Source organism: Talpa occidentalis, unplaced genomic scaffold (genome assembly GCF_014898055.3).
Source record: "Talpa occidentalis isolate TD23 unplaced genomic scaffold, MPIMG_talOcc4v2.1 talOcc4.6, whole genome shotgun sequence".
Lineage (NCBI taxonomy): Eukaryota > Metazoa > Chordata > Mammalia > Eulipotyphla > Talpidae > Talpa > Talpa occidentalis.
The window spans coordinates 127,336,568-127,408,656 of NW_023604972.1; positions in this window are offsets into that span (position 1 = coordinate 127,336,568).

Genomic DNA, 72,089 nt, shown 5'->3' on the forward strand with positions numbered 1-72,089 from the left:
GCTTTCTGTGATCCATGCTAAACTGAAATTAAATTTGTATTCCCAGTAAAACGAAAACACTTAGGGCAGGGAATTTTTTACTTTTTTTTTTTAAATTTCTGTATCATAAGTAAATACCTAAACATTGCCTGTCTCATAGTTATCTGTTGAAGATTTTCTGAATAAAAGAAGTCTTTTAGAGAGATCATCTTATTTTAATCACAAAGTTAGGGGTCATTAAATTGCTATGCAAATTCTTTGCAATATTACAGGAAAATTTCATAAAAGAAATTCCAAATTAAAACAGTTTGCTATAGCAAAATACTGGAAGACCAATCATTATTGAAATTTAAATTTTACCACATTAGCAGTCTAAATTATCATTGATGGAGACAATGAGTTAACACTGAATGGTGTTAAGGTGATGATAAGGACAAACTTAGAAGGCCATATACTTAAGAATATGACAATGAACTGATTTGGTTTGCATCTCTGATAAGGATGTGGCATTGTTAGTTTGGACTTGTTAAGTATTTTGCTCTTTTGATCAAATTTGATTTGGAAGGGAAAGGAGCTAATAGCAATAATATTAATTGACTAACTGCTAATTACTGTAAAATTTAAAATTACATTGTCTTAACTTTGGAAGATATGCAATATCACAGTATGCTAAAGATCACATCTAAATGTGAGATTTCAAATGAATGCTCTTTCCCAACTGTTCAAAGTTTTTCAACAATCTTGGTGTGCTAATTATCTAATTAACTGGGATAGACAGTCCAATTACAATTCTGAAGTTCACTGTGGACCTATAATTATTTTTGTAGTCATTAACTTGGCTTAATCACCTTTAACACTAGTTTTTTAGGTCCTCAACTAATTAGTTTTACTAGCTAATTACTGAATATAGAGAAATTTGATTTTCATTAAGAATCTGATAATATCTATTGTCAACTGGGTAGGTATGGGAGGGCATTGCGTACATGACACTTGATAAAGTTCACTAAAGGTCAACTTTTGTTGAACTTAGAAATACTATAATATAATTGATATATAGGGACCCATGGAGATAAACAACAAGTACTCCATCATTAGACTCTAACAGAACCTTTGATTTTATCTTGCATGTATACTCCTTTCCATATAAACTAATTAATGCTGAAAAGGTCAGTTTCAGTTGAAACTTTAAAATATATTTTAAGAAAACTATACAAATAGGAAAAATAATTGTTTGGGAATCAGTACATATTTCTGTTTGTTTTAATTTACTTTTAGGTTTTCTTTGAATCCAGGTCCCTATTAATTTTCTTTTTTTTTTTTATTATTTAGTTTTCCATTTTAAGGCCAACAGGCAATATCTTTAACTTCAAACATTATTTATAACAGTTTCTCTTTTCAATATGATAATCACTTTGAAAAGTCAGATCCTGAAAGTCATTTACATTGGCACATTTTATTCATTATAAATTCTGGAACCAAGTTCAATAGATATTTGTTCCCTTTAGATTATTATTTGGATGTATTACACTGATTTTGTCCCCAAAGATGAAACAAAATATTTACATATTTATGAAATAAGTAGCCGAATATATCTGAAATTATGCATATGAATACCCAATGGCACATACACTATAAATTTATAACTTTAGAAATGTTGTCATCTGTCTTACAAATGGCAAGAGACCAGTCTAAAATATCTCTGCGATTAATTTTTATTAAATTTTGTTGTGTATTAAAATATAAAATAATTTATATGCATCAATCAAACTATTAGGGGATAAAATCATACTGTCTATCCCTTAATTTTGATTGTTTTAAGCACGAAAAAATCTATTTATGAATGAGAGTTGAAGGGGAACTGTTTTTGTATTTACTAATGTCGAATAGTAAGAAGTCAGAATAATTCACAATGGCAAGTTGTAGCGTAGAATACAAATATGAATTTGAAATATTTAAACAACCACTGCCCATAGACATTTTTCCCTCTATTTTTCTGCAGAAATGGAGATTAATGTCAGAAAAAATAAATAAAAAACAACTTACTTATGATCAAACGGTACTAAATCTTAGAAATATGTACAGTTCTCTTTAAGTCTCCTTACTTCTATTGTGTGATATTGCTTCTCACTCATAGCAGAAATTCAGAGGGTGAAAGAGAAAACATTGTCTCTTCCTTTCAGGAGAGCTGTCATCTTATTAGCAAAGTTAAATGCAGAAAAAATTATCTAAATAAGTAACTGTGAAGGTTCACAAGACATAGTCATTAAATCTAATGCTACACATACAAAACAGCTGGCAATTCATGTATTATAAAAAATTGGCATACGCTAAATGTGGAATAAGCCCTGACATTTTTTTTTTAATTTTCCTTTTTCTTTTTTAATGTAATTGCCTTACTTAAGGTTTGATTGCCCAGGGATCCATTTTTAAGAGTCATCCACTTCAAAGATGGCTATCCCTAATAAATATGCTGCCAACCTCAGAACTAGATGAAAGGCCAGTACTCCATCCACCATGGCTCCTTAGAACTTGGTTGATTTTCATAACTGCCTATTTGTGCAGCTTTATTTTTTTTCTCTTTGCTTTAAATTATTGATTTTATATACAAGTATATCTGTAGGAAACAAGGGCTAATGTAGATTGATTACTTGAATGCCTTTAACACACCCTATATCCGGATTCTTTACATGTGGCATTCAATAAAATGTAGACCAAGCAAAGGAGTTTATTTCCCCACCTCACAACTCTGAGTTCAGCCATGTAACTGGTTTATGCAGTGAGACAGTGTAGAAATGTAAGATTCACAGATACTTGAAGACACTTTAAAGAGGAGATTTGCTTGCTTTTTTAACCTGTGTCTCCACCAGAAGAATTTGCCTACATTAGCCAATTGGATTGATGTGAGAGTCATCTGTAAGTGTCAAATTACCCCAGTTAACTGTTGGCCTGATGCAAGCAATGTAATGGAGACCAAAGACCAGAAAAACAAATTAGTCAAGATTATCAATCTGCACTTTGGTGAGAGTTCAAAAAAATTGTGTTTAGAATTTGCAGTTTAGGATGGTTTGCCATACAACATTATAGTAATAGATAACAAACATAAATGTACGTGTGTTTACTTGTTGAGATATAACTGAGATATTAAATCTTATATTGCATGTTTTTAATCTTAATATTACAGTAATACAATTGATGTAATACAAGTAACAGGAGAGAGTAAAGCAGTATGTGATTAACCTGTTTATCATTGACAGTTAGATGGTATTCTTTATAGTTTGTAATTTTCATACTATATGAAGAGAACTTTCTGAGAAATAAGAAATTAAAATGCTGGCAATTCAACTGAAAGACCTAATTATCTAAATATTGACCTAATTAGCATCTTAAATCAGGTGTCTGTTATATATATATATATATATATATATGAAAATAACAGATTTATTGTAGTGGTATTTTCTAAATATATCCATTCTCACATACTTTTATTAAAGCAACTAAAACTAAAAACAACTGAAACCAGTTCCATCAGCTTAAACTGGTTGTGTCTGGTTCCAACCTGCTGAAGCCTGATCTAACCAGCTCAAACCAGTTCTGACCAGCTAAAAGTGGTTCTAACAAGTTCAGACCAACTGAAACCAGTTCTGACTTGCTCAAACTAAATGCAACCAGTTGTGGCTGGCTGAAACAATCTTAAACTGAAACTGGTTCTGACAGGCTCAAACTGGTTCTGACTGGCTGAAACCAGTCCCAACAAATTCAAACCAGTTCTGACAGGTCTAAATGTTCCAACTGGCTGAAACCAATTCTGATTGGTCGAAACTAGTTCCAGCCAGCTGAGACCAGTTCTGACTGGTTCAACAATTAAAACTGAAACTGAAACTGACTGAAACTCTTTTTGACAGGCTCAAACTGGATCTGACCAATTAAAATCAACAAAATCAACTGAAACTGTTTCTGTTGGATGAAACCAGTTCCAACCAGATCCAATTGGCTGAAACCAGTGTCAATCAACAGAAACCTGTTCTTATTGGTTCAACTGAAACTGAGACCAACTGAAATTGAAACCAACTGAATCTACAAGTGAGACCAACTGAAGCTGAAAGCAACTGAAACTGGTTGTTGTTGTGGCTCAAGCTGGTTCTGACAGGTTCAAACCAACTGAAAATGAAACCAATTGAAATGGAAACCAACTGAAAGTGGTTTTGACTGGCTCAAATCAGCTGAAATCAGTTCCAAATAGATCCAAGTGGTTGAAACAGGTTCAAACCAGCTCTGACTGGCTGGCACTGGTCTGACCACCTTGAAATACTTCCAACCAGCTGAAAGAGTTCCAATGAGATCCAAGTGGCTGAAACCAGTTCCTACCTGTTCAAACCAGTTCTGACTGGTTGAAATCATTCCCAACTGGTTCCAACTGGGTGAACCTGGTTTTGCCTGGTTCAGGCTGGTTCCAACCAGATCCAACTGGCTGAAACCATTTCTGACTGGTTCAAATCAACTTAAACTCAAACTGAGACCAAGTGAAAATGAAACCAACTGAAACTGGTTCTGAGGGGTTCAAACAAGATATGATTGGTTTAAACCAACAGAAACAGAAAACGACAAACTTGTTCAAACTGGATGAAACACATTCATACTCAATCCAACTGGCTGAAACTGGCTCTGACCATCTGAAACTAGATTTGACCAGATCAAACCAGTTCTGGCAAGTTGAAACCAGTTCCAACTGGCTTAAGCCAGTTCCACAACCACTTCTGACCAGCTTTAAGCAGTGCCAACTGTTTCCAAATGTTCCTGGGAGGTTGAAACCAGTTCAGTCTGGTTAATACCATCTAAAACTGGCTCCAAATTGATCCAACTGCTTGAAACCTGTTCTAACCAGCTGAAACAGGGTCTAACTAGTTAAAACTGGTGAAATAGATTTTGACAGGTTCAACCTAACTGAAACCAACTGAAACTGGTTCCAACAGGCTCAAACTGGTTCTAACAGGTTCAAAGTAACTAAACATGAAACTGAATGAAACCTGGTTCTGACTGGCTCAATGTGGCTGAAACATGTTCCAACTAGATCCAACTGGCTGAAACTGGTTCCAACTGGCTCAAACTGGTTCTGACAGGTTTAAAGTGGCCCTGACATATCCCAACTGGTACTGACCACCTGAAACCAATTCCAACCCACTGAAACCAGTTCTGACTGGTTCCAACAACTTGAAATTTGTTCTGACTAGTTCAAACTGGATGAAGACTTTTCTAATTGGTTCAAACAAACTGAAACTGAGACTAAAATTGAAATCAACTGAAACTGATTATGAAGGGCTCAAACTGGTTCTGATAAGTTCAAAATAACTGAAACTGAAACCAACTGAAATTGAAAACAATTGAAACTTGTTAAGACTGGCTCAAACTGGCTGAAACCAATTTGACTGGTTGAAACTGGTTCCAACTCGCTGGGACTGGTTCTGACTGATTCAAACTGGTTCACTGCATTTTTAACTAGAAAAATAATACTGATTCAAATAGGCTAAAATAGCTTTTGACTGGTTCAAAGAGGTTGAATCCAGTTCTGAATGTTTCAGATCAACTGATGCTGACACTAAATCTTAATGATCCCATTGAAAATAATGTTCAGAATTGCTCAGTACATGATAACTATCATTTCATATTAAATCACAGATTACATGATAGACTTCAACCTCAAATATATCTATATTGAAACTTTGTGCTAAATATTACCTTTTTTGAATTTGGGGGCTTTTGTTAATTTCTCATCTGAACTTGATTTCACATCTTCTAGGAGTGGTTTTGGAAGATAAGGCTTGCAAAAGATATGTTTGGAGAAATATAATTAATTTAAATTACTTTCTGTAAGCACTGGTTTTATAAACTAAAACATTTTTTTTTTTTAATTTCCTGAAAGGCAAGAGTAACTAGATAACCGTAGAAGAAGCAATGTTTCACTAAGTGGGTCAGTAAGATTTTTAATATGCCTTGATATGAGAGAAATTTTCATATATACAGAAAATGTATTGTAACTTATAGTTAATAAAGAATGAAGTAATTTGAAGCATCTTTAATAAAAGTAAATGAAACAATCAATTCAGGCCATCTAATGTAATAAACCCAGTTCAAATTAAGTTGTCTCTAGTAGTTTCATCCCCCATCTTTTCTCTACATTTGCAAATTTTTTTCATTTGGACCAAATTAAGGCATTCATCTAAACTTTTATTTCCTTTTAGTGTTAATTAATATTGCTCTGTGGTCTCTGGACTATTTTCTGGCTCAAAAGATTCTCATAATCTTTTATTGATCCTATATACTCTAAAGACTTTCCTAATAAGTTTTCTACTTCATAAATAGCAAAACGAATTTATAGCACATACTAGGATTTCTATATACTTTTTAAAATATAAGAAAATCTTTGGAAACAAGTGTGCAATGTGAAGCAGAAATGATCTATCCAAATAACAAAGCCATTGCAATGTAGCTTTTTTTTTTTTTTAAATCGTAATCAGAAGCAACTTCAGATTTGTCCAGAGAACACTGCAAAATATCCAAATATCTGTGGCCTATTCATTCTATTAAATCTTAATTGATGAGGATGGAACTAGATAATTCATGTTATTGAAATAAAGATTCCCATCTATTTATTCAATATTGTATGTTTTGAGATGTGCTATAGAAATAAGAAATCAACATTGCAATAATAATCAATATGCTATAAGGTTGATTTTTTAAAATAATATTTTATCTCAGTTAATTTAAAAGCAAAAAATAGTATTAAAAAGATAAGTGTTTTAGTGCTTAATATCAGCAGTTACAACTTACATTTATTGAGCCAACCCAGTGCTATGATTATCATTATCATTTATTGATTAGACTGAGACCAGAGGAAAAGTAAATAATTATACAAAGGGTAATGAAATTGGTCATTAGTTGAGCTACAATAATAAAAGGGTTGTCATGTCTATTCCAATAAAGTTTATCTACATGTCTATTATTTAGTCACTTTATTAGATATTCTCCTTTATCAGTGTGTAGCCCACCAGGCTATTTGCATTGCATTGCTTCATAAGTAGTTTTTATTAGGAGGCAAGAAATATTGCTTATATAGATATCAGAATAGTGAAGAATATATTCAATAAAACATGTAGCAGCAATTGGATAATAGGAAGGATGCACACACACACACATATACAATTTTATATGAGCCATGAGCCCATTGAAATGTTCTAGCAGATATATGTGACTTATAGTGGAAAACATGTTTTCTTCATTTCACTGGTGATGTGGAAGAATATATTAAATAATGCAACAAGAGACCACAGGTCCAGCAAAGCCATAATGGTTACATTGAACATATGGAAATCAAGGGAATATTTTAAACTTCCTTATTAAATATCAAAAAGTAAGAGTAATGTACAGTCATCTAATGGTTATAAAAAACAAAAACATACAGACAAAAAATTCATTATCATAGGTTGTTTGATACTCAGGAAATAATAAAATGCCATGAAATAATATATGTATTTTTTTTAATTTTTTATTTACTAAGTTACATTAACTTTCTATTTAAATAGTGTTTATTCAAGATTACTTGCATAACTCAGTGCTATAGAATCAGTTTTCACATATATGTATTTATATTTATTTTGAACTAGGTAAAGTATTTGAGCATTCAGTTCAATGATAAAGGCTATATGTTTATTACATGATAAAAATATTGGCTTAGATATTCACAAAGTGAAAAATATAGATTTTTATATTACAAATAGTCGTTCATGTTCATAAGTGAAGAGAAATTAATGCATCATCAATTAATAGTACATTTTAGTATACTATCTCATTATTCAATGGTCTGGGAAATAAAGTATCTACATTTGGTAGGGAACATGAAAAAATATATTGTCTTCCTATACTGGGATAGTAGGTTCTAATTCATTTATATAACTTATGTATCTATGGAACTTGCTGTTAAAATATTATCAAGGATTATTTTACCCAAAAATACTCACATACACTTACATCTATTTAGGAATCCAAACATACTGACTTTTGAAGAGAAGATAATATGGCATAAACTGACATTATAGGATTAACTGAATGGTATGTGTGTAGGTATATCATAAAGTCAGATATTAAGATATATATATATGTATGTATGTATATATATATATATATATATATATATATATATATATATCAGTTCACACTGATGACATTTCTCAAATCAAGTTGAATTCTCCAATAAATTTCTGGGCAACTTTCAGTTTACTCAATGGAGCATCTCTGGAAGAATATTATAAGTTAATGCTGACAGTATCAATTTAACAGAACAATGTTTTTCTTGGAATATTAAAATGGGAAACATAAATCTACCTTGCTGAAATTTTTGTGATTGCTTACCAAAAAAAAAAAATAATAATCTCTCTTAGTAATAGTGTAGCCATTAGGCAATAGTGTAAAATACCTACGAATCTCCGAAGTGTGATACCAGAGAAATGACATCAAGTTTAAAATGTGCATATGCTAAAATATAAATGTAAAATTAGAAATTATCAAGTATATATTGTCAAAGTAGAAAGGTGCTTGTTCAAATATTATTTTACTATTTACATATAATAATTAGACAAATTAAAAGACATAAAACAAAATAAATTCTTCCACCTCAACATAAAACATGTCTAATTAAAATAAATTGCACGGAATGCTGAATAACATTATCAATGGAATACTATAGCATTCTTTATTTGCATTATCAGCTTTCAGTTTTTCTACTGCCTTTCACACAAACTTCCTGTTTTCAATTTGCCTATTGCCTTTCTACACACTTATTTATCACAGTTTATTTATGATTACTCCATGCATGGGGAAGTTCTCTTAGATGAGAATGCTTAGTTCACATTTATTCTGCCTGATTATTTCCTTATACCTCTAGAATGACCTTCAGTTAGCATTTTTCCATAAGATGGAGAATTTATAAATATCATAATAGCCCAACATTAATGGAAAAATATCATAGGTGAAATGTCACAAGTGATGATTTTTCATGAGTCACCAACATCTTATTCCTGATATTTTACCTTGTCTCCTTTGAAAAATAACTTTTGAAGGATAGAAATATGGAATCCATGGAACTTGCTGTCAAAATATTATCAAGGATTATTTTACCCAAAAATACTGTGCAATACTTGGTTCCTAAATCCATATTCACAAAATGGTTACATATTGGTTGTGCCTACATCCCAATCTGCCAATGAAAGGTATCTGACAGTAGCAGAAAAAAAAAAAGCTAACCAGTGATGTTTCTAAGAGTTCCTGAAACATCTGATATGGAAAGAGGTAGAAGACACAAGGAGATGGTTTCAGATTACCCAGAAAGCTGCCTGAGTAGATGCTCCTTTACTCTAGATTGCCATAAATATCATTTAGAAGTCATGAAATAAATCAGAACCTTCCTAAATCCATTACAAAGAAAATGTGCACTCTTATGCTGGCTATCTTAAGTCAAAATGAAGGAACCACCTCTCAAGATGCTAGCTTGGTGCTAATGTATAAAAAAACCTACATGACCACCTATGATAGCCACCAATGCTGTTTCATCCTTCACCCTATGTTTGCCCTTAGAATTTCTTGAACTATGGTTGAACTACATAATGGAAAATAAAACTATTATTCTGATTGGTGTCCAATATTTAAAAGACACTGAGCAAAGTTGTCCAAGTTTCTCTATCTATCCACAAATCTCCCTCACCAAAGCAATGGCCACAAAAAACCCACCAAAAACAAAAAAAAAAACAAAACTATTAGAAATAGGTAGACTCGTACTAATTCACTTAAAACATATAAGCGTTGTACCTCAAAGACTGCATAAAATAACACACAGGGCTCCTCCATTTGTGTCATTCCACCACACACAACTAAAACATGACAGATTTTCTGTATTCTGCCATTGTTCTCTGTGGGCAACTAGTGTTTGGAGTTGTTTATGCTCTCAATAGTAATGTAAAGAATTACTTTTTGGGCCTGCCCTTGTGGCGCAGCAGTTGAGCCCACAGCCTCTGCAGCACGGGATCGATCCCCGGCCACCGGCGAGGGTCCCATATGGTGTGCAGACCTCTCCTGCCGCGCCCGCTGCCCCCCTCAGCAGTGTATTTCTTGTCAGTCTGCTGTTCTGTTCCCTCTCTGGTTCTGGTGAATTCTCTCATCCTCCCGTGCTTCGACTGTACCCAGTGCTTGTATAAATAAATCATCTAAAAAAATTTAAAAAAAATTACTTTTTTGACTAAAACTAGTAAAATTTCATTCTTGGACATGGTCCCATAATGATATGGTTTGATATCCTCTCACTCATATATATATATATATATATATATATATATATATCTAATCATATATATATATTATATATATATAATTATTAATGGGTGTGTATATACATATAAGTATGTATATATATATATATATGATTACAGTACTTATACAAGAGAAGCAGGGCAAATTAACTATGGATGGCAAATAAGTTCAGTTGTGATAGACATATTTTATATTACAGTCTAATTACAATAGGCCAAAATAAATAAATATATTATAATCCATTTTATAGAAGTTTACAAAGTAGATCATGAAAAAGAAGGGAAAGGGATGAGTGTAACATTATTAGAAAAGGCTTCTGAGAAGAAGTGATCCAGCACACTTATGCAAGCAGTAAAAAAACATTTTTCAGGATATCTCTTTATATTTGTGGAATCATGAATGAAAACTAAAATTGTTCATGTGAAATAAATTATTTTTAAAAGTTATATTTCTAAAGCCTATTCACAATTATATTCAGTCATATAATTTTGAATTACATAGACTTTCCTATGACTAAAATTAAAAAAGAAAAACGATCTCAAAAAATCTGAGTGACTTCGTTCCAGTTCAGATGTTTTGACAGAGATAGCTGCGTAAGCAGGAGAAACTTTATTCAGAAATAATTATTATTTTACATAAGCTAAAGAAATCCTTTTGCTCTTGTCATAGTCTCAGGAGAAGTAGGTCAACATATATAAACACTTCAGATACAAATGCCTTAAAATACTTTACTTGACAAATATATCTGTTTCAGTTACTTTTCCTAAGGTTTGTTTTGTCTTTCTATAATGTAGTAGATGTTTCTTTACTTAATAAATATAGTTAGAACTACCTACTTTACAGTTAATGATACTCATTTTCACTGTGTAAACGCAATTTGCATGAAAACAGAAATGACAATTTCTTGAGAAAGGTAAAGAATAAAACAGCATTATAGAGATCAAAACTAGATTTTTTTTTCAAAACTAGATTATTTTAGGTATTATGACTGAACTATAATTATACAATTAGAAAGGGAAAAGTGATACATTATCCAACACAGTATATGTATTTGGCAGTAGTATATGTAATTCCAAACTTTCCAGGTTTTAACCTTCTAATTTGTTCTGCATATGTTTTTCTTAGGATAGGAAAGAAAATTGGAAATTCAATGAATTTTGAATATTAGCAAAATAATTTCATGTATTGATGTAATGGTCTAGGGATGAAAAGTATTGGAAATTGTCCCACCATGTGAATGTATGAACTTAGTACTACTGGATTGTACAGTTGAAAATATTTAAAGTGGTAAATGTTATGGATGTTTTAGCACAATAAAAACAGCAACATTATACTTATAAGTATGAACAAGCTAGTTTGAATTCAGATCCCTACTATTTTTGACTATATTTCAGTGAAGAATGGAAACCAGAATTTAGTGGTGAAAATAATATACAGATACATAAAATACACAAATACATAAAATACAGATTTCACTTTATGGTGCTGTATGCCTATGACCTACATAGCTTTATAAACCAATGATACTTCCACAAAACTTTTAAAAAATTCAGTATTCATTCTGCTTCTATTTTACAGCAATTAAGCAATCATTAATGTGAGAATTGGGATTCACTGCAACATTACAATGATGTTCCAATGATTACATATTCCTCACAGAGCTCTACTGTATAGTCAGAGAGTTAAAAATTGGTACAAATTATAGAAGGCCACTGAGTAGATGATAGTTTGCTTTAAAAAAAAACTGGAGAAATGTAGTGATATGAAATATTCAATATGTCAAGAATCCAGTCACTAGATTATTAATCAACTATTGTAAATTAGATGCACAATTATGTTAAGGTACAGACATCTATCACCTGTTCAATCATATCCATACTCATAAACATCTACAAGATAGTAGTGTTTCAGTGTTCCATTTCTACTTAATGATAAACTATTTTAGAATCTCGTTCTAAAACATGTCATCAGGGCCTCCCTGGTGGCGCAGGCGGTTGAGCGCCGCACTATAAAGCTGTCCTCAGCCTCTGCAGTGCGGGTTCGATCCCGGCCGGCTGGCGAGAATCCCACATGGCACACCAGACCTCTCCTGTCTCACCCGCTGCTCCCCTCAGCAGTGCATTTTGTCAGTCTGCCCGTTCTGTTCTCCGCTCTGTCCCTGGTGAATCCTCTCACCCTCCCGTGCATCTGGCCTGTACTCTGGTTATTGTATAAAAATAAATAAATCTTAAAAAAAAAAAAAATAAAACAGGTCATCAAAACTATATGCTCTGCAGTACTCATATCTAACAATTTCAACATCTTAAGAAGCATGTACTGATAGAAGAATAAATACACACAAAAAAATATTTGCACATGATTATATTTTGCTTATGATTCCTATTGTGCAGATATAAGAAACAAACCAATAGGCCAAGAGTTAGACACACAAAGAATTTTTTTTCGCCAATGCAACAGTTGTGAAAAACTATAAAAATTAATGCTAACCATTAATTCATAAACTATAAATTATTAATGTGCAAAATTGTAATATATTTTGGAGAAATGAGTATAATACTTTGATTTAAGTGCTATTTTTCTTCAATAGAACAAATGTAGTTAGTGAAATAATGGATTTGGGGGAAGAGAGAGATTATTTTGAGAATAGCAAGTCTCCAGGTATTTATTAGCCAGGAGGAATTCTTTTTTTTTTTTTTTTGAAGCTATATTTATTTATGCATACAAGAGCTGGGGTATAGGCCAGAGGTGCAGGAATGAAAGGATTCACCAGGCACAGAGTGGGGAACAGAACAGGCAGACTGACTGAGGGGAGCAGCAGGCAAGTCAGGAAAGGTCTGCTGCGCCACATGGGTAGATCCCTGGCTGGCCAGGGATTGATCTCATGCTGCAGAGGCTGTAGATAGTTTCACAGTACTGTGCTTATTAACCCCTTGCACTACCAGGGAGGCCGCCACCAGAGGAATTCTCGGCTTTATGTATCTTTAATTCATTTTTATTACAATGTATTTTTCTAAAGTTTTATTAAAAGTCTGTATTTATCAATGTTCATTGGAATTTTTGGTGGAATATTCAAGGTGGTTAACCACAAGATGGTCATTTAGTTTAAATATTTATTTCCTTTCCCATAAGAGGTCAACTTACCACTTAGTGAAAAAATAGCTTTGATATTTCATATCGCATGTAACTAAAAGGAAAAAGTCTCAAAGTAAATTTAAGAATGTTTTGTAGAATATTCATCTTGTTTTAACAAAAGTAACTCAATACAAATTGATGTATTAGCTAGTAAAATTGGTAAACATTATTTATTTGGATGACTTAACCTAAATCCAGTTCCTCACTTTGTCCTTTATTAATACACTTATCTGGGGGAGAATATATGACTAATAATCAACACTTCAGTAGTTTTAAAATACTTGCCTCACATAAGTTTATCTAATGCATTAATTAGTAATGAGAATTATTTAAAGGATTTATGGCAAGAATTCAAATTAGCTCAAATCATGCTACTTTTAAAACAAATGTGGATCTATGAGACAATTATTGATATGTTATCACATTTAATATGCAGATAGTTGAGCCAATCATTTGAATCAGTCAGGTCAATACTATTTTTGGATTCTGGTTGTATAAATACACGTGTTAAGAACATTTTGACAGATCTGAATAATAATTAACAACATTAACTAAGCAAACTAAATATTAATATGCTGAGTAAATAGTTCAGACTAGAATATAAGAATCAGTTAAATATTTGCTTTTACTTGTACAACATGTTAAAGGAAAATATTAATGTTAGGTATTGCGTTTGTATTTTAAAATAATATATTTATAGACACTACTAAAAAATGTATGCAAAAAATAAAGAAAATAATAAAATGTTTTTCAAAGTCCAATGCATTTATTAAGCAAGTCAAAACCCATGCCTAGCAAATAAAACAAAACAAAGTGTAGAGTGAAGTTTTTTTTTTTTTTTTTGCAATTGCAATTTCACATCAAGGCCAAAATGTCATCAGACATTTTGTTCACATGGAATTAAAATTTCCATAGATATATTTCTAGTTCTCTAATTTTCATGAAAAAAAAAAAAACAGGCTTGTAAGAATGTTTGTCATTTCATGGTACATCTTTCATGTAGAGCATTTTTGGGTAAGAAGCCAGTATATCAAGAGTTTGACAACTGATTTCATGGCCTGGTCATGCTGAAATCAACACATTTCACAGTTTGGCATGAATTAATGAAAACAGCTGCAAAAATATAAATAATGTCTATGCCTTTTAGATGTTTCTAATGAACAAAATTAATAAATATAAAAATGTACCTAAATGTGAACTTGACATTTCAGTTACACAAAGTCATTCAGAACTACAGCAAGAGCCCAAAACAATTATTTGACTATATACTAATTTTTAAATGTTACCTTCTTGATGATAACAGATTATTTTTGAAAATTTTATGCATATATCTAAAATGCCATTAGTTGTCTTTCACTTTTTAGAATAATAAAAATGCTTCTTAATGTTGGGTTAACCCATAGAATCAAAATTAACACATATATTAATATTAAATATACTATGTACATTTATCTTTATTTCAAAGTTTTAGAACACATTTCTTAACAGCTTCTCTGTACCTTTGTGATGATATTAATCTCAAAAGATTGACCTTGATCATATACTCACACCTATTTGTGTGATCTCCATTTTTTTGACATGCTCACTTACATAGGTACAGAAATAACACATATAAAACATGTTGAATACATCATGTTTAGCACATTAAGACAAGAGAGTTAGCTTATGTATAAACATTTATATAAAGAAATTGATCAGACAATTGATCAGACAATTAAAAGATGTATTGGTTGTTCATCAATCCCACTGCTATCAAACTATATCCAATATCCTCTATTCACAGATTTTACAGTCATAGATATGAAGTTGAGAGAATCTCCTCTTCAAATTCATCAAAATTTTGAATGCACCTCAACTACCAGGAAGTAATCTTCTCTACAACATCTGAGGCTGGATTGCTATAATTCAGCTAGTAGAAAAGATTCCATTAAAACAAACAAACAAAAAACCTTTGTAAGTTATGGATCCACATAAAGTAAAACATTTGTCCAACTTTGATCATTTTGTTATATGTGACTGAAAGAGATATTATCCAGATGACCATACAGGTTTAGCCTTGATTATAGAATATTTTTAACAATTATTACCAGGAAAATATACAGAATAAGTCTTATTAAACCTATTCACATAATTATGTTCTCAAGAAAAGTATAGAGATTCAATAAAATCATTACTCTGAATTATAAATGAGAGATTAGTAAAGATATGCTACTATTTAACAATATTTTAGCTTATAATGTTCCACTAAGTCAATATTTAGAGAAAGTAAGAAAGATGAAGTTTATTCCAGATGCATATATAAGGGGCTTGGAAGGTAGTGATGTTGAAAACTTTTACATGCACCATCTATGTAATGTCTTCTTTAGAAAAATGTCTATTCATATCACTTGTCCATTTTAATTGGAGTATTTAAATTGTTCACTATTGATGTGTATGAGTTTTTTATATATATTTAGATGTTATATTCCCATTATATAGACATATATATATCCCATCATATATATAGTCATATATATATGTCATATGTATATGACATATATATATAGTCAAAGCAGTAATGAACAAAAGAACAAAGGTGGAGGGAATCACACTTTTTTATTTAAAAATATAAAGCTACGGTAAAAAATATATATTATATTGAAATAAAAATATGCACAACAACTGATGGGACATTCTGGAGTGCCAAAAATAAGTCCAGGCATACATGGTCCACAGACCTTTAACAATGGTGCCAAAAGACACAGTGGAAAAGGGTAGTGTGTCTAGTAGATGGTGCTGAGAAAAGAGGATATCCACAATCAAATCGATTAAATAAGACTGCAATCTTATATTATCACAAGCATTAACTTGATATGGGTTAAATGCAGGGTATGAAAATGTAAGGAAAAAAAAAAAAACAAATAAACAGGGAAAAGCTCCTTTACATTGGCCTTGGCAACAATGTCAAAAATACAGGCAACAAAAGCTAAAATATACTAGTAGGACTAGATCAAAACAAGTCTTTGGACTCTAATGTCCTTGTTAATCACATTTAAATTATAATTATTGCTAGTATTTCAAGTGCTCAAATTTCACAGTTCACACCTGTTTTCCTCTTCCCTCCAGGAGAAGAGCCAGGGGAGAGTTCATGCCAAAAGTATTAATGTGCTAACATGATTCTCCCCCATAGGTATGTGATAGAGATGTGAACAGGTCTGCAAACACCATCTGCTCTATTTCACCAGCTTCGCTTGATGATAAAGAGCATACTCTTGTCTCATACTAATATTAAGGAAAATGAAAATGAAATGGTGGTGCCTATTCCAGTGGGATTATATTTCACATGAGGTTTGCTTGGTTATATAAAGGTATCCCACTATTGTGGACATGGAAGCAAAAATAGCATGTAATTAGCAAATGTTTGTTCAATTCAGGAAAATTAAAAAAAAATGTTTCAGGTACGATGAATGAACAAATTTGTTGAGGTGCAGTTGCCCTTCCACAAGTTAAATATAGTCCAGTGACGAGATTAACTATATTTCTTTGAAAGTGCTTGGATATGAAAGGGGTTGGAATTCCTGTAACTGTTGATCCAAACTGACCTTCACAAAGGAAGACTCTGGGGATTTCTTCCAAATCAGGAGAACAACAGGAGTAGTGCTGAATGTCTTAGGTGAGTTGTAATTTTTTTTTTCTGATTCCTTATTTAATCTTATTGGAAAACCAAATACAGAATTATTTTTAGAAGGATAAAGACTTATGGATGCAGTTGTTTAAAGCTTGATAGTGAGCTCTAGCTTTAACAGAATAAACACAATAATAAAGCATTTATCAAATTGCTATCCTTCCAATTTAATTGTTTCTTATATTCCAAGATAATGAATGCTTTTATAGCACAAACTTCTCCAGATTCATCCACCCAGAGGGATGCAACTGTTGTAACATTTACAAAAGAGAAAATAATTGATGCAAACCCACTACACAGCAGCATCTTATGTGTCTCAGATTCATTTTTCAATCTCTGATTGCTGTAAGGAGAGTTATTGGAATCTCTCATTTGTGCTCATGGGTTTCCATAACCTCAATTTTTACCCCATAACTCCTATCTTATCATCATTGTGTGGTTGAATGAAATACCATAGTGATATTTTCTCTTGATATGAGCAATCACATTGCCAAATAGGTGTGAAAATTAATTCATCTAAATTATTTTCCTAATAGTAAATATTATGCCCCTATTTAAAATCTTAAAGTTAATTCATGTTAATGTTAATATGTTAATTCAAGGGTATTCAATCATTTAAGAGACTGACTAGCAGGAGCTCAGACAAGGAATGGATCTTTCAGTGCTAAATAATGGTTGGAAGGGTTCCATTTCTACCTGAAGATTCTAGAGCACACTATATTTTCTTTCCTTCACAGTGCTTCCCCCACAGAGATTACCTGGATTCCTTGGCTCATAGCTCCCTTTTATCTTCAAAGACTGATGTCCCTTCAGTTTGATCTCATATTGCATCATTCTGACTGACTCTCTTATCTACCCTTCCCACATATAAATGGGTCCTGTGATTACATTTGAATTGCAGATAAGGCAGATATATTACAGATAATTCAGGAAACTCTTCTCATATTAAGGTCAGATGATTAGCTACTTCAGTCCCATCTGCAGCCCCCACAGCTCCTTGCCATGTAATTTAACAAATGCACAAATTCTGAAGATTAGGATATGACAATTTTGTTGTGAACCACTGTTCTGCTTTCCATGGCATCCAGTAACAAGAATTGAAGAAGACTGGGATCAGTCTTTATTTATTGCTGGCTGAATGTCAAGTGATAAAACCATTTTAGTAGAATTGAAAGAATTATGTGATAACACATAAACTCATTATCTTAATTGGTTAACTAAACTAACATGCTTATTTCTTGCTCAATAAAATACCCACTGTCAATCTGAGAAAAAAAGTCTATAAAGATGTATACTTGGTAACTGACATATTGATTGCACTCTTAGGTTTATTTCTAAAATAAATGATTGCATTTGTACTAAGGGAGATAGGTAACAACTCATGAGACCAAAAAGTTGGAATGAAACACCTGTCAAATTGTAGAATACTCATAATGAATATTGTATCTCAGCCAAATGAATAAAATGTAGTGTATTCATTCAATGAATATGACATTTCAGCCAAGGTGAATGAAGTGTGTAATTGCTAAAAAAGTAAAGAAAGTTTTTGGGGAAACCCACTGTCTTTCAGTATTTTACATTCAATCTTAAATGCTAAAAAGCCCTTTATCGTTTTTAAAGGAAATGTATGACCATGAAAGGAATATTTTCAGAATAAATAATTCACATTAATAGGTTTGAAGACAAAATTTGGGGTCTCACTTTTGGGAATTATCCCTGGGAACTTATATTTGCTATACACATATGCCTTTATTACACACATCTCATTGCATTGTATTGATTTGCTTGTTTTCTAATTTTGATGTAGACAGAGACCTCCTGAAAGAATGTGACTAATGAATGTGACTATTCTTAATGTTGCTCTTTATTTCTAGTCTCTATAGCATATGTTTGCACATTTATTCTGTTAAGGAAATAAATATGTTTTGCTTGTCACATGTGATCTGTGTCACACTACTCCATTTCCTGATACTGTACCATAGGAGGAGCCATGAGCATACATAAGGAATGGGTTTGACTGTGTTCAAAATGATGGATTTGATCCACAGGTCATAGTTTAACAAAGGTCTGTCCAAGAACAGTCCTTCATATCTTTTAGAGATAGAAGTATATGGTCGCATTAATTAATTGATAAGTAAATGGTTTTCAAATTGAATTGGCATGCCTTAATTTATATTGGTATAAGTGGAGTGATTTAACTAAAATGTGAGCCCAGATGCAAGTTAGAAAGAAGTGAGACTTTAATCATGGTCTAAATTTTATACTCATATTGAAATCTCTAGTGACATAGAAATAATTTAACGCATTTCTGTGTGAATTTATGTTACAATGTGCCTTCTTGATAGTCACTTTGACATTATTTATTGACTTACAGCATGATATAAAGCATTTCTGAAAGAACTGGGAAGGAATTATATCCTGTTATAGTTTCAATGTTAACTTTAAATTTAACATTCTATATGTGGTTAATCAAGTTTTCACTTAACTTTTAATATTCTACATACTTTTTGCATTATTTAGTTTTTATGTATTGCCTTCTCCTCATACTTGATGAGTGTGTTTTTTGGTTTATTTTACTTAATATTTAACTTCTAAACCAATTCTATGAAAATTTCCTATTATTTCTCTAAAATATCTCAGCAAATTAATAGGGAAATAATTCATAATCAAATGATCCTAATGAAATTGACATATATACTTAAATATCCCCAAATGAGGAACAGATGTGGCTATCCTACATTTCTAATAGCTTGACAATCTATTTGTGGTAACTATTAAGCACTGGCATTTCATTTTTGTTTATGTCTATAGTTAAAAAAATATAATGCACATCATAAATTGACAAAGGACAATATACTAAAAGAACACCCATATTTCCTTTTTTCTCAATTCTATTGTCAGGTATTTTATTCTTATTTTTATATCTAAGACACAACCTATTAAACTCATGATGTTATGGAAAAGGTAAATGCAATGCACAGTTTGAAAATTACTGTTAAAACATGTAATGATACACAGTGTTGAAAATATGTTCACATACTTACTGTTTTATAATTTAGTTACATGTCATGTATTTATTTCTTCAAAATTAAGATAGCAAGATTGAACAGAAAATAGAGTTTTGACTTAATTCAAAAATCCTGAGTTTAATAAGAATATGCCATTTTCTAGTCTAACTGTTTTAAAGGCATTTTTTTTTTTATTTAGCATCCCAATAATTCATTGCAGAAATTCAATTATTTATCATGTAGTTCTTTGATAAAGTTTTGTCAATTTTCTAAGTTGTCAGTACTGCTTATATTAGGGTAGTTTAAAATGATATACTGATACTATTATGCTCAGATTCATTAAAAATAAATATTGATTTTTATAAATATCTAGTTATGTGCAGCACATAAGTTTGTAAAAAAGAAAATTCATTTTAGTGAATTGATAGCAACTATTGATTAATTTAGATTTATTTAGATCTATCTAGTTGGATCTTTTATGAGAAAGAGGTAGTTTTACAATTTTATGACTTCTTTCCCATGATCATATATATGTTAGGCAAACCCCTATAGAGAAAAATTAATTTTCTTATATTTTTTGCAGCTGTGCAGGTAAGAATTGGTCTGCCAGTTTCAAAGACTTTTATGGCTTTGTTTTTGTTCTATTTTAATTTCTTTGTTTTTTCAGACATTATGACAAATGTTATATAGGAAGAAAGGTTGTGTTGTATTAAAAATAATCCAGACTCTGATTCTCTACACTCCATAAAACTGGGACTCTTACATTATCTACAGCTTTCATAAGCACTTGCACCCCAGGTAGAGGTAGCATGATTTAACAAGAGCAAGACACTGAGAGACCATTATCTCTACTATTAAGAGATAAACTAATCATCATTTGAGCATATAATGTTTTAAAGTATCAAATATATACAATGAGATATCCCTACATACCTACTAAAAATGGCCAAAATCTAAAACACTGGTAATATCAAATGATGGTAAAGGATGTGAACTTACTTACAGGAACTCTTATTTATAGCTGGTGGGCATGCAAAATGTTGCAGTCATTTTGGAAGTCTGGCAGTTCTTAAAAAACTAAATATATTCTTATCATATGATTCGCCAATCATACTCCTAGGTGTTTACTCAAATGAGCAGAAAATTTATGTCCATACATAAAACTGCATATATATATATATATATTTATTTATAGCAAATTTGCTCATACTTGTCAAAACTGAAAGCAGATAAATGTCCTTCAATAGGTTGAATGGTTAAAGAAACTATGGTAAAGGCATGGAGTACAATGTGATTCAAACAATAGAAATAAATGAGCTATCTTGGGCCTCCCTGGTGGCGCAAGAAGTTAAGATGCAACCTATGAAGCTAACCACAGTCACTGCCAAATGAGTTCGATCCCTGGCTGGGGAGCAACACACATGGCTCAGCAGACCTCGCCTGACTTGCCGGCTGCTCCCCTCAGCAGTGTATATCAGCCGATCTGTCTGTTGTATTCCCCACTCTGTCTCTGGTGTATCCTCTCACCCTCATACCTCTAGCCTGGACCCCAGTTCTTGTATGCATAAATAAATAAATATTTTAAAAATAGAAAGAAATGAGCTATCAAACCACACAAAAAGACTTGGAAGAATCTTAAATGCATGTGTTTAAATGAAAGAAGCCAATCTGAAAATGCTATACACTATATGATTCCTACTATATGACACCCTGGGAGAGGCAAAACAATAGATGAAAAACAATTAGCAGTAGTTGGCAAGAGTTTGGTGAGAGAGAAGGGAGGAATAAGCGGCACCCAAGAGATTTGTGGGGCAATGAAAATATTCTGTATGATTGTCTAGTGGTAAGATAAATGGCATTGTGTGTTTGGAAAATTCCATGAGTAAACCTTAACTGAAGTATGGACTTAGGATACCAATAATATGTCAATGTTAATTCATCAATTGCTACAAATGTGCCATAACAAAACAATATGTTAATGGGACAATCTCAGGGTAAAGGGACAGGAAGTATTTGAGAAGGGATAGTTTGCATTTTCTACCTACTCTTTCTATTATTATAAATCTGCTTTAAAATATAAATACAGCTGATTTTGAAAATATTAGACTTTAAGATTTTAAAGATCCCATCACAAGAAAAAAAAAATAGTTATGTATAGTAGCAGAGAATAACAAGACTTACTTTAGTGATTGTTTCTCAGTTATACCAAAATCAAATCACTGTGTTGCACACCTAAAACTAAACAATGCTATATATCAATTATACATTAATAAAAACAATCAAATTTTAAAAGGTGTAATGCATGTTCCTTTAGTTGACTTTATTTATATTTTTATTTTAGTTATATTTTAACTAAATATTTGTTATTTAGAAACTCCTATGATTAATAAGGAAAATGATAAGTATTTATACCCTTAGAAAGCAATTGACCCTACTAAAATTAAATCTCCAAATTTAAGGTTTCTAGAAGTAGTACCTCTGATAAACTGGTTACATTAATGGCACCAGTTAATGGCTTCCTTGTAACCAAACCCTTTCTCTGTAACTTCATTGCTTTCTCTGTTTCTCAGCTCTGTCCTCTGACAATTTGCTCAATGCAACAGGGTAAATGTAACTTAAGCATTGTCTCAAAAATGAAAAATAATGTAAAAATATATATGAAATAAAAACAATAAAAAAATAAATATGTGAAAGACAAAAAAAGGGGGTTCCAGATTTCTGTCACTGGAAAGAATACCAACACTGGTTAGTCTGCAGGAACACATGAGAACATACGGAACAGAGACAAGTGAATCGCTCTCCATTTTAGCCCAAGCAATTCTTAGTACTTTTCAACTGACAGCCAACACACCAGCAAAGCAAAACTATGAAGTAAGTCCAGACCAACTTAGGAAAGGCCACTGCCAATGAAGATTCTTTAGCAAAGGTAAATATTACCAGCTTTGTAAGCAACTGAGATTTTACTGATGTAATGTGGCATTATTGTGCTAGGAATATCAATTCAGCTCTTTGAAAATATAATGTTTTTGTATTTTACCAAAACTGAATCAGATTAAGGTGTTAGGAATTTTCTTAACTTACAAAATGAATATTGGATACATGCAACTATTTTTAGATCAATTGCATATTTTAGGCCCGAATGGAATAGAGTATCTTAGCACCTGTCATAAATTAATGGTTTGTTTAAAGAATCAAAATAGACTTAATTAATCCCACATTAAAAAGAAGAGCAAATAGCAATAATTAGAATACTGAAGCAGGTAGAAAAGAAGCAATATCACTTATTTTCAAAGGATTTATAATAATACAAAAAAGTCAATATAAAATATTACATTTAATGTGAAATGAACTGACCTGAGCTGTGTCCCCTAAAATCCATATGCTGATGTTGTAACCCTCTGCATAATATACTGGATAAAGGGCCTATTGAGGAGGTGATCAATGTTAAGTGAGGTCATATGTGTGAGGCCAGAACACAAAAGCACTGGTGACCTTATCAGGGGAGGAATTGACACCAGAGCTCTCTCCTTCTCCAGGTGAGGGCTCAGTGGGAAGGCGCCAGCCATCTGCAAACCAGACAGTGAACCCTCACCAGGAACCCAATTGACTGACACCTTGATCTTGAACTTTCCTGTCTCTAGATCAGTGACAAGTAAGTTTCTGCTGTTTAAACCACCCACTGAGTTGTACTGCTATTTTGTAGACTAATAGGATATAGAAGTAAAATATGAATGCAAATCTCAGGAATCGGCCAGATTTTAGATATTTACTTTCACTGTTTGGGGACTTAGATCCTAAGAAACTTATTTTCTACTGGGCACTTGTATTTGTTTTTCATTTGCCCTGAAATCATTACGCTCACTGCCATGGTGTCATGAAACACATTTGGCCTCTTTTCCTTCTGCCAGTCCTATCTTACGTCTTTAAGAACAAAAGCTCAATATTAGTTGGAGGTCAACAATTTTCACATCCTGCTGTTTGACTCCTTCTCTCCCAGACTGAAACTGAAATCTTTTCTCAAAACAGCAGGCCACCTGGAGGGAGCACTCTGCCGTGCAGGCTTCCATAAACAAGGGAATAACAATTGTAAATGACACACACACATAGAATACTGTATATCTGTGAAGCTAATTTAAATTTATTTTGTATTTATTTTTGTTCTTTGAGAAAATTGGTGGCTCCCTCAGCTTGCTGAATATTAATCAATATATGAAAAATTACAGTTTATTTATCTATTCTCCTACTGTTGGTGGTCTGCTTCCTAAATTAGGCCAGTATAAATATACTTTCTATAAACATTCTTGCACATGGAGGCTTTTTCCCCCCATTTCTTTTTGAAATGGAGTAGACTTGCCAAATAGTCCTTCAAGTAGTTAATTCTTATTCTAATGGGTCCTTTACTTGGTGTTGGTACTATTTTAGCCTTTCTGTTGAGTAGTCAACTATATTTTGCTTGCTATTTCTTTAAGATAGAATTCTATGCTGAGAATTTTTTTTTTTTTTTGCTCCATACCTAAAAATTCACTGAATAAAGAGCATTCTAAAAACCCATAATCATTCTTGAATTACAGTGATGATGACAGGCAGTATGGTTGTTACCATAAATTACAAAATCTCAGCAACAAGTCTAAATAATCCAATTCAGGGATGTCTGGAAGTGTCTCTGTCCTGTGAATCCCAGGAAAGAGCAGTAATAAGTTGCAGTTGATGTTTCATTTGAGGCTGCAAACAACACAGTCACTTGACAGTAAAGGAGAATATTTATGGCCACTCCATTATCACATCTTTCATGTGTCTGTTAATTCCTAACCCACACTTCATTAGTATAGTTGCACCATAGGGAATTCAGAGAGCATCCTAATTCAGTTGATCTTAAACCTCGGAGCTCTAGGTCACGTGAAAAGCAAAGAATGGAAGACACACAGTTATCAAACTGTGATTTTCTGAGACTCCAAGTAGAGGTTCACAAAACAGAGGCTGAAAATATCAACATTCAGCTTTGAGTTTATCTGACAATTTAGGGGAAAAAATAGGACATTTAGGAAAATAGGTCATACAATCAAGAAATGTTTATCTTAATAAGACCTTCACTTTCTAAGGATTAACTTTCTAGAATTTTTTAAGAAGCTAGTATTTTGAGTTAAATCATAAGTATACTCATTACATATACTTTTAATGCTATTTAATTAACAGAAAATAACAGAAAATTAATGGAAAATGCACTCATGGTACTTCTTTTTTGATTAAAATTCTCAACAATTGAAAGATATAAAAAATGTGGTGTTTTCTTACAAAATATATTTGGAAGTTAAACACACTTGAATGGAGATATCCAGCAAACAACAAACACACCACAAATACTACCATATATTTTGAACTGAATGCCAATTCAAAGAAAACATATAAAACACAGCATGATAAAGCTTAAGCTATGAGTGGATGGAAATTTACAATTAAAACTGTGTATTACGGGCCTCCCCGGTGGCGCAGCGGTTGAGCGCTGGGTTGCGAAGCTGCCTGCAGTCTCTGCAGCACCGGTTCAATCCCCAGCTGCTCCCCGGCCACCGGAGGAGGGTCCCACATGGTGCACAGACCTCTCCTGCCGCCCGCTGCTCCCCTCAGCAGTGTACTTCGGTCCTTCTGCCTGCTCTGCTCCCTGCTCTGGCTCTGGTGAATTCTCTCACCCTCCCGCGCTTCTGACTGTACCCAGTGCTTGTATAAATAAATAAAAAATAAATAAATCTTTAAAAAAAAAAAAAAAAAAAAACTGTGTATTACATTAACTTCTTCCTATAGCTAATACACCAAAAATACATTATAATTTACCCATTAAGAATATTGGGATTATACTTAGTGGATATTATAATTATAGTTACACTTATTTTATGACTGGATTCTAGCCAAGACTGCACACTATCAATGTCTCTGCTAAATGTAATAGTAAAAAATCCAGTCAGTTCTAAAAAGACTAAACAAAACTAAGAAAGTTTGAAGACAGAAGACAAATTGCTCTTTTTTGCTGATAGATGATCATATTAAAAAACAAAATGCTAGGAAGTAAAATCGGTGGCTGGTATGCATATTCAAACTGACTTTTAGTCTAATAAGAATATTCAATAATGATTTTCCACTAAACGGAAATAATTTATCTATAGTTAAATTAGAAATTATTTTTCTCTCTGACCTTGATTTTATGTTAATCAGTTGATTGACTTGTGACTTGTGCTGATTGACAGGGCAGAAATGCAGAGGCTTTGCAATTAATAATTCTCTGTTGCTGCTGATGCTGCTGAGCACCAAGACCTTCATTTTAAATTATTACAGCATGTTTCACAATGTAATCATAGCCCAAGGAATGAAAACTATGTTTTTAAATCAAAGCTTCCTCCCCCTTTGAATAAGTGTGACCTTATACAATATTTCAATATGAATCTAAAACACATTTTAATAGTATTGTTTCAAAGATGTCAAAATTATATTTTGTTTTTTATTAATTTTTTGTTTCATTTTAAGTTGAAATGCATCTATACTACACAGCTAATTACAGACATGCATTTAGATTTAAGTGCTTATTTTGGATGAGTTATACTCACACCAAACCTCCATTTTTAGCACAATGTAAAAATCCTGAATGATAGACAGACATTTTCAGTGTGTGATGTACTGACTGTCAAGTATTGCCTTTTTTTGACCAAATCCACCAACATATATTGACCCATATCACTCAAAATATTAAGGGTTGGTGGCAAGCCTATAAACCTTTGTATAAAGAAGTTTTTAGCCTAGTCAAAGTCTGAACAGCATATAAAATATTTCTACAACTTTCGAAGTCACAAAGAAAAATATTTAAAATGTTAAACATTTTCTCTAAAATATTTCATAAAAGTAAAAAAATATATTACTACAAACTTCTGTATATTAAATGTAACTATATATTATTAGGGATAAAAGGGAAGAATGTTTAAGAGGATGGAGTTGAAGGTTTAAGCCCAGGTTTCTTTTAACACTGTTAAATGTACCAGCAACAAGTGTAGTTTAGTAGAGTTAAGCACTGTTCTAGTTACTAGTTTTGTTTTTTTTTTTTTTCTTGGTCAGTTAAATGTAACAAATACTGTTCACTTCCATGGCAATTTATAATTTATAATTATTAGATTTAGCTCTATATTTTACTCGACCTGCTCATTCCCTAAGGAAGCTTATATTATCTTCTTTTTCTTATTATGATTCCAATTCCCTTTATACTAATGTCCACTTTGTTTTGTTAAAGTTATATGTGAAACGATGAAAGATGTATTAATATGTCATGGATATATTGTTATTGAAGATTTAATTTATCTAACCTTAAAACCTATGTAGGAATATAGACACACTAACAATAACCATCCAAACATAGACTTTACTAAATTCTGTATATTCAGAGCTTTATTTGCTTAGCATGCTTTAAGTAAGATTCTGGGTAAGGATTGTCTGATTAAACTCATTGGAAGAACTCCATTCATGCAATAAGAGATCAGAGTCAACAATTTTTTCATTATTTTAAGGTTTAAAGGATTTTAAAGAGAGTAATGGGTGTTTTAATAAGCCATTTCCAGATTTGTAGAGAGAAAACAATTATTTGCAGGTAATAAAAGAAAAAAAAAACATGATTACAGTTCAAGAACTTGAATATAAATACAAACTGAAAAATAAAGACTATTTCTTTTTCTAAATGGGACAGATTTTATTGACTGTCAACTGAATTCACAGCTAAGTTCCTATGACCATAAAGTAATAGTTTTTTTGAAATTTAGAGAACAGTCTGTGTTATTGAGCTGAGGACAGAGTTTACAGGTTTATTTTTTCTTATCAACACTTCTTTTTTTTTAAGATTTATTTATTTATGCAAGAACCAGGGTACAGATACATGGGGGGGGGGGTGAGAGGATTCACCAGAGACAGAGTAGGGAACACAACAGGCTGACTGACTGAAATACACTGCTGAGGGGAGCAGCGGGCGAGTCAGGAGAGGTCTCTGTACCATGTGGGTAGCTCCCTGGCTGGGGACTGAACTCATGCTGCAGTGGCTGCGGACAGCTTCATAGGTTGTGTCTTATCCCCAGGGAGGCCCTTGAATTTTAAATTATTAAAATGTGAGCATTTTAATCATTATGTCAATTTTTTAAAAATAAGATGTATCTGATAATATTTGTTCACATGTATAATACAATTTAGATTTATTTGATCAAATATATTTCATGTTGAGACTTGTCTCATCATCTTTCCTTTTGAAGTACTGATAAACCAATCTAGAGAGCTACAAAGCTATAATTGGTTTTCATAAGCCCTGGCCTGAAATATACACTATATATGGCATCTTTCACAGATACTCTCCTCATATATTTATCATTCATTTGATTTTTCCAGCTCAGAAGAAATATGCTTCCACATTTGTATTCTGTTCATATCTAGATTCCAGTAAAGGTCAGCTTTCCCATAAAAAGGAGTATAAATAGTGCATAAAATGATGATCCAAGCTAGCATATCAGGAAAATAAAAGCATAAAAGTAAAGGTCATTTTCACAATTTTTATCTTGAAGCACTCTCAAAAATATATAGTGTGAAAATTTGTCAAGGTTTTCATAAGAGAAGATTTGATGTGAAAGTTATCTTTATATTTCTATTTTCTTGTATATGACCTTTTTAGTAATTAAAAAGAAATTTTACACTATGAAAGTCATTATCTTCATATTGGTTTAGTTATTACAGAGTAATCCTTGATATCTAGTCAATTATTGGAATAATATTTGTTTAGTTGAAAATAATCATTCTTTTGGAAATTCCTTGTATTTATTTTTTTATTAAGGTAACATTATCTTACAAATGGTATATAGTTCAGAAATAAACTGCTTTTATAATTTATATCATTAACTAGAGATAAAACATACCTTTATCTCCAAGACAAGTAAAAAGAAGACATTTATTACTTAGTAAAATAATTGTTTCAATGAAACATTTCTACCAACGTCAATATTTGGACTTTCATTCAGAGAGTTTATCAGGAAAGCCAATATTTATTCTCAAAAGATACTGTACTTATTAAGTTAGCTATGTATTAATCTATTCACAGTAGTGATTTTGAATCTGGTATAATTTGACTTGATAACTAAGTAATGAGTATGATATTGAACTTTTAAAAGAATTTAGAAAAGATACCTTTGTGGGTTTTTGAGACCCTGAAATATGAAAGTAATGTGAGCTTGCCTCAATGTTATTATATTGAGGGAAATAACAAGACTATGGATGAAGTCTACGGATTCAAGACATACAGCTCTCTCATAACACAAGGGAGCAAATGCAAGACCATGCGTTCTGTAGCTCATCAGAAATCATAGAGCTATAGTTGGAAAAATATTTAGCCCTCTCATGCTTAATTTTCTCAGCCTCATATATTGTCCCTACCCTGATAAATTTCTATATGTCACTGCAATAACTTTCTCAGGTGTGTCTGTTTTTGTCAGCAACAAAATTTTGAACTTGACTGTGTTTCACCCCTCCATTATCCAATAATAAATAATGTTCATTCCCAAATTGAAAAAAATGAATTTAAACACTTTACATAAATGTGATTAATAAAGGACCGATTAGTGTCAGACAATAAAGATACAGAAAATATCTTTATTGGTGGATGGTAAGAAGATTAAGGTATTCTAACAATTTCTTTTGTAAACACTGCATCATTAAAAATATTTTAGTGCCTCCCTGGAGGCACAGGTGTTAAAGCCAAGATACTTCCAGGCACTGAGTTTGATCCCTGGCTAGGAAGCTGACCCATATAACAGAGCAGACCTCTCCTGTCTTACCCACTGCTCCCCTCAGTAGTGTATTTCAATAGATCTACCTGTTCTGCTCCCCACTCTGCCCCTGGTGAATCCTCTCACCCCCCACCTCTGGCCTACACCCAAGTTCTTGTATACATAAATAAATAAAATAAATTTTTAAAAAATAAAAAAAATATTTTATTGATTCTACATTCATTACCTTTGTTGCAAAATAAAACAGAAATAGAAATACATGTTTAGGAAATAATCTTGTAGAAATACAGTCTAATGATGAAAACAATTGAAACAGTCTGACTGTTTGCAAGGGTTAATAATTAAATCATCTGCACTCTGAGCTCTCAACACCAAATTAATCCATTATTGTGCTATTATGAAAACTGCAAAAGAGAATAAAAATACAGGCAAATTATTTTCAATAAGACACTCCATAGTGACAAAATGTCCTATTTACTGTAGATGACAGAGTGTCTTTTTTAAATTCTTGATGAACAGAAACTGCTAATAGTTAATAAAACTTCAATGCCATGGAAGTAATGAAAGACCTTGGGATAAAGTTACAATGATCCTTAGTGGAATACATCAATCTTGACTTTATTTTCACTTCTGAAAAACTTTTCCTTGAAGTTTTAACATTTTTTTCAAGTTTAAACCTTGATAAGCCATTGTAAAAATCCTATTCTTTGATATAAATCAGTGTCTTTATGACATTATATAAAATTAGAACTATTAGCCTGGTGTACTGAATCCTCTTCAAATGATATTCCTATTTTGAAAAATTTTTGACATAAAAACAAAGAAACAAACAAACAAACCCAACTAATCTGCCCTAAGGGTTGAGGTAGACCAGTTCATGATCTATTCTTTGAAATGTTTTCATAATGTGATACAGCTGAATGGCAGTTGAACACAAAAAGAAGCAGATTACTTACATTATTTTGATTTTCTAAACAGATGTTTTGTTTGTGGTAAATCACATTTTAATAACACAGAAAGAAATGAAAAGTGTAATATTTCAAAAAAAGTCTATTATATGCCAGAACATTCTGCCAAAATCATGTATATCACTGCAAAATAAGTGGTATTTCCTTGAAATTCACTCATTGTACAAATATTTGCATAGTAACTAAACATCATTATCAAATTGTAGACTGTCTATATTGTAATTTGAAGCAGTCACTAATTTAATAACTAATAATTGACATCAGGTACTAGGGATAGAATCATAAACCATAAGACACATTTAAGTAATCAGTAGATGTGAAATTAAAGGGATTGAGAAGATTCCTAATAAATTGCAACATGAAATTTTATTAAATGCTCCTGCTATATTATTGCATTTCCTGTTTTTTGCCCTAAAATAAAGAATCCTGGAAGAAAGTACTTCTATTTTTTTTTATTTTATAACATTTTGAAAGTTCAAATAAGATATGGAATATCTTCAGTACAAAACCAGAGATATTCTTTGGCGTAGAATGCATTGCAATTTCCACAAATAACTAGAAGATATAAATACAGAAATACAGACCTATATTTATTGGGGAAAAAAAAACACAAAATGTTCTAAAAGTATACAGTCCAGCCCTAGGTCAAATGAGATATTACAATTATTTCAGTTTTACTACCAGAAATTTCATAATTTTTAATAAATAGTTCAATGGTCCTTTTACTTTTATGTTCTTTGGTTAGTGCTAACAAGCACTGAACCATAAAATATCTATATTACTTTGCAAATTATATTTTGAATTCATTCTTCTTTTTTTTTTTTTTTTTTTTTTTATATCATGTCTTTTTATTCTTTTTTTTTTTTAAATATTAAATTTTATTTTTATATTCCCCCATACAATTGCAAACGCCCCATTCTGACCCCAATCCTTCCCCTCCTGCCCCCCACCCCCCAAAAAGTGTCTCTGGTTCATAGTTTTTTGTTGATTTTGATTTTCACTTTCTTATATTCATTTTCCTGGTCCCTTATTTAAGTTTTCTAGATTCCTGCTATGAGTGAGACCATCCGGTATTTTTCTTTTTCTTTTTGGCTTATTTCGCTGAGCATGATCCCTTCCAGTGCCATCCATGTTGCTGCAAATTGCATGTGTTTATCTTTTTTGAATGCTGAGTAATATTCCATGGTATATATGTACCACATCTTCTTGATCCAGTCATCTATTTTTGGGCATTTGGGTTGTTTCCAAAGCTTAGCTATTGTAAACAGTGCTGCTATAAACATAGGAGTGCAGGTGCTCTTTGAATTGATGTTTCTGTGTCCTTTGGGTAAATACCTAGGAGTGGAATTGCTGGATCATATGGAAGCTCTATGTTTAGTAGGTCCAGAAATCTCCACACAGCTCTCCATAGTGGTTGGACCAGTTTGCACTCCCACCAACAGTGCACAAGAGTTCCTTTTTCTCCACATCCTCGCCAACATTTGTTGTTGCTAGTTTTTTTAATATGTGCCATTCTCACTGGTGTGAGATGGTATCTCATGGTAGTTTTGATTTGCATTTCCCTGATTACAAGTGATGTTGAACATTTTTTCATATGTCTGTTGGCCATTTGCATTTCCTCTTCAGAGAAGTTTCTTTTTAGCTCTTCTGCCCATTTTTTGACTGGATTATTTTCTTTGTTGTTGTTGAGTCTCATCAGCTCTTTGCAGATTTTTGTGATCAGTCCTTTATCATTAGTGTTGGGTGCAAAAATGTTCTCCCAGTTGGTGGGGTTTCTCTTTGTTTTTGTTATTGTCTCTTTTGCTGTGCAGAAGCTCTTTAATTTGATGTAGTCCCAGCTGTTTATCTTTCTCTTCACTATCACTGCTTTGGGTGATGTGTCTGTAAAGATGTCTTTGATGTGCAAATCCCGTAGTGTTTCGCCTATATTTCCTTCTATGTATTTTATGGTTTCAGGTCTTATGTCTAGTTCTTTAATCCATTTTGAGTTGATTTTTGTGTATGGTGTGAGGTAGTGGTCAAGCTTCATTCTTTTGCATGTAGCGACCCAGTTTTCCCAGCACCATTTATTGAACAAACTTTCTTTGCTCCAATGCATAGTCTTTGCTCCTTTGTCAAAGATTAGTTGACCATAAATCTGTGGGTTTATTTCTGGATTTTCTATTCGATTCCATTGGTCTGTATGTCTGTTCTTGTTCCAATACCATGCAGTTTTGATGATTATGGCTTTGTAGTATAGTTTGAAGTCTGGGAGTGTGATGCCTCCATTTCCTTCTTTTTTTTTCAGTAGAGCTTTGGCTATTCGGGGTTTTTGGTGATTCCATATGAATTTCATCAATAATTGTTCTATTTCTTTGAAGAATGCCATTGAGATTTTGATTGGAATAGCATTGAATCTGTATATTGCTTTTGGTAGGATGGCCATTTTAATAATGTTTATTCTTCCAATCCATGAGCAGGGGATGTCTTTCCATTTCTTGTGTCTTCTTCTATTTCTTTTAACAGTGTTTTATAGTTTTCTTTGTATATGTCCTTTACCTCTTTTGTTAGATTTATTCCAAATATTTGATTTTTTTGTTTCGATAATAAAAGGGTGGTTTTTTGATTTCTTCTTCTTCAGATTTATTGTTTGTGTATAGGAAGGCTACTGACTTTGCGTGTTGATTTTGTATCCTGCCACTTTACTGAATTGATTGATGAGTTGAATTAGTTTTTCTGTGGAGATTTTGGGGTTCTCTATGTATATTATCATATCATCTGCAAATAGTGATAGTTTGACTTCTTCTTTTCCTATTTGGATTCCTTGGATGTCTTTCTCTTGTCTTATTGCTCTGGCTAGGACTTCCAGTATTATATTGAAAAGCAGTGGTGAGAGTGGACATCCTTGTCTTGTTCCAGATCTTAATGGAATTGCTTTCAGCTTTTCACCATTGAGAATGATACTGGCTGTTGGCTTCTCATAGATGGCCTTATGATGTTGAGGTATGTTCCTTGTATCCCAAGAATTTCAAGGGCTTTTATCATGAATGGGTGTTGCACTTTGTCAAAAGCTTTCTCAGCATCTATTGATATTATCATATGGTTTTTATATTTCTTTTTGTTGATGTGTTGGATAACGTTGATTGATTTTCGGATGTTAAACCATCCTTGTGCCCTGGAATGAATCCAACTTGGTCGTGGGAATATTCTTATGGATACATTGTTGGATTCTGATAGCTAATTTTATTGAGGATTTTTGCATCAGTGTTCATTAGGGAGATTGGCCTATAGTTTCCTTTTGTGTTTGTCCTTATTCGGTTTGGTATTAGTGTAATATTGGCTTCATAGAACGTGTTTGGTATTGTCCCTTTCCTTCATTTTTTGGAAGAGTTTGTGAAGGATAGGCACTAAATTCGTCTCTGAATGTTTGGTAGAATTCATTTGTAAATCCATCAGGTCCTGGGCTTTTGTTTTTGGGAGGGTTTTTAATTACCATTTCAATTTCGCTGCTTGTAGATTGGTCTGTTTAGGTGTTTTATTTCTTCTTTACTAGCTTTGGGTGATTGTAGAGTTGTAGGAATTTGTCCATCTCCTAGATTGTTTGAACTTGTTTCCATATAACTGTTCATAGTAGTTACTGATTATTCTTTTGATTTCTGCTGTGTCCGTTGTGATTTCTCCTCTTTCATTTATGATTCGTGTGTATTTTGTGCTTTCTCCTTTTTCCCTTTGTGAGCCTGGCTAGGGTTTTGTCTATTTATTTTTTTTTTCAAAGAACCAGCTCTTGGTTTCTTGATCTTTTGGATTGTTTTTTAGTTCAATTTCATTTATTTCTGCTTTGGTTTTTATTATTTATTTTCTTCTACTGGTTCTGGGGTTTTTTGTTGTTCTTTTTCTAGATCTTTGAGCTTCGAGATTAGGTTGTTTCTTTGAGTTCTTTCTTGTTTTTTGATGTGAGCTTCTATTGCTATATATTTTCCTCTTATTACTGCTTTTGCTGCATCCCATACATTTAGGATATTGGTGTCCTCCTTGTCATTCAATTCAAAGAATTTTTTAATTTCTTCTTTGATCTCCTCGTTAGTCCAGTGGTCTTCCAGTAGTGTGGCTTTTAATCTCCATGAGGTAGGATAGTTCCTTGCCTTCTTTTATGATTTATTTCTAGTTTGATGCCTTCGTGGTCAGAAAAGATGGTTGGTATGATTCAATCTTGGTGTATCTGTTGATGTTTGTCTTGTGCCCCAGTATGTGATCGATCCTGGAGAATGATCCGTGTGCGCTTGAGAAAAATGTGTACTCCGTTTTTTTTGGGTTTAGTGTTCTATAGATGTCTGTTAAGCCCAATGCTCTAGGTCCTATATTAGAGCTTTAGTTTCTTTACTTATTTTTGTCTTGTTGATCTATCCATTGTTGATAGTGGTGTGTTGAAGTCTCCCACTACATATGTGTTTCTCTGATGTCTGTTTTCAGAGAGGACAACAGTTGTCTGATATATTTTGGTGCTCTTTCGTTTGGTGAGTATATGTTAATGAGTGTTATTTCTTCTTGAAAGTATTGTCCCCTTAATCATAATGTAGTGACCATTGGGGTCTCTTTTTATTTTTTGAGTTTGAAGTCTGTTTTATCTGATATAAGTATAGCTGTTCCTGCTTTCTTTTTTGGCCCATTTGCTTGTAGGATTGTTTTCCATCCTTTGACTTTGAGCCTATTTTTATCTTTTGTAGCTAAATGTGTTTCCTGGAGACAGCAAAAGGTTGGGTTTTGTTTCTTAATCCAGGCTGCAACTCTGTGTCTTTTTATTGAAGAGTTTAGTCCATTTACATTTAGAGTTAATATTGATATGTTAGCATCTGTATTTGCCATTATGTTTGTCTTTCCTTTGATTTTATTTATTTATTCTTTTAATAACTTTTTTTTTTTTTGGTCTTCTTTCGTTGTTATTCGTCCCTCTGAGGTTCTGGCTTTAGGATTCCTTGTAGTATTTTTTGGAGTGGGGGTTTAGTCGCAATGAAATTCTGGAGTTTCTCTTTGTCTGGGAGGTCCATATTCTTTCTTCATGGAGGAAAGAGAGCTTTGCGGGATAGAGTATTCTTGGTTGGCATCTGTTTTCTTGGAGTCTGTTGACTATGTCCCTCCACTCTCTCCTTGCCCGTAGTGTTTCTTCAGAGAAGTCTGATGTCAGCCTGATTGGTTTTCCTTTGAATGTTATCTGTTTCTTCCCTCTTGTCAGCTTCATTATTTTTTCCTTGTCCCGGATTCTTGGGAGCTTTACTATTATGTGTCTTGCTGTGTTTTTCCTTTCGTCGTGGAAGTTTGGTGTTCTTCTTGCTTCTTGTATATCAATTTTCAGCTCCTTCTTCGCATTTGGGAAGTTCTCTTCAATTATATCCATGAATATTTTCTCTGTTCCTACATCTCTCTCCTCTCCTTCTGGAACTCCTATAACTCTTATATTTCCTTTCCTCATGGAGTCAGATAGTTCCCGAAGTCTTTCTTCATTCTTTTTCCTTCGTACTTCTCTTTCCTTTTCTGTTTTGGTTCTTTTTATTTCTGTGTCTTCAAGATTACTTATTCGTTCTTCCATTTCATCTATTCTGCTTTCATTGCTTTTCCCAGAGTTCTTTAGTTCCTCCATTAATTCTTTGATCTCCTGCATTTCTCTTACTTCCCTCTTTAGGGACTCAATTTCCTTCTTCTGATCTATCACTTTTTTAATCATGGCAATTTTAAATTCTCTTTCTGGAAGGCTCAGAAGTTCTTCCAAGTTGCTGTCGTTGCAATCTGGGGAGTGGTTTTCTTTTTGTGGTGTGCTTCTTTCCTGAGGAGTTTTTAGGTTGCGTGTGGTTCTTCTACTCCCTACTGTCTGTTTTCTAATTTGTCGTATGCGTTGGGACACTGTGTTGCTCGGACTGACTGACATCTTGGGTGAACTTCTCCGCTCCCCTCTGGCTCTTCCAGGAGCCATCTCTGTCTTCTGGGGGAGCTTTCTGCTGGTTTTAGGCAGTTTTTACTGAAGAAATGTCCCTGTTCTCAAATGGCGAAGCGGGATGCAGTCCCTGCGCCTCCGGTTTCAGGCACACTCTTCTGCGCACCCGGTCTGCCCCGGACGTGGGTGCCTGCTCCCTCTGTGGGCTCAGACTGCTGGTCGGAAGGGGCCTGGCGTGGAATAACTTCCTGGCTGGCCACTGGGTCCTCTAGAAACCTTCTGCCCTTTTCAAGCAGTCTTAAGAAATGTCCTGTTTTATAGGGTGTTAGTGACTTTTTTTTTCTGGTCGCTAGGTGGCGCCAGAGATCTCTCCTATTGTCCTTGGGGGGCTGTTTTTCGCCTCCCCCCACCCGTGGACAGAGAACAGAGCGGGAATGGTAGGGTACACCTCAACAGCTTTGGGGTGCTGTGTCTGCCTTGTGCCCCAGCGTCGTGGAGAACCCACGCCCCGAATTTTCGTGCCCCGGGTCTCAGTTCAAAGCCCTCAGTTCCAGGACGCGGGCTGTAGCCCAGTTCAGTGGCGCGGGAATGGCGCCTTTTGCACAGCTCCCGTGCCTGGGCGCCTGGTTCCTGCTCACTCAGGGAGGGACCTTCACCTCAGTGAGGACCTCCGTGCGTCTCCCCGCAAGCCTAGGTCGCAGGCGCGGGGACCTGGGCAGCCGCGATCCAGGTCTGCACTTGCTTTTCAAGCTCCCCGAGCGCACCGCGTTTCCGCGCCAGCTTACCGGCAGCCCGGGCTGTGTGCGCGTCTCCCGGGGTCTTTGTTCTTCTCTAATGGCGCCCGGAGCCGTTCCGAATTCATTCTTCTTAACTATATTTTGTGGGATAAGTTTCCTAATTTATGTTTTATATGAATATTTTGTCATAGTTATTTTCCAAATATTGATGAATCATATATAACATTATATTATAAATTTTACCTATTGATTGCTTCACTTTTCTTCTTTTAATATTATTTATTTATGCATAGAAGAACTAGGGTGTAGACCAGAGGTACGGGGGGTGAGACAATTCATCAGAGACAGAGTAGGAAGCAGAACAGGTAGATCTATGCTAAGGTGAGCAGCTGGCAAGACAGGTGAGGTCTGCTGCCCCATATGTAGGTTAGCTTCCTGGCCAGGTTTGAACTCAGGCCACAGCAGTGAGAACATGATCGTGCTAAGACTTCAATACCATAAGGGAGGCCCAGCTGTATAATTTTTCCTTTTTTTTTTTAAGATTTATTTATTTATTTATACAAGAACTGGGGTACAGGCCAGAAGCACGGGAGGGTGAGAGAATTCACCAGAGACAGAGCGAGGAGAAGAACAGGCAGACGGACAGAAAACACTGCTGAGGGGAACAGCGGGCAAGTTGGGAGAGGTCTGCTGTGCCATGTGGGAATCTCCCTGGTGGGCCGGGAATCAAACCCGCACTAGAGGCTGCGGACAGCTTCACAGCGCTGTGCTCAAACTGCTGTGCCACCGGGGAGGCCCTATATCATTTTCCTTAAACATAAAAAAAGGATATGGGAATTTTCACATGAATCGCTGCTTTTGAATGGATTATTGTACATATATTTATATTTATATATTATAGATGAATTGATTCAAAATTAACATTAAAATAGAGGTAAACAGATTGGAAATGCATTCATTATGGGACATATATTTATATAATACTTAATCTGTGATAAGGATATCATTTTCATTTTTTTATTATCTGTATATACATAAAATTTATAATGTGAGCCATGTAAAATTAACACTGAAAATTCTAATAACATGCCTATATTTAATTTATTTTATTTCTCAGTTCATTTTACTACTGACTATTCCTAAACCAAACACTGACCTAAAAATCACTATTTTTAGCCTTAAACTACTAAGACTTATTTCTTTTCTGATGTGCTTGGTTTAATGGAAAGCAAATAAAATCACATTTGAAGGTTGTTTATAGACAAGCAAATTGAAAGTCACTTATTTTAATTTTTTTAAAGACTTATTTATTTATTTATACAAGCACTGGGTACAATCAGAAGCACGGGAAGGTGAGAGAATTCACCAGAGCCAGAGCAGGGAACAGAACAGGCAGGCCGACGAAATACACTGCTGAGGGGAGCAGCAGGTGTGGCAGGAGAGGACTGTCACACCATGCGAGACCCTCCCTGGAGGCCAGGGATGGAACCGATGCTGCAGAGGCTGAGGGCAGTTTTGCAGCCTAGCTCTCAACCGCTGAACCACCAGAGGAGGCCCACTTTTTATTTTAAATTTAAAGTGAAGCATAGGGGGCCTCCCTGGTGGTGCAAGGAGTTAAGTCTCACCACTATGAAGCTATACACAGCTACTCCAGCATGAGTTCCATCCCCAGCCTGGGGGCTGACCCACATGGCACAGCAGACCTCTCCTGTCTGGCCCGCTGCTCCTCTCATCAGTGTATTTCAGTAAGTCCTCCTGTTCTGTTCCCCACTTTGTCTCTGGTGAACCCTTAACTCCCTGCACCTCTGGCCTGTACCCCAGCTTTTGTATGTATAAATAAATCTTGAAAAAATTGAAGCATAGAACAAGTAATAGCATCTTATTTGTAGAGACAAGAAAAAGATAGAAGCATATTGTTTCCTAATGATTTTTTTCATGTCAGTGTTTGTTTTGTTTGATTTTAACCTAGCACTCTCATGATTACAATGCCATGAAAAATGAGACTGATATTTGACTTAATGCATTCCTGGAAGCAAATGTCCTAGTTCTACAAGTATATGCAGGTCTTGGTGCTATATCATGCTGGAATCCTTGATGTTCAATTTCATGCTGGTTTCCACCACGGGGATGGCATTTTGCATGGGATAAGTTTTCACACCCCAGCACATCACAGTGATATTGTACTGATTTGAAATTTTACAATGACCTAAAGTTGGTGTGCTGAAATACTTTGAAATGATAATTCATCAGATGTTTCAAGAAACTACTAGATGTCAACATAACCAACCTTATGAATATGATGACTAAAATTCACGAGTAGAACAGGAAGATGATTCTGACTTGTTTTGTGTTCTTTGTTTTTTGTTTTTTTTTAAGATTCATTTATTTATTTATTTATACAAGCACTGGGTACAGTCAGAAGCACGGGAGGGTGAGAGAATTCACCAGAGCCAAAGCGGGGAGCAGAGCAGGCTGAAGGACCAAAATACACTGCTGAGGGGAGCAGCAGGCAGCAGGAGAGGTCTGCATGACATGTGGGAACCTCCTCTGGTGGCTGGGGAGCGGCCGGGGATCTAACTGGTGCTGAGGGGCTGCAGGCAGCTTTGCAACCCAGCGCTACCGGGGAGGCCCTGTGTTCTTTGTTTTTAATTGTAAAATAGGCTCTTGCATAGTAGATTTTAATGTACTTTAACATTGTAGTCATTTGTACTTGAACATCAATATTTTCCTAACTTTGTGACTGGCTATATTGCAACATTACTTTTTTAGTTGAGGTAATGGTGGCTTACATTATTGTTGGCATTTTGGAAGTATATGATCCCCTCTCAGGTATTTCAGTGCCAGCCACCAAATGACCCATAGTTTGCAGCACAGTCTATTGTGCTCAATTCCCTTTTTGTTCTCTTATTGTAACTTTAAATACTTTTTAATTGTCTTCTATTTATAAAACCTAAAGTCATTAAATGGGCTTTACTGTTCTTGTTATTGTGTGATATATAAAAGTGAAGCACAGGGTGCCTCCCTATTTTTTATATATATAAAATATATATATATATATATATATATATATGGATGTATTTCTACTCTTCACCAAAGTTTTGTAAGAAACAATAAGAACTTTGGGCAAGGCAGGATATTTTATTGATAATTATTTACAAAACACTTATCTGTATGTTTGAACTCAGGATTACAGTTTTAGCTATCCAGACTCAACTCTAACAACTTTGATTTAAAATGATTAAAGTGTTTCTTAGCTCTTGCTAACATTAAAATTAGGACTGTTTCATTTTTTTAAATATTCAAGTCTTGTGTGGATTCATTTCCAGAAACTTTGTTGATGATTCTTATGACAAAAGGTGGTTAGGAAATATTATTATGTAATGTTTATATACCACAGAATTTTAAATAGAAAGCAGATCAGTTTCCTATGAGGACTACTATTAATAATCTTCTTCCTTAATTTTAATTTCATGAATGTGTTGGGTGCTGCAAATGCATTTGCATATACATAGGATATGACGAGATGTAGTTTAAAGCTATTGCATAAATAAATGTAAAGTCAGTTAAAATCTTTTCATTCTTTGTATTGTTTAAATGATTTTTAGGTCTTCTATGAGAAATTATTGCTTAATTTTGATATAAATTTATTGCATTCAAAGAGAAAAAGGGACAAGGAAATTAAATAAGGTTAAGAAAGGTATATATGTCTTCATAGAGCTATAGTTTCATTAAAAGTTAATGGACATGTACTGGCTAGCACAATCTGAGACAATTAAAATAACTGTGTTTTGATCTGAATATACTTTAGTGAATTAAAAACAATCTTTATGGAAATACATATTTTACTGTCTTGTTTTGGTTATTGTATTAATAAACTTAATTGTCATTACAAAATACCATGGATCGGGTGGCTTAAACAACATAAAATTATTTCTTTACAGTTCTTGAAGCTGGATGTGCAAGATCATGGAGCCAGCAGGGTTGATTTCTCATAAGTCTTCTTCCCTTCGCTTGCAGAATGCCATGTTCTCACTATGTCCTCATTAGGTCTTTTTTTTTTTTTATATTTTTTGCATTTCTTTTTATAAAGATTCCAGTCAAATTAAACATAGGTATCAAACTCAATGCCTTATATATCCATAAATGCCCTCATTAAAACCTTTAATTCCAAATACATTCATAGTGGGGTTTAGGGACTCAACATATGAATATCATGGGGATGCATATAATTCTGTCATATAAGCTATATTTCTGTAGGATGACTGAAGTTGCTATCCCCTCTAAATTATTTTCATGTCTTCTTTCAACATACCAAATTTTATATTGTTAGTCTACAATGCATCACAAATTCAAAGATGGATGGGATGTATATTTAATAAATCTACATATAGCAACAAATAGACTATAAATTAATATAACATAAATCTATGCACAACATAAAGCTATAATATAGATCTGTAATCAAAAATTTACATATAATTTATTATATATCTAAATACTAATGAAAATATTTCTAAAATATTCTAGAAATACAAATACAACTTTTAAAAATATACTCATCTATCAAATGTCACTAGTAATCCTAAACTGCATTACTTCTATCCTTTTTCATTAAAGGTGTTACAATGGTGAGAAAGATCTTTTCAGAGTGCAAGTTTTAGCCTAGAATAACCCCCATGACTACTAATAAGTCTGGAGTTTTTTCCAACAATGTTATTTAATTTAAGGCATTCTAGACAAAGTGCCTGAAACAACTTTCTTGCAAAATCAATTTGGAAAGAATGAAATCCACAAAATACTCTTCAAATGAAAATTACAAACCAGTGCTTTCCTCCTGACTGCATTCAGCAATAAAATATTAAATGGAATATTAAGAACAACAATTAAAGAGCTTAGCTTTTAAGCTGTCTGGTGGTGTGTAAGATTCAGTTCTTTATTGGCTATTAGCAAATTACCAAAGATTACTTTAGTTATTCTAAGTGAATATAGAACAGCCTGCTCAGCAATGGTGACAGGAAGTACTTAATGAGGACTAAAAGTTCTTATATTTTCATTTTGGAAAAATCATTCTTGCAATTTTTCAGAGTCAAGCTTATATAGTTTGTATAAAATTAAAAATGTTATTATATTTATAAGAAATCATTACAACTAAATTGATCCTAACCCTAAGAATGGTTGATAATTATTTCCAAGGTCTCCGCAGAGTCAATCACATAAAAATACATATGTAGTATATTTCTAATGAATATAAATAAAAATACATACATAGGATATAAGTATAAGAAAATCACTGCTGCTTTAAAACAAATGTAATCCATAAGAAACATGAATGCATTGTAAAACAATTATCTTTTCATTAACAACAATTTTATATGTTTTTAATAAAATTCATGCTTGAGGGCCTCCCTGGTGGTGCAAGGGGTTAAGCACCGCACTATGAAGCAATGCACAGCCTCTGCAGCAGAAGTTCGATCCCCGGCCAGAGAGCAACCCACATGGCACAGCAGACCTCTCCTGTCTCGCCCGTTGCTCCCCTCAGCAGTGTATTTCGGTCAGTCTGCCTGTTCCATTCCTCACTCTGTCTCTGGTGGATCCTCTCACGCCCCACATCTCTGGTCTGTACCCCAGCTGTTGTATGCATAAATAAATAAATCTTAAAAAAAATAAAATTCATGGTGAAATGGATGTGAGATGATTGAATGTGGGCGGGCCTTTTAGCAAGTGTTTGTTTAGTTATATAAAGCAGGAAGGATAGCAATATATAGTGATGGAGAAAAAAAATCCCTTTCTTAATGCCAACTGCTGACTGACTATGCTTGATATGAACACAGCTATTATTTCAGTTAGCCCATGTTCTCTCTTTTATTTAGTAATTTTAACTCTTTAGAAAATAGCATGCCACTCTGTGGTAACACAGCCTCTCCTTTTCTGTCTTGTAAAAGAGCTCTGTATCACAATGATAAGAGTCTTTATCGAGTATTTTAGTAGTCGAGGTAATAAGGGGTGGTATAATCGTGGCCCTCTAGGAGCGTTGTGCCAAAAGAAACTCTGCGACATCAGTTCCACTGGATATACTTCACTAGATTCTTGTTTCAATGAGGTCAGACAACAGTAATTTGTTATGTGGGTCATGGCAGAATCCTTTTTCTAAACACTACAAAGAATGACTCCTTTGTCAATATAAATACATCCTAATGCATTTAGTCTCCCTGGAGGCTCTATTACACACTTGAGAACTATTGTGCCAAATTCTGCCACCCATCATTACAATACCTTTTCATCTTGCCTTTTCCCTGATTTTCTAATAGGAGAAACACACACACACACACACACACACACCACAAGCATACACATACATAAAAAGTAAAGATCACATTCATTTTTTTTTAATATATTTTACTTTGCAGACATTATCAAGAAGGAACATCAGAAGAAAAGGCATGCTAGCAAATATATTTCAAAGCACAGGGACATAATACAACAGAAATGTTACATTTTTAATTCAACCCATGCCTATTTTAATATCCCACTCAATTTGTTTCTGAAAACTTTTATTCTTTTTCCTTATTTATGAGTAAATATATATATGTCTTTCCATTGTTATTAATACCATTATTCTAAATTTCTTGTCTTTAACAGGTGGAAGGGATAGGAGGTAGGAAATATCAGTTGAGGGATTCAGTTGGAGTTGGAGGCTGATAGTTAGGTCTTTGTTAGTGAGATAATGTGGTGCATACATTTATCCAGGTGTGAACTGTACTTCTGTGACTTGTAAAAACTGTAAGCCAATTATACATGAATAAAAATTCTTCCAAATTCTGAAATTTTAGATTTGTGTATTGTAAAGCAATTAAAATGAATACATCTTAAAAACATAAATCAACATTAAGTGAAAACTTTTGTTTTATATATTTTTCATCATCTCCATTTTCCTCATCGCTATTCATAAAGAGAAATAGCATGAAGATTTCAAAAGTATCTTCAAATAAACATAGGGGTGCAGGTGCTCTTTGGAATTGATGTTTCTATGTCCTTTGGGTAAATACCTAGGAGTGGAATTGCTGGATCATATGGAAGCTCTATGTTTAGTAGGTCAAGAAATCTCCACACTGCTCTCCATAGTGGTTGGACCAGTTTCTACTCCCACCAACAGTGCAGGAGAGTTCCTTTTTCTCCACAACCTTGCCAACATTTGTTGTTGCTAGTTTTTTTAATATGTGCCATTCTCACTGGTGTAAGATGGTATCTCATGGTAGTTTTGATTTGCATTTCCCTGATTACAAGTGATGTTGAACATTTTTTCATACGCCTGTTTTGGAAACAACCCAAATGCCCAAAAATAGATGACTGGATCAAGAAGATGTGGTACATATACACCATGGAATATTACTCAGCATTCAAAAAAGATAAACACATGCAATTTGCAGCAACATGGATGGTGCTGGAAGGGATCATGCTCAGCGAAATAAGCCAGAAAGAAAAAGAAATACACCGGATGGTCTCACTCATAGCAGGAATCTAGAAAACTTAAATAAGGGACCAGGAAAATGAATAACTATAAGAAAGTAAAAATCAAAATCAACAAACAACTATGAACCAGAAATACTCTATAGGGGGTGGGATGGGGAGGGGAGGGATTGGGGTCAAAATAAGGGGGTCACAGTTGTATGGGGAATATAAAAATAAAATACTTGTTTTACTATGCTATCTTCACTTATTAAATCTCCATATTATCTCCTCTCCCCCCTCAAAAAGGGGAATGCACATAGAATAACAGACAACCTAGAATAGATAATGAATGGGTTAAAAATATTGGATTTCAAATTGTAAAGATAGCTCTATTTTGACTGCTCTGAGAAAAGGAGATTTTGGGTCGAAAAGGTTAGGTTTTGAAGTATGTCTATGCTATCGCTTTGAGAAGAAGGTTAACTCAGACAACCTGTAAAAATGCTTTCCTCAAGAAGCTGTATAAATAAATTCATAAGCAAAAGACAAGTATATTCTCAATGGTCATAATACCTAGAGGCAAAAAACCTTAGACAAGATTTAGTTAAACAAAGGTCATTTGCTCTTTTAAGATTCAAAGATATGGTACTCGTCTTGTTCTCTGAAATCTACACTAAATTTTAAAGGCTCAGATATAGCAGGTATGTTTGTATAAATTTTAGCTTGAAAAATTTACTCCAATTTCAAATTAATCACTGGCAATTAGCTTTGCAAAACAAATCCACACCACCAAGTAGCTACTTGTCTGCTGCCATGTGATACACCTTGAAAAGCAAAATCTTAATCTTAGGTGCTCACGCTCTGACACTGAGCTTCCCAAATGTTTAAGCTTTGAAATGATTTTTTATAAGAAGAAAAGTTATCATTATTTAAATATTGTTAAGTACTTTGCCATATAATTTACAAATATGTCTTATTTACTACTCACAGATTTTATTCTGAGATGAACATAATTGCTATTGACAGCTAAGAAGGTGTCAGAGAATTAATATCCTAGAATTGACCCTCTATCAATGTATGATCGCTAATGTGAATAAATGCTCCTTCCTTTATGGGACAATTCTTAGGTATATCCAACACAGTATTTCAGAGGTTTCCTAGAAAGTGAGAACTCTTATTAACCATAAGAACATTATCATTAAATAACCAATATTGGTTTTCCACACCAAAATATTTTAGTGAGTTCTCTTTAACTTTGTCATTTCCTCCCAGCACTTTATGGAAAAGCCCTCCAAATAAAGTACTTGCAACATAATCTTTCACTTGGAGTCTGTTTTAAGTGAGTTGTGTTAAAGGATGTCATCAAAAGGGTGTGGCATCTGGCTGACGAGTCAACTGGACCTGGACAAACTGAGACTCTTTACCCCTCCCCTGTCTTGAATATATGTTTTGCCCTTACATCCTGTCCACACTAAGAACTATTTCAAGGACCCAGCTTTCAGATAGTAGTGTTTTTCTGAAATCATCTGGGCTGCACATATGGCTATATAAACTCTTAAGCATTTAAGAGGAAACTGTAGAGATCTGCTTAACTCTCTTCTGTCCAACACAGGCCTCCTTTGTAATTTCCTTTGTTTTTTAAACCCAACTACCAATCTGAAATGATCTGCTTTTTTCTCTCTGTACATGGGGTAAGTTTCAGATTTTAACAGGGCAAATCCCATGGTTGCAAAGCAACAACTTGGAGAAAGACATTACAGCTAAAAGTGAAACTAGAAAACAATCTTGGTACAGGATTTAAGAATTTCCTCAGTTAGCAATAAAGATTCTATCAATGCTGTTGAGTGGTGATAATTATCTCAAGTATGCTGCAACATTATAATTAATAAGACTCGCCCGGATGGACTGTGGTGCTTAACTGAAGGAAAGGAAGATGTTTGCTTATAATGTCTCTAGCATTTGGAATTCATGAGGAAAATAGAAATTACAAATTTTTGGTTTTGATAGTACAGAACCTATTTTTGAGTCAAACCAACTCCATCTTTTCCTTGCCATGTTAAGACTTCAAAAGAAATTCCAAACTTTAACCCAGTTTCCAGGTCCCCAAATCTCTTATGAAAGTGAATATTCCTTTGAAGGAAAGTTGGCTGAAATGCTACAGAGATGTATGTTGTAGTAATTCCTCAAATTCTTCCAACAAGGACTGCAAGGGGTTTTAACTGAGTTATTATAAAATGAGGCAAAATGCTGTATTAGGAAAAACTCAGTATGCTCCTGGGTTTATCTTGTACTCTCACTAGACTACCTTATTTACAGCACTTCTGATAACAGATATGTGATCCCCTCCCACATGAGATAATTTCTCTGACCAACTAGATGTTTTACAATTTAAAGATATTATGGCTCTTTCTACCTAGAGATGGCATCAGATTCACAGGTTAAGGGCTTAATTCCATAAAATTGGCCTCTCTCCCACTTCATATACCAATCACAAGTCTCTGTTGTCATTTTTTCTGACAAATCAGTTTTCATTAATATCCTAGAGAGGTTTACAGAACTCAGAAAATCATTTTACTTGTTATTTAGCCATTTATTATATAAAGATACATTAAAGGGCATAGATGCAGTCCAGATGGAAGAAATAGATATGGCAAAATATGGGGAGAGGGGCACAAGGCTTCCTTACCCTCCATGGGGTGCTGCCATACTCCCCGCATCTCCAAAATTTACCATTCTGGAAGTTCTCTAATCCCTCTATACTACTGGGATTTTTAATAAGGCTTCATCATGTAGACATTATCAAATAGTAGCTCCATTTGCAGCCCCAGAACAGGGTTTGGATAGCCTTTTGGTCAAAAACAAATGAGACAATCTGGATTTGCACTTAGCACCTTAAAAGGGTGAAGGAAGAAAGCCTTGTGGAACTGAGGCTTAAGTGTGGGATCAGACACTCCCTCCAGGGACATAGTCTCAGGATTGAGTTAAATTGTAGGACCCCATAGTTGGTGTTAAAGAGTTGCTTGTTTGGGAAACCTACCACATCTGGCATCTGAAATATTGTGAGTGTGGTGGTAGTGTAAGAATAAATGGCATTTTTTCCTACACAAAGGGTAATTCCCACCTCTTTCAAGGACCATAAGACTATAATGTTAGTTAAGTGATATGAGCTGATCCACACCAGTATGCTGCTCTGCCCCAGTAGAGCAGGGGTATAAGAACACATTATTAATGTAGTCTCTTCAAGCCCATCATATGGCGGAGCCATTGAAAACACAGACTCACCCTGAGCTCACTGCCCTGGTTCTTGAGTGCATAGTAATGATATTGGGTTGTCAGAAAAGACATGATCTATTTTTTTGCATAGAGAACATAGAAACAATACATCATGACTTTTCTGACAACCCAATAAATACTCTTAGAATTTGGAAGAATCGTTCCTCTCGGGTGGCGCAGTGGTTGAGCACTGAGTTGCGAAGCTGCCTGCAGCCTCTACAGCGCTGGTTCGATCCCCGGCCACTGGAGGAGGGTCCCACATGGCGCGAAGACCTCTCCCGCCGACCGCTGCTCCCCTCAGCAGTGTACTTCGGTCCTTCTGCTTGCTCTGCTCCCCGCTCTGGCTCTGGTGAATTCTCTCACCCTCCCGCGCTTCTGACTGTACCCAGTGCTTGTATAAATAAATGAATAAAAATAAATAAATCTTTAAATAAAAAAAAAGAATTTGAAAGAATCTTCACATTTTATCCTGGTATTTTTAATAAGAGAATTACAGAGTACAAAGTGCATACCCTTGAAATTGCTTATTTCTGCCAATATAATTATTCACAAGTAATATTTTATTTCTGTAGGGGGTGACAAACGTTAGCTCAACATTCAGAAACTTCAAAGATGTATGGATGGTCATCTGCTTCATATCTATAATTAATCCATCAGGGGCTATACAAAAATGAAAGAAATCTTGGCAATTGAGGAGTACTTATTTAAACTTAATTAGTAACCAAAATTACAAGTGCTGTGCTAATTGGCATCTCAACTGGAAAATAATTAATCCAGCCTTTGTCACTTGACATATGGTTATTGATCTGGTGTTTGTTTGTTTTTTTCTTTTTTAACTTCAAACTCCATTGAGGAAGAAGACAAGGCATCTACCAATGAAGGTCTTTTGTATGTATCTACTGTCACACCCAAGAATTACATTAAATTCTCTGCTCTATCAAAACATATGCTCAAGGGCCCATCATCAGTTCTATGTTCCATAGATTATGTCATTTCTACTATATGGACTGTTATCACATTAAAAGAAACAAAAATAGACATTCTGGATGTCACTATAAAGACACAAATACTGAAAAATCGGATATTGACCTACAAATGATTCAGTGATCAATAACAGAAAAACAGTTACTGAATAACACCTCTCTTGCCACTAAGAAAAGCAAAGTCTTTAATAGGTATTTTGAGTTTTTCAGACAATACATATGTTGAGAAAAATGTTCCAAATTTTTTCACAAACAATTCCAAAGACTGCCAAGTTTTAATGAAGTGCAAACAAAATGGGGGTTCAGAAGCACACCTGAAAATGTACAGAATATAAAAAGTTAATAATGCAATGCAACCTCAATAAATAACAACTTATGAAAAATAGCTTTTTTTTCCCTTTGTAAGACTTAATATAAGCCACAACACAGAATAGTAAGATATTGAAGAAAAGCTTAGGTTTCCATAGTGAGAGAAGATGCTGTTTGAAATCAATTGCTCTGTGATCAGACTTACATAAAGACTGAGCTCTCCATCATGAGAAATTAGACAATGTGACTGGAACTGCCTATCAGATTCTTCTGATCACACAGTAAAGAAGGCCCTGTTTGAACACACTGTCACTAACTTACTAGTTAGTACTCTTATAATATTGGTAATTTTTTCCAATGGAACTGGAGCATTTCATACATTGCTAGGATAGCCTTATTTTTAAAAATGCTAGGATTCAATATTTTTTCATTACTGAAAGATTTTTGATATTTAATGGAACTTGCACTGCATGTACAGTTCCAGAATCACAGAAGTATAACATCTATAATCTAATCAAGACATGCATTTCACTTGCTTAGTTCAACTGATTTTAAGCTACATTTTTTTCTGGCATGAATTTCTGGGTTTCAGAAAATTTACACTGAGACAAATAGATATTTTCACATAAGACACACCTTTTCAAATTTTATTTTCCATTGCCTTTTTACCCCACAAGAAGATTTACTTGCATGGAAAGCTACCAACATACATTCTTTTAATTATAATCTATTTTGTGAAAAGGGACCTAAGTTAAGTCTGATGCCAACTGTTACACTACCAAATATTTTCTCTTTATATAGAAAGATAATCAGAGACACAAAGGGCAGAAGACTTACATAGTTTATTTTTTTTTTAATATTTATTCATTTATTTATTTTGCAGCAGAACTGGGGTGTAGGTCAGAAGTGTGAGAGGTGAGAGGATTCACCAGAGACAGGGTGGAGGGGTGGAAAAGACTTAATGAAATACACTGCTAAGGGGAGCATCAGGCTAGACAGGAGAGGTCTGCTGTGTGATATGTGGGTCAGCTCCCTGGCTGGGATCAAACTCAAGCCATAGTGGTGATAGAGCTTAGATTTAACCTCCAGGCCACCAAGGAGGCCCAGGACATCTTTTAAATAACTGTTTTATTTTGGAATATGTAATGACTGTCCAAAGTAGGTGTATATCAAGCCCTCAATGATACTGTTTTTACAAAACCCCTTATTCTTTATATACACTGAAATATAAATTCTCTAAATGTTGACTTACTTATGATTTTTTTCCATCTGTTTAAAGGCTAAGATTAGAAATGCATAAATATTTGATTGCTTGCTTAATGCATTCATCATTTTATGTATAAAAACATAAAGAACTCCTAAGCTTGTGCAGTTAATTTGAATGTAACATCTTTTTTTTTTTTAAATCTTACTTTGGATTAAATGCCTATATGTGTTCAAATTTAGGCATATTTAGACTTGACATTGTCAGACAATATCTAACTTTGTACATAAAATTCCACAAATTATTCTACATATTATATGCTGATTTTTCTTTCTTTGCTAGAGATCTGTTCATCCTAGCCTCCTTTTCACGACATTCTAAACAACAACAAAAAAATGATGAAAAGGCAAGATATTCACACTGACTGCTGTTGACACTGTGCTCTATATCTCATTCTAATTTCCTGCCATCAATTCACAACAGATCTCTATCTTGGCAATTCCCTGTGACAATCTGCTCACAGTATTATTTACTGTTTTTAAGATAAGTTATTATTTTTACATCCAGGAATAACAACAAATGACCTTTACACTTTTACTAAAATAATGATTGATGATTACTGATAAATTCTCAATCAAGACTTGTGCCAATAACCTTGATTCTTGATATAAAAATAGCAAAATTAGGGCCTCCCCGGTGGTGCAGCGGGTTGAGCGCATTGCTATGAAGCTGCCTGCAGCCTCTGTAGTACAGGTTCAATTCCCGACCAGCCAGGGAGATATCCACGTGGTGCGGCAGACCTTTCCTGTCTCACTGCTGCTCTCCTGAGCAGTGTTTTCAGTCCATCTGCCTGTTCTGCTCCCCACTCTGTCTCTGGTGAATCCTCTCACTCTCCCATGCTTCTGGCCTGTACCCCAGTTCTTGTATAAATAAATAAATCTTAAAACAGAACACCAAGGGCCTCCCTGGTGGCGCAGCACTGTGAAGCTGTCTGCAGCCTCTGCAGTGCTGGTTCGATCCCTGCCAGCCTTGGAGCAACCCACCTGGCGAGCAGACGTCTCCTGTCTCGCCCGCTGCTCCCCTCAGCAGTGTATTTTGTCAGTCTACCTGTTCCATTCCCTGCTCTGGCTCTGGTGAATTCTCTCACCCTCCTGTGCTTCTGACTGTACCCAGTGCTTATATAAATAAATAAATAAATAAATCTTTAAAAAGTAAAATAAAATAAAATAACAAAACAAGAACATCAAAATAACTTGCCTCATTTGTTAAAAAAAAAAAATAGCAAAATTAATTCAAAACAGGATGTCTCCTTTCTCTCTCCCCTCCCAATTCCAGAGATAATTCAGCTCTGTTACTACACCATAACTTTTTCAATGTCATCAAATAAGGCAATTATTTGATAATGCACAGTATTTTGCAATAATGTCTAATATACCACCTGAACCTTAGGTATACAGTGCTGCAAAATACTATGAAACATATCTCAAGATTTCTTCCTGCTGTTCACTCTACCCATATATTAATTCTTCCATCCTCTCCTGAGTATCAGGGAACATGAGCCCTTTTAGATCAGATGTGAACTTTCACAGCATAAGATAAATTAGATTCCTGGTTTGGTTTATTTGGCTTCTTTTCTCCTCTTGTCAGTTTTCCACTTAAGCTATTTCCTATTGTGTTCTCCTTTTTCCTCCTCACTGCAGGGCTGACCTCAGGAGACAGAAAAGAGCAGGCTTTGTTGTAGCTAATTAGAAGAGTATATTTGTGAGAAACTAACTACTGGAATCACAGTAACACTTAAAATCTTGATATTTAACAAACATTTCCCAAATAATGCATCATGTGGATATCTCTGTGCTAAATCCATGATTTACATTTCTTTTTGAGCATATGTCCAATAGCTTGAGGTGATTACATAAGTATGCTATAACCCTACTGAATTTTATTAATAAATTCTAGGAAACTCTGTATTCCCAATTAAAGACTGATATTTGAAATTTAATATGGGATGTAATTTCTTCTTTGTTTCTTACAGTTAAACACACCTATGAGTGCTAAACATACTCAGTTCTGAATTTTGAATTTCAATACTAATTTACAATGTAAACTTTATCAATCTGGAAAAGTATTGGTATTGAATAATTACATGCAAATTGCAGAGGTTTTTATCCTTTCTATATAAAAAGTAGTAAAATTCAACGATGGTTTCATGAATAGTTTATGTGTTTTTTCTGGCTTTAAATAATCTTATAATGCAATGTAAAAATAAAACTATCATGTACATTATATTTTACCTTTATAATAAACAGTTTTTTACCAAATAAAAATGTTTGTAATAACACAGTAAATTGTGAATCTAAGTCAGTTCCTTCGATCATTTATTCTATACACACACACTCACATATACAACCAATGCACCTACAAAGTACAAAGGTATTATAAATAAACTTTATAAATGAAGTATTTCAATCTGTTTTTGACATGTGATTATTTTCTGTTATAAAATGATTATCCCATTGTTTTATATGTATCTATAAAATGATCGGAGAAGAATGTACATGTTGAAATACTAACACCTTATACCTAGTAATGTGACTATATTTGGAGATAGTGTCTTTAAATTGACAATGAAGATACAATTCTGGCAAGGTACCAAGTTGACAAGTGAGATTTAACTTGCCAGCAATTGGTTTCGATTTCTCAAGAAGTCTATCAAAGACTTACACATTTTCAAGCAATATTATAGATCTTGTACTCTCATGTATACTGTCTTCAGATGCTATTAACCATGTTGGTATCTTTGCATGTAGATAGAAAATAGATAAAACACATTAGTAATCTTTGGGAAATCAATGATTATTTATCTATGTTCTCTGTGGGAGTTTTAAATAGCATTTATCAATTTTCCAGATAAGACACAATTTTAAAAATTATCTTTAAAGAAACAAAACAAAGAGTCAGATGAAACCAAACTAATAACAAACCCTAGGTATCTGAATGTAGAACTGAAGCAACCAGAGGGAGAGGAAGAGGGTAGTGAGCCAATGTGGAGGGTTCCCAATGGACTATGGTAAAGACAGTGGTTGCTTTGGAAATGGATTTGGTTTGGTAACATATATCCAAAAGACTGTGATCCTATATGTCTGAATCAAATGTAGCATTGTAAATCAATGCTACCTTCATTAAAAATAAACAATTTTTAATAATAAATTCTGTTCAAACAACCTCAAGACCTCACTTCCATATTTAATTTAGCTTAAACATGTAAATATTTTATATCACTTAATGATAAATGTTTTTGATCTGATTGCACATATACAATGTTTATACTTCCAAGTTTATTGAGGATAAAAAAAAAGGTTGTTAAACTTAAGTGCTTATAAGGAAAATATTAGCAATGTATTGATCTAAAAGCCGATCAATTAGTAGACATAAAACAGTGATCAGCACATGTGAAGATAACTGGAAACACTTTTGTTTGAAATAGCTGGTCAAAATAAAAAAAAAAGTCTTTAAAATCTCTTTTGTCATGGAAATATAGCGGTACTACATAAAAGTGTGACTATGCTAAATAAGAATAAGAATAAATAAGCAAAAAATGAGTGAATGAATGAATGAATGGATGGATGGATAAATGAATGAATTAATAAATAAATAAATAAGAAGTGCCTGGATTTAACTTTTTAAATGTTTGATGTTCAACACAAGTAAGCCAATGACATGTAAAATATGCTAACAAAACATCTATCAGGCCTGGCTAAACATTTCATGGGATTCTAATTAGCTAAGAGGATGTACTCACTGGCAGAATTCTGGATTCTGGAAAGGTCATACTAATTTTATATAGAGATGGAATATATGAGTGTTGTGTGTTATTCTCTTCTGTGCCCTTTTCCTTCCATCATAGAAAGTAGAACAAGCTACTTTTTACTCCTTTGAGGAAGTAGCAACTCTCGATTTTGTTCTCAAATTTATTAGGTAGACATGTTATTATTGTTCTTGCTCTCACCTTATAAATTTTCTCTTATGGCAATAAAGTCTTAAAATTTAGACCCTTTTTAATTATCACAGATTTAATTTTATTGTCTCATAATTTTAAGGATGTTTCTTTTTTTTGAATATTTATTTTTATGCATACAAGAAATGCAGTGAAGGACAGAAGGGCGGGAGGGTGAGAGGATTCACCAGAGGCAAAGTGGGGAGCAGAACAGGCAGATCTACTGAAATACACTGCTGAGGGGAGCAGCAAGCAAGACAGGCGAGGCCTGCTATGCCATGTGGGTCAGCTCCCTGTCCAGAGATTGAACTCATGTTGCAGTTGCTTGCAATATTTTGATAGCACTGTTTCTTTAACTCCCATACCACCAGGGAGGCATGGATATTTCTTTTTTATATGAAACAAAATCAAATAATTTTAATGGATGTCATTTTCTAAAATTTATATATATTGATAAGATAGTCTAATTCTTGTTTTAGAAAATGTGTAATGCTGTGGCACTTTTATTTGCTATTTTATAATTAATTTGATTTGTATTCCTTATGTTGAAGGCTCTTAAGCTGCTGAGCCAATCTTGAAACATGGACTCTGGTAATTACACATGTGGAGAATAATCTTCATTAAATTTCAGCAATAAATAGTTTAATTATCACTAGGAATTTGGAGCATGAACACTACATATTAATTGAGTCAGCATAAGAACACTCTATTATCAATTTCAGACTGAAGGTAAGTAGACCACGCTTGCACTAAAAATCCTCAAATTATACAGGAATGATCAGGAGAGATTTCCACCCACAGAGCAAAGTTTTTGTAAAGTTTTCAGATAATCTTAAAATATTTTGGGAGCTGCGGCCACATCATTAACTTCACAGTATGTGGCTTCTAAAAGAATCTTCAGACAGGTTGAGGAAATCTTTTTACTTGATTTGAAATATAAGAGCTTTAGTGATAAGCTATTCTGATTAGTCTCTCCAATCCTGATTAACAGATTTGTAGATAAGGATTCTTTGGGTCTCAAGAATCCACACTCAGATGATGCACAATCCAGGCAGATCTTTGATAAGAGGTGCCAATTCTCTAGTCCTCATGGTATTTTTTTTTCTTTTCAAACATGAATTTATTCTATTTATATTGTTTAGATTTTACGCGGTCATATATTACTCTGCCTCAACCAAATGTGCCTTTGTTTCTATCTGTCTGTCTGTCTATCTATCTATCTATCTATCTATCTATCTATCTATCTAAGTTTTTGATTAAGGGAAGTAGTAGTAAAGTTTAAAATATTTTTTTCTTTTTTTCTTTTTAAGGATTTATTTTTACTTATACAAGAACTGGGGTATAGGCCAGAGATGCAGTGGGTGAGAGGATTCACTAGAGACAGAATGGGGAGCAGAACAGGCAGATTGACAAAAATATAGACTGCTGAGGGGAGCAGCAAACAAAACAGGGCAGGTCTGCTGTACCATGTGGGTTTCTCCCTGGCTGGCTGGGAATTGAACCCGTGCTGCAGAGGCTGTGGACAGCTTCTCAGCGCAGCACTCAAGCTGCTGTACCACCTGAGAGGCCCTAAAATATTTTTTCAATACAGAAATCATGGTCCAGTATTTAGTACAATGCTAAGAAAATAAACTTTTCTATTGATATACTAATTATAAATATTTAAGTGCTAATATTTAAAAAATAAGATTTTGTTCTATGTTTGGTTGGAAAACTTTTGCCATTCCATCATTTCAAATGTCTTCAACTCAGAAAAGTAAATAAACTCTTTAGATATCAGCAATCATTTCAATACATACTAAAAAATAAGTTGACTGTAGTTTCAAAAGGAAAAATATCACTCTGTGCTAAACCAGGCACAAAATGATTATAGGGCAGGAGAAAGGAGGAAGCAGAGCTACTCTATTTACTAGTAATGAGATGGTTCAATAAATATCACTGGATAAATCTGAAAATTTCAGTTAAAACAGGTGAGATTAAAATGTGTCACAGGAGAAGATCGAGCTGTGGAACAAAGTGTGGAGGGGCCCAGTGGACTCTGGTGGAGCACGATGGGTGACTTGGTGTGTGCAGTGTGGTAACACATCTGAAGAGGCATGAAACTGTATCTCTGAATCATACGTGATACTGCAAACCCATGTAACCTCAATAAAAAATAATTCAATTAGGTTGGGGGCGGAGCAACATGGCGGCGAGGAGACGCTGCGAGTAAGATCTCCCATTAAAAAAAAGTTAATAGGGAGGAAAAGCGGCAGGTCCCAGTGAGAACCGGGACACGGAAGATAAACGGACGACTCCAGCAAACTACCCGAAGAAGAAAGTTGCCATAAAAGAGGACTAGAAGGGAGGGAAGCGCAGAACCCTGCTCCCCTCCCCCGCCCACAGAGGCGGCACTCTCCGACCAGCAGAGAGGAGGAAAACAACAAACTAAAACTGCCAACAAGAGCAAACGACGCAGCAAGCGGGACTGGGAGTGGAAAGGAACTATTGCAGCCACCACACCCCGTGAACGGGAGCTGTGGAGAACCCTGCAGGATCCGCCGCGGAGGTGAGCTCCGGGCGCCATTGAAGAGAGCCCCGCCCAGGAGGAGACCAGCACCAGCACACAGCCCCGGCCGCCCGGTAAGCCTGCGCGGAAAAGCGGTGCACCGGAAAAACAGATGCGAGCGGGATTGCGCGGGGAAAGCGGCGCGGATTGCGTGGATCGGATCGCAGCTGCCCAGGTCCCCGCGCCTGCGACCTAGGCTTGCGGGGAGACGCGCGGAGGCCCTCCCGGAGAGAGCAGGACCCAGGCGCCCAGGCAGGGGAGCGGGATTCAAAAGGCGCCATTCCCGCGCCACTGATCTGGGCTACAGCCCGCGTCCTGGAACTGAGGGCTTTGGAACTGAGACCTGGGGCACGAAATTAGGGGCGTGGGTTCCCCACGACGGTGGGGCACAAGGCAGACACAGCACCCCAAAGCCGTTGAGGTGTACCCTACCATCCCTGCTCTGCTCCCTGTCCCACTGGGTGGAAAATCAGCTCCCCAAAGGCTCCAGGAGAGATCTCTGGCGCCACCTAGCGACTTGAAGCCAGCACAGGCTCCTGAAGCAGCTAGTGGCCAGCTGGGGAGTTAGCCCACGCCTGGCCCCTTCCGAGCAAGTAGTCTGAGCCCACAGGGAGAGCGAGCACCCAAAGCTGGGGCAGACCAAGCGCGCAGAAGAGTGTGCCTGAGACCGGACGCGCAGGGAGTGTGTCCCACATCACCATTATAGAATAGGGACATTTCTTCAGTAAAGACTACCTGCAGAAGGCTTCCTCAGGAGCCAGAGGTGAGCGGGGGAAGTTCGCCCACGCCAGAACCCCTCTGGCCTGCAGTCCAAGCCCAGAGGGGGAGCAGGAACCCACCGCCGGGGCAGACCAGGCGCACAGGGGAGTGTGTCCCCACATCAGCATTTTAGAACAGGGACCTTTCTCCAGTAAAGACTGCTTGAAACTGACAGATGACTCCTGGAGGAACCAGGGGGGAGCAGAGAAGCCCACCCAAGATGCCGGCCAGTCCCAACTACACAGTGTCCCAACGCATACGGCAAATTAGAAAACAGACAGTAGGGAGGAGAAGAACCACACGCAACCTAGCAACTCTCCAGAGAAAAAGCACACCACAAAAAGAAAACCAGCCCCCAGATGGCAACGACAGTAACTTGGAAGAACTTCTGAGCCTTCCAGAAAGAGAATTTAAAATTGCCGTGATTAAAAAACTGACAGAAGTCATAAAGGAAAACAATGATAAGGGAAAAATAATCAACGATCAGAAGAATGAAATTGAGTCCCTAAAGAGGGAAGTAAAAGAAATGCAGGAGATCAAAGAATTAATGGAAGAACTAAAGAATTCTGGGAAAAGCAATGAAAGCAGAATTGATGAAATGGAAGAACGAATAAGTACTCTTGAAGACACAGAAATAAAAAGAACCAAAACAGAAAAGGAAAGAGAAGTACGAAGGAAAAAGAATGAAGAAAGACTTCGGGAACTATCTGACTCCATGAGGAAAGGAAATATAAGAGTTATAGGAATACCAGAAGGAGAGGAGAGAGAAGTAGGAACAGAGAAAATATTCAAAGAGATAATTGAAGAGAACTTCCCAAATGTGAAGGAGGAGCTGAAAATTGATATACAAGAAGCAAGAAGAACACCAAACTTCCACGGCGAAAGGAAAAATACAGCAAGACACATAATAGTAAAGCTCCCAAGAATCCAGGACAAGGAAAAAATAATGAAGCTGGCAAGAGGGAAGAAACAGATAACATTCAAAGGAAAGCCAATCAGGCTGACATCAGACTTCTCCGAAGAAACACTACGGGCAAGGAGAGAGTGGAGGGACATAGTCAACAGACTCCAAGAAAACAGATGCCAACCAAGAATACTCTATCCCGCAAAGCTCTCCTTCCTCTTTGAAGAAAGAATATGGACCTTCCCAGACAAACAGAAACTCCGGAATTTCATTGCAACTAAACCCCCACTCCAAAAAATACTACAAGGAGTCCTAAAGCCAGAACCTCAGAGGGACGAATAACAATGAAAGAAGGCCAAAAAAAAAAAAAAGTTATTAAAAGAATAAATAAATAAAATCAAAGGAAAGACAAACACAATGGCAAATACAGATGTTAACATATCAATATTAACTTTAAATGTAAATGGACTAAACTCTTCAATAAAAAGACACAGAGTTGCAGCCTGGATTAAGAAACAAAACCCAACCTTTTGCTGTCTCCAGGAAACACATTTAGCTACAAAAGATAAAAATAGGCTCAAAGTTAAAGGATGGAAAACAATCCTACAAGCAAATGGACCAAAAAAGAAAGCAGGAACAGCTATACTTATATCAGATAAAACAGACTTCAAACTCAAAAAGATAAAAAGAGACCCCAGTGGTCACTACATTATGATCAAGGGGACAATACTTCAAGAAGAAATAACACTCATTAACATATACTCACCAAACGAAGGAGCACCAAAATATATCAGACAACTGTTGTCCTCTCTGAAAATAGACATCAGAGAAAACACATACGTAGTGGGAGACTTCAACACACCACTATCAACAATGGATAGATCAACAAGACAAAAAATAAGTAAAGAAACCAAAGCTCTAAATAAGGACCTAGAGCAATTGGGCTTAACAGACATCTATAGAACACTAAACCCCAAAAAAACGGAGTACACATTTTTCTCAAGCGCACACGGATCATTCTCCAGGATCGATCACATACTGGGGCACAAGACAAACATCAACAGATACACCAAGATTGAAATCATATCAACAATCTTTTCTGACCATGAAGGCATCAAACTAGAAATAAACCATAAAAAGAAGGCAAGGAACTTTCCTACCTCATGGAGATTAAAAACCACACTACTGGAAGACCACTGGACTAATGAGGAGATGAAAGAAGAAATTAAAATATTTTTTGAATTGAACGACAAGGAGGACACCAATTTCCTAAATGTATGGGATGCAGCAAAAGCAGTAATAAGAGGAAAATATATAGCAATAGAAGCTCACATCAAGAAAAAAGAAAGAACTCAAAGAAACAACCTCATCTCGAAGCTCAAAGATCTAGAAAAAGAACAACAAAAAACCCCAAAACCAGTAGAAGAAAAGAAATAATAAAAACCAAGGCAGAAATAAATGAAATTGAAACTAAAAAAACAATCCAAAAGATCAATGAAACCAAGAGCTGGTTCTTTGAAAAAATCAATAAAATAGACAAACCCCTAGCCAGGCTCACAAAGGAAAAAAGGGAGAAAGCACAAATAAACAGGATCATCAATGAAAGAGGAGAAATCACAACGGACACAGCAGAAATCAAAAGAATAATCAGTAACTACTATGAACAGTTATATGGAAACAAGTTTAACAATCTAGAGGAGATGGACAAATTCCTACAACTCTACAATCACCCAAAGCTAGATAAAGAAGAAATAGAACACCTAAACAGACCAATTACAATTAGCGAAATTGAAATGGTAATCAAAAACCTCCCCAAAAACAAAAGCCCAGGACCTGATGGATTTACAAATGAATTCTACCAAACATTCAGAGACGAATTAGTGCCTATCCTTCACAAACTCTTCCAAAAAATTGAGAAGGAAGGGACAATACCAAACACGTTCTATGAAGCCAACATTACACTAATACCAAAACCGAACAAGGACAACACAAAAAAGGAAAACTACAGGCCAATCTCCCTAATGAACACTGATGCAAAAATCCTCAATAAAATTTTAGCCATCAGAATCCAACAATGTATCCATAAGATAATTCACCACGACCAAGTAGGATTCATTCCAGGGACACAAGGATGGTTTAACATCCGAAAATCAATCAACGTTATCCAACACATCAACAAAAAGAAATATAAAAACCATATGATAATATCAATAGATGCTGAGAAAGCTTTCGACAAAGTGCAACACCCATTCATGATAAAAGCCCTTGAAATTCTTGGGATACAAGGAACATACCTTAACATCATAAAGGCCATCTATGACAAGCCAACAGCCAGTATCATTCTCAATGGTGAAAAGCTGAAAGCAATTCCATTAAGATCTGGAACAAGACAAGGATGTCCACTCTCACCACTGCTTTTCAATATAATACTGGAAGTCCTAGCCAGGGCAATAAGACAAGAGAAAGACATCCAAGGAATCCAAATAGGAAAAGAAGAAGTCAAACTATCACTATTTGCAGACGATATGATATTATACATAGAGAACCCCAAAAACTCCACAGAAAAGCTAATTCAACTCATCAATCAGTTCAGTAAAGTGGCAGGATACAAAATCAACACGCAAAAGTCAGTAGCCTTCCTATACACAAACAATAAATCTGAAGAAGAAGAAATCAAAAAAACCATCCCTTTCGTTATTTAAACAAAAAAAATCAAATATTTGGGAATAAATCTAACAAAAGGGGTAAAGGACCTATACAAAGAAAACTATAAAACACTGTTAAAAGAAATAGAAGAAGACACAAAGAAATGGAGAGATATCCCCTGCTCATGGATTGGAAGAATAAACATTATTAAAATGGCCATCCTTCCAAAAGCAATATACAGATTCAATGCTATTCCAATCAAAATCTCAATGGCATTCTTCAAAGAAATAGAACAATTATTGATGAAATTCATATGGAATCACAAAAAACCCCGAATAGCCAAAGCTCTACTGAAAAAAAAAGAAGGGAATGGAGGCATCACACTCCCAGACTTCAAACTCTACTACAAAGCCATAATCATCAAAACTGCATGGTATTGGAACAAGAACAGACATACAGACCAATGGAATCGAATAGAAAATCCAGAAATAAACCCACAGATTTATGGTCAACTAATCTTTGACAAAGGAGCAAAGACTATGCATTGGAGCAAAGAAAGTTTGTTCAATAAATGGTGCTGGGAAAACTGGGTCACTACATGCAAAAGAATGAAGCTTGACCACTACCTCACACCATACACAAAAATCAACTCAAAATGGATTAAAGAATTAGACATAAGACCTGAAACCATAAAATATATAGAAGGAAATATAGGCGAAACACTACGGGATTTGCACATCAAAGACATCTTTACAGACACATCACCCAAAGCAGTGATAGTGAAGGCGAAGATAAACAGCTGGGACTACATCAAATTAAAGAGCTTCTGCACAGCAAAAGAGACAATAACAAAAACAAAGAGAAACCCCACCAACTGGGAGAACATTTTTGCACCCAACACTAATGATAAAGGACTGATCACAAAAATCTGCAAAGAGCTGATGAGACTCAACAACAACAAAGAAAATAATCCAGTCAAAAAATGGGCAGAAGAGCTAAAAAGAAACTTCTCTGAAGAGGAAATGCAAATGGCCAACAGGCATATGAAAAAATGTTCAACATCACTTGTCATCAGGGAAATGCAAATCAAAACTACCATGAGATACCATCTTACACCAGTGAGAATGGCACATATTAAAAAAACTAGCAACAACAAATGTTGGCGAGGGTGTGGAGAAAAAGGAACTCTTCTGCACTGTTGGTGGGAGTGCAAACTGGTCCAACCACTGTGGAAAGCTGTGTGGAGATTTCTGGACCTACTAAACATAGAGCTTCCATATGATCCAGCAATTCCACTCCTAGGTATTTACCCAAAGGACACAGAAACATCAATTCCAAAGAACACCTGCACCCCTATGTTTATAGCAGCACTGTTTACAATAGCTAAGCTTTGGAAACAACCCAAATGCCCAAAAATAGATGACTGGATCAAGAAGATGTGGTACATATATACCATGGAATATTACTCAGCATTCAAAAAAGATAAACACATGCAATTTGCAGCAACATGGATGGCGCTGGAAGGGATCATGCTCAGCGAAATAAGCCAAAAAGAAAAAGAAAAATACCGGATGGTCTCACTCATAGCAGGAATCTAGAAAACTTAAATAAGGGACCAGGAAAATGAATAACTATAAGAAAGTGAAAATCAAAATCAACAAAAAACTATGAACCAGAGACACTTTTAGGGGGGCGGGGGCGGGAGGGGAGGGATTGGGGTCAGAATGGGGCGCTGCAATTGTATGGGGAATATAACAATAAAATTTATTATCTAATAAAAAAAAATAATAATTCAATTAAAAATCAATAAAAAGGACAAAGACAGGGCCTCCCTGGTGGCATCGGGGTTAAACACAGCACTGTCAAGCTACTGCCAGCCACTACAGCGCGAGTTCACTCCCTGGCCAGGGAGCTACTCACATGGCACAGCAGACCTCTCCTGTCTCCCCCACCCCAGTCTTGTATGCATAAATAAATAAATCTTCAGGGAAAAAAAAAGACAAAGACAAACATTAAAAAAATGAACCCTCGATAGATGACCATAGATCTGAGTTATACAGAGGTGGGGGAGCTGAGAAAGGGGTGGCACAGTGAGCCATGAATGCTTTAGTGGAGGGAGAACTTTGATGACCATAGGTGAGGGGAGAAACCCTGTCAAAACTTTAACAACGATGTATAAACAATGGTACTTTATTAAAATTATAAACTAATAAAAATTTGTGGACTGACCACTATGAACCTACATATTAGAATTGGATTCCTGATCCCTCTCCCATCTTATTTTAACAGTAGAGAAGACAAACTCTAGCTAAGGTTTTAAGTAACTAAATAGAAATAACGGCTGAAATGGAAATGCTATGAAGACTGATTTATTTCTAATCCTTTGAATCTATTCTTTGCAATTGGAGTTAAAACTCCCTAAATAGTGTGTCAGTCTTATCTTACTCCATTCCACTGTTTCTGTAACCACCTTATTCTAACTCTTCACTATTCACTCATGTTTGTCTACTTTTGTAGGAATAGTCATGAGGATGGATGTGTAAATCTTACAACATTCAACTAAGGTGCCTTAAATACCAAATCATAAGTTCCCTCCAATTACCCTGAATGGTAGGCAGAAGAATGGCTTTGTCATAATGTCCACACTATTATCCCCAGACCTGTAGATATGTTAACTTGGGTGGCAAAAGAGAATTTGCAGATGCGTTTAATCGAAGGACCTTAAAATAAAGCAATTTATCTTGCATTATCAGGTACATTCAATCTAACCAGAAGAATACTTAAAAGGTAAAGAATCTCATTGGCCATGGAGAGGGAGTTGTGAGCACAGACAAATGGTCACAGATATAAACAGTCACTAGGGGAAGTCAGTAGAAGAGAAGCTGGACCAAGGATATGGAAAATCTCTAGAAGCTAAGAAAGGAAACAAAATTGGTTTGGGTTTTTCTCTATAGTCTCCAGAGAGGACAAATATAACACTAAAATATCTGTGTCAGGTACACAAAATTGTAAGAGGGAAAAAAATACTGTTTTAAGCCACTAAATCAGTGATAACATATTCATATAATAAAAGGAAATTTAGCATCCATAAAAAAATAAAAAAGTTATCACTCAATTCTCATTGAATGAAACTTTGAGAGAGTTTCTGGTTTGGTTTTGTTTATTTTTAAGTTTTTCTCTTCCCCTGAAGTATACTAATCATATTTATAACTCTTCTAATGCTCAATAAACAGCAACAGGAAGTCAACAAAAGTTGATTGGAATAATCAATGAGGGATTACTGTGATAGATTTGATTATTACCATCAAAAGTTAACATACATAACTTTTACCTTTTTTTGACTTTGAAAGTCAATAACATAATTTATCAGTATCATCCAAAATGTCTGATATATGATTGAGTTTGATTATTTGGCATAGCAGCCAGACACTAGGAGTGGCTAGCAGACCTGTAGTTAGAAAAAGATTTCTGATAATATATATAAGCCTCTGCAGCTGATAAGTCAGCATTTAGTTTGCATGCAAAAATATGAATGTGGACAAAAGGTAAAATAATCTGGAGGCAAGAAAAGATAAACAGGTATCTAGAGAAAGAAGTCCTAATCCCATACCTGTTATCTGTCACAATTACTCAGTGCTCTTGAGTAAATCGCTTAAATTTCCTGCATGTCTCTGTCTTCACATATAATATGAAGGCTTTGCATTAGAAGAGTTCTGTGGCTCTAATTTTGTTACTTTAGGTCATAAATTCTCATTATTATAAGAGTTAAATTTAATAGCAAAAAATCATATGATTTACAGGGGTCAACTGTCACCTAGAAAGACATCTATATCTTCAATAGGAAACTAAGAGACAATTTTCATTCACACTGTCACATTCTTCATGAATTCTATATCCCCTGCCCCTGGGTTAACTGATATAGATGCTCTTTGCTCATATATAATTTTGCTTCCTTGGTAAATAATCTCATTGTTCACAACCTGACTGTTCTTTGCCCAGACATTGTGCAGCTCACTTTATTCACTCTGACCTCTTCGTGTGATGGGAACTTGTCAGGAGACCCAAGGACCACATAAATTTTAGAATAAATGTATTGAATTCACAAAATAATACAATTTGTAATTATTTTTGCATAGCATCTCTGACTCACGTGCAAATCCTGACATTTTATAATATAGTTTCCCGCAATCCCAAAATGTGTAACATTTGACAATATACCATTTTAGTCTTTTATGGAGTTATGTATTTATCCCTTGTCCTAGATCTAAATGATTTTCTCAGATTATTTTTTCTGCTAGTTAACATTAAATAAATATTAATGATTTTTCATTTTATATTAAAGTATATAATATCTTTGTACAAGTTATTTTTGTATGAGGTATGAGATTATTTGGAGGGGACGATTTGTGGGTCACCTATTTTGTACTAGGTCTATGAATCTTCCCTGCATCAGTATCAGACAGTTTTGATAACTTTATGTATATAATAATATTAAAATAAAATAGCATAATGACTACTTTTACATTGTTCTCTTCTATAGTATAGTTATTTTATAGATGCATTAATTATTAAATATATTAATATGGTTACATAATTGTATTAATCATATATTTACATATAAAATAAAAAATGTTAATTAGCATTATTTTGGCCTCGCAAATTCATTTTAACTATAGACAAATATAATTGATTGAATTATATATTACCATAAATACTTCAAGCTTAATAAGCTTTGTTATTCGCAATAGGAGTTAGAAATATTACTATGAAGATTCCCAGGGATTATCTATATCAACAATTATGTAACCTTCAAATAAAAAGTTTCATTTTGACTTCCAGATATGAAAAAGTCTATATGCTTTTTTTGCCTTGGTGCTTTAGCCAAAACTTTCAGCACTGTATTAAGTAAGAGTGCTAATAATGGCCATCATTACCCACTTGTGATATACTGGAAGAAAGCATTCCGTCTCATTAAATATGATATTGCCTATACATTTTTTGTTACTGTTCTTTACAAAGTTGAGGAAGTTTCCCTCTATTTCTATTTTCTGAATTTGGTGGTATCGAGATTTTCCATGTTTTTGCATTATTTGATATGAACATTTTCATCTTTAGTTAATATGGTAAAATACATTGATTTTTTTAACACTAACCAGCGTTCTACCTCTAGAATAAATCCCACTTGGTCTTATTGTACAACGATTTTATATATTACTGAGATCTATCAGCTAATACCTTGATAAGGATTGCTGTGATACATCCATGAGGAATACTGGTGTGTATTTTTCTTTTTTTTTTCCTTTGTTATTTTAGTATCGGGGTTATATTTGCTTCATATAAGAAACAGAAAAGTCTTTTCTCATTTTCTATTTTCTAGAAGAGATTAAGTAAACTTTGATGTTAAATCTTCTCTAATGTTTACCCCAGGGCCCAGCATTCAGATGAGCCCCAAAAATAAATTTAATGCTCTGTCACATTCTGAAATTAGTCATAAATTTTAAAAATGGTCTTTGGATGTTTGTTTTGCACTGGGCCACACAAAAATTTTGTAGCCAGTACTACTCGTGATGTATAAACATTGCTAATTCTAATGTTGCCAAAGAAATAACAGACTCAAAATAACATATGTAAGATTTACACAAAGAGATGTCAAACTCATTTCCTAATTGGCATTGATTTGCAATAAATGACACATTTTGATAAATATTCTTTGGTTTTATGAATTTCATACTTATTGTATGCCCATAAAATTATAAACTGTTTTCCTTTATTGATTTTAATAAAAATATAGCATCATTGATACTTGATATTTTAATTTGCATATTTAATTATGCATGAATTAGAAAATAACCATTAAGAATAAACAGTAGGTTGACTCTACATTAATGTATGAATTTTCTCATTATAATGAAATTTAATTATAAGTTTGAATTATTGATTTCTTGCTTGGGTAAACTAATTCCTCCATTATCAGTGGTAATGCAAACATATCATAATTACAGTCTAGAACTAGGTAATGGAGATGTGTCTCATCATATAATTATACCTCTCAGTTTGATGGATCTTAAACTAGGATGGAGAAACTGACATCAGTTAAACAACATATTTTTATTTGGTTAAATCCCACTTATAAAATTCATTGTCTAGGTCATGACCTGAGATTTGTTTTTTCAATTATTCAGGTAATTAAAAGAGAAATAAACATAGTAAGTTAATATTAACATTAATTTTAAACAGAAATTTTGTAAGTTTATACATTAAACTAGTCATGTCGAGATGATGTCGTCATGATGGCAGAATAGGAGATACGTATCTCTTAAGTAACAGTATATTTATAGACTCACAGACACATTTTGTCAGCTTTCTACAGAGAAAAAGTGGCTTGGGGGGAACCTTAGCACCCTCATGGGGGTTGCTGAACCCTTTTATGGGGAACCAAGACCAGCAGAGTCACTCTGAGACTACAGACCCACAGTTTAGAGCCCACAGTTTAGAGGTTGCTCACTGCGGTATTGCACCTACTGGGAACCTAAAAAAAAAAAAGGCCTAAAGGCCTTTATGCTCTGCTCTGTTGTAACCCCATTTGTTCTTGTTCTGCAAACTCATCCTGTCTATTGAGAGGCAGTAGAAGAGCCACACCTGTGAGCAGGCTTGATAATAGATTACCTTAATCATTAAAACTGAGTTCTAACCCAGCCAAGCCCTGCTCTACTCTGGGACAAATATAGCGTGTTTCCCATTTTTAACCCATACCGGTACTTTCAACAAGTGTTGATCAAGTTAAGCTGAAAATGTAATTTCATCAGAGAAGCAAATTATAACTGTTTTCCTTTTTAAATTTAACCAAGATATGGCCAATTCTAAGACACAGCCAATTATCTAATCTTGGTGATTTATTTTTTGTTTGTTTGCTAGTTTTTTGACTCAATTTTTTAGGGAAATTTTTTTTCAAAATAAGAAATTTTCATAAAGGGCACTGTCTTTTTTCCTATGTGCTATGAAAAAATATAAAAGAAAAATGTAGCAACTGTTCTTTTCCTTCACTCCATGCAGGCTCTTTGCATAAGATTATTTATATTTATCATTTCAAATTTCTATTAATAAATTTCAATATCATTTTAAAACTGTGGGCAAATCTGAATGTTCGACTTATTTTTGCTTGCTTGTTTTTCCAAGGTACAAAAATGAATTAAATGTAATGCATTAATATTAACAGTAAATTATATATATATATACATATTACTATATGAGATATGACCATTTCTTTTAGGCTACCTAATTCACTGGAATAAAGATATTCATAGTAGTCTCATATGATCATCTGTTTCTGAGACATCTATTATAAGATTTTCTGTTTCATTTCTGATTCTGCTTATTAGAGGAATTTTACCTTTCCTTTTTTTCTCAGAAACTGTAGCTAGAGATTGGCCTACTTGGTTTATCTTTTCAAAGAACCAGTTTTTGGTTGAAATTCAGTTTTATATTGTTTATATTTTGTTTATTTCTTCTCTAGTTTTTTATTATTTCCTTTTCTACAATGAACTTTCATTACATTTGTTCATCTTTTTCAAGCTCCGTAAAGTACATATTAGATCACTTGTTTGAGATCTTACATGCTTTTTTTTTTTAATGTGTGTTAATTTTTTTTTTATTCCTGTATAGAAACCTGAGGTGTATGTCAGAGATGGGGGAGGGAGAAGATTCAGGAGAGGCAGAGTGTGGAGCAGAATAGGCAGATTTACTGAATACACTCTGGGCAAGACAGGAGGGGTCTGCTGGTCTACTGCCCCATATTTGGGTTAGCTCCATGGCTGGGGATTGAACTCAGGCCATAGAGTTGACAATGCTGAGACTAACCCCTAGGCCATGAGGGACTCCCCTATGTTTCTTGAGGTGGACCTACAGTGCTCTTAATGGACTCCTTAGTATTGCTTTGTTGCATGCCATAAGTTCTGGTAGCTCATGTCTTCATTTTTGTTACTAGACACTTTTTAATTTATCCTTTAATTGCTTCTTTAACTCAATAATCATGCAATAGTATGTTGTTCAGTCTTCAAAAATTGAAGGTTCATACCACTTCTTCCTTTTGTGTTTGACTTCAGTAACATTTTGATCAGAGGGATTTTTTAATATATTTTTAATATAATTTCAATCTTTATGAGTTTATTGACATTCATTTTGGAGTCAACATTTTGTCTCCAAAGAATGTGCTATGTGCACTTGAGAAGAATGTGCACTCATTTATTGTGGTGCGGTGCTCTATAAAAGTCTATTAGGCATATCTAGTCTAAATTCCTCATTTAAGGCTGTTGTTTACTTGTTGATTTTCTGTCCAGTTGATTTCTACACTGATAAAAGAAGATGTTGAAGTCCCTTAATACAACTGTGTTGTGCCAATGGCTATATTTATATTTATGAATAGTTAGGGCCTCCCTGGTGGCACAAGGGATTAAGTCACAGCACCATGAAGCTATCCGGAGCCACTGCAGCACGAGTTTGATCCCTGGCCAGGTTGCTACCCACATGGTGCAGCAGACCTCTCCTATCTCACTCTCTGTTTCCCTCAACAGTGTATTTTAGTCAGTCTGCCTGTTCTGCTCCCCATTCTGTCTCTGATGAATCCTCTCACTCCCCACACCTCTGGCCTGTACCCCAGTTCTTGCATGCATAAGTAAATAAATCTTTAAAAAAATAGTGCTGAAAAAAATTGAAAGTTTCTCCATGTCAGGAACAAGACATGGGTATTCACTTTCCCACTACCACATAACATAGAATTTGAAGTCCTTGTTAGAACAATAGGACAAGAGGAAATCTGCCATACACGAATGAAGTTCACTTTATACCATATACCTAAATTAAAGACTTGAAACCATAAAATACATAGAAGAAAACATAGGCATAATACTCTGAGTCATGGGCTTCAGAAAAGTGTTTGACAACTAAAATCCAATAACAAGGGAAATAAAAGCAAAAATATACAAATGAGATAAATAAAACTATAAAGCTTCTGCACTATAAAAGAAACTATAATGTAAAGAAAAATATGCATGTAATCTATTGTTAAGCAACAGAGTTGCTTAAATAAACTTTAAGAGACAGTTTGCTAAAATAAAGTTGTACCTGAGAATTTTTAATAGGAAAATATAAGGTAAAGGGACCTCAGTATAGTATAAACCTCAATTTTGAACACAAAAAGGAACAGTGGGGTTTATAATCAAGTTAGGGAGGACCAGATAGAAAATCATTATGAGGTAGTACAACTCTTCCTAAACTGCCCTGAAAGGATTCTTGTGGTAGGCAGATCTTGGTAACCATATGCCAACTGAGTAAGACAGTGGATATGGAATTCGGTGAATGAGTATTATAAGATAATGGTTGTAGGGATTCTCTCTAAATTGATGGAGCAGCATTTATCATTCTTGCTAAAGTTGAATCTATAAGAACAAACAGAAACCCAATGCTGGACCTGATCAAAAAGGCCCAAAGAACCTTACTAAAATTTGGTTAAGGAGAGATTCTTTTTCATCTTACAATAGTTTATTCCTGGGACAAAATGTGACATTTAAAAATGTTTTCAGGAAATTTGTTACATCATGATCTTAATAATCCAATCAATGAAAAGCCCCCAAAGACTTACTAAAAATGGTAGGAATAACTACAAGTTTATCTGACATTTACTTTTAGATCAAGAGCCCATATGAATCTTTCTAAGTGTTGTGTTAATAGACCATGGTCAGAACTAATTAACATACCGCAGGGGTTAGACTCATTTGCAACTGGTTTTTCATTATACTAGAAGAAACCTACAATATAATACACTTGTAGTTTCAATTCCATGGTGAAGTAAGGGTATTGAGGGAGCAAGCAGTGATTTTTTTTAAAGCAAGGGCTTCCTTTATTCTCCAGTGTAAACCTAATGAGAGAATTGTTTTCTCTGCAGTACAATGAACTGAAGGTCATCATCAATTCTGTTTACTCCTGTTGCAAGTGACTCCACTGCTTGTAAATAATTCATGATAGCATGTTATAAATAACATTTTATGTAAAAGAAAACCATGTTTGAGTTTACTAAATGTTTCTTTAATCTTCAGAAATACATCAACTCAAATAGCTTCCACCTTTGTATATAGTCTTATCTTAGTCTCATAAAAATTGCTTTCTGAAACTTTACAGTGAAAAAATGGGGTGTTTTCTGTTCAGATATAGATAACTTGTTTCATAAAGGTAAATTGGCATGGTTTTTGGCTTGTTTTAAGATTACTCAAGGAAAGGCAATATGAAACACTAAATATTTTTTTGAATAAAATGATCAGAGTAGTTATAAAGAGTACTTAGAGACTAAATATCAGAAATTAAAATTTAGGCAGGAGCATATCTTCACATTTCCCCAAAATCATGGTAATGTTCATCCTCCAAAATGATAGTAGAAAGATTTTGGCAGGCAAGAACTCTACCACTGAGTTTGATCCATGGTCAGCCAGGAAGC